The following is a 72,089-nucleotide window of genomic DNA, read 5'->3' as shown; positions in this document are numbered from 1 at the left end:
CCCTTTGTGCATAGAATTTCCAAGGGGCTGGCAGCTTGCCTGAGGTCTGCCTGGGCTACAGCGAGGGTTTGAACCCTGGTCTTCTGATGCCAGGTCTAGGATGTGGCTGTTACTCTGCGACAGGAGCCTCACCGGGAACTGGGGGGAGTGGGAGATCCCCCAGGCCTCCTGGCTGGGCCCTGTTCAGGGCATTAATGTAATATGCCTTGTGTGGCCAGAGACTGTGTCACTTATGTGTATAGGGCCAGGGTCCAAACAGGCCTTGAAGTGCTTCTAGGAAGCCAGGCAGGCTGAGAGTGATGGCCTCAGGGAGTGAGGCTGGGGAGGGGACATACAGGGAAGCCCTCGAAAGGAAAAGTGGTTTTGGATGCATTGGTGATGCTCACCTGGGCTCCAGGTCTGTGCCCTACCATTGCCATCATTTCTTTATGGGAAGAAATGTGAATCGCTGCTGCTGATTCATAGTGAAAAGAAACGGCAAAGGTTCTGAAACTTCCTGTTTGTTTGGTATCTGTACAGGTATCTGTTATGCAATCTCACTCCCCAAAGATGCAGGTGTTCTCTCTCTCTCTCTCTCCCTTCCTTGGCTGTGTGCAGTGGGTCCCCTCTGTACCCAGTAAACTGAAACAGGTCTCTACTAATATGCTCTGGGGAAGCCTCTGTAGGAGTTTCTGATCAGTGAAATTGCAGCCTTGGTATTCGGGTCAAAGAGCTCAGCAGATGTCCCTCGCAGGTGTCCCTGCTGCTGGCTCCTGGCCCAGGGTGGGTTTGGTTCCACCCGGCAGAGCCTGAGAGTCAGGAAGGCAGATGTGCACGGGGATTTCCTCCAGGCCTCGGCCCCCTCCAGCCCAGAAATTCCACTTCCTCCCCTCTCAGTTCCTTCCCTCACTGGGCTCTGTACTGAGTGAGCAGCCCCAAGGCCCAGAGTCCAGACAATGACAGATGTTGATTGCTTCCTGTTGGTTCAGTGTGACCTTTCTGCAGGCCTTTTTCTTTCAAAACCAGTTCAGGTTTGAGCTTACAGGGCAGCTTGCCAGGCCAGTCTCTGCTTCCACAGAACACGGACCTCTGGCGCAGGCCTGAGACCCAGCCCACGCTGCTGGCTGAGGGCTGCCTCTGCAAGTGGAAGCTTTGAAAAAAACTGAACGTAAGCATCAGTGTTAATAGGTAAAAGTGAAAACATGTGACTTCTAGAAAATTTTCAGAGGTTCAAAAGAATTATTCTCTGTTACAAGCCAAGTAAAGTAACACTTTTGCAACAGCCGAACACTTTTCTCACAGAGTTGCTTGAATTAGAGGAAATGGATCTAAATGGCTGCAAGAGGCAAAGTTTTTAGCTATACATTTTTTTAAACTACATTTTGTTTTTTTTTAGTCTTTTCCTGTCCCTACTTGAAAATCCTTACCTGGACAGTGGGAGGAAGGCTTTTCCTACTTGAATCCTTAATTGGCTCAGAGCTGGGCCCTCAAATTCTAGGCCAGTGATTGAATGTTGCAAAAGGTCAAACCAGGTGGGAAGTTGGGCTCTGCTCTTCACCAGCTGTGTGAGCTCCAGCAAGTTAATGAACCTCGCTAAGCCTCTGCTTCCTGTCCTGCAGGATGAGGTTATCACGGGGATGAAAGGAGACACAATGTGTATAAAATGGCCAGCCCTGGACCTGGCCCCCAGGACAGGATCAATAAGTGGGTGGTGTCATGAGGACAATGTGGGATTGAGACACTCAGCCCTTATCAGACATAACCAGGAAATCACTGCAGGTCACGTGATACAGGATTTAGGTCTTTAGAATCTGTCTTTGAGACAGAGGGTTGCCCCCAAACTGCTCTTACCTTAGAAAGGTTTATGCAGAAAGGGTGGGACGAACAGTGAACATTTTGGGGACAAAAGTTCCATCTACCTTTTTAGGCAATTGAGAACGGCTCAGATGCCATTCCTACGCTTGCCCACAAACTTGATCCTACCATCTGTCAGTTCAGGCTCTGAAGAAAGAAGAAATGTGAAATCAGCTGTGGGCTTCCCCAGTCCTGCACATTTGAGACAAACCCATAGAAAAAGGGAACAAAATGCTCTGACACATAATCCACAGGAGGCAACTGGAGAGAGATTGAGCTCACATGGCCGATGGGTGCCTATTATGCACCTGCTGAATGCCTGGAGCCATGTGAGTGCTGTGGAGACTTGTCATATCAGATGAATAGTTGATGCTTGTGAAGTCCCCACTGCATGCTGGGCACAGCTGGGGGCTTTGCAGGGTCTCATTGAATCCTCCCAGGAGCCTGTCAGGAACCAGCAGGAACCAGCATCCTCATTTATAGAGGAGGCATAGGGAAGTGTCTCCTTGATGACTGTGTCGTTCCTGGCTATTGGTAAAGAAAAAAAAATTATTCAATGCTACTTACTAAAGAATGGTAAGGCAGACTTTGCTCCATGTGAGATCATTGCAATAGGTTCAGGGATCAGTGCTGTGGGATTTTGTAAGAGGGAATCTATAGTCCAGGAGTGGGTGGGAGTCAGTGGCTGGTTTAGGGGAAAAAAGTAGTATCCTTCCTTCAACTATCACAAAGTTCGTGGCTGAAACCACTGTAACAAGAGATAAATTGACAAGAGAAAGCCATACAGAGTTATTTAAAACAAGTTTCACATGCCATGGGAGCCTTCAGAAATGAAGACCCAAAGAAACAGAAAAAACTCTTGTATATTTCTATTGACAGCCATGCAGGGTAATAGGATGAAAGGGGGTGTGATCAAATGGGAATAAAGTGGGGGAAGTTAGCAAGCCCTGCTTGTTCAGATTCTTCCTAGCTCTCTGTGTCCTCATTCAGGTATACGGTATAGGGAGGACCCTCTGGGAATAAGGTTCCTACGACCTACATTAGAGAAAGGTCAGGGAAGTCTTTTATGGCTGCTTTAGGGGAGAATGATGGAGGAGGTCAGAGGGACTATCTTGCTTCTGCTTTTTCTCAGGTGCCAAGGGGACATATTTTGGGATAGTGTGTCCTGAACCAATTAACAGAAAATTACTAAGAAGAAAGAAACATGAAGGGTAAGGGGGATTCTGAGGGCAGGCCAGGGTGACAGATAGCACCAGGGGATGGTGGGGATGATGTCGAGGGTGGGAGTTCTGGTTAAACTGATTCCACAGGATCCTTGCTAAAAATGGACAATGCAGGGATGAGCGTGGGGGTCCACACTCAGGCCTAGTTGGAGAAGAGTTTAAGGGAGTCTAGTCAATGGAAAAATTCTGGTCACCAGCACAGGGCCTGCATTCTCAAAGGTGCTCCATAAATTTGTGTTAGATGGGGCAATGAACCCGGCAACGGACACGCTATCATGGGGCACATGTAGGGTGTCCCTCTGGGGCTTCTGGAAAGTGATGGGGGGCGCTGTAAAGGGAGTGAAGTTCCACCTGAGCTGGTGGTTACATATGTACTGGGGCTGGGGGTGAGTCACTGTGAATGGAGCATCAGTACGACCCTCCTCACACACAGGTGGGACCCCTGGAATTCTCAGCCTTTGTGCTCCTTTGCGGAAGAAAAGAGAAGCCAGACTTCCTTCCTCCAGCTCTGCCTATCTTGTTTTAAGAAGTCCTCTTCCCAGAGTTCATTCTCCCTACGGCTGGGATAAAACCTTCTTATAGAGCAGATCAACAGTTCTCACTTCTCAGAGACCTCTCCTTTTTTGTTCCAACCGCTCTCCCACCTGGCCATGGACTTGGGGCATTCTTGTTTGTATACTGATATCACTCCTGCTCTCCCAGCCAGTGAGATGGAAAACCTGAAGAAGTACAGTCTGCCTTATAAGAATTTCTTTCAAATCTTAGAGACAGGTTGGCTCTCTTTTTTACTAAGAAATCTCTAGCCAACTCTGGCCTCAGGAATGTTAAGTACTGATAAGGAAGGGAAGATAAAATCTGGTTACCCTCTAGGACTTGGAATTTCCCCATTCCTGAGCCCTGGTTCCCTGTCTGAGATAGAAACTGCCAGTCCCCTGCCTTTGCCCCATTTCCCCTTCTGCTTTACAGAAAGTACCAGATGGGGGCAGGTGGCAGGCACCAACATACCTAGCTAAGATTGTATTTCCCAGTTCCTTTGAAATGGGATAGCTGATGAGGTTTAAACGTACTTTGTTTGGGGAGGGTGTCCTAAAAGGCTCTTAAAGTGACCTAAGAAATGTACTCTTCACCCTCTGCAGCCCCTTTGCTAGCCCTGAAACACTAATGCTGGAGCAGTAGCAACTGAACTGGCACATGAGGCAACCCTGAAAAAGAAAACCACAAAATAAAACATTGACTCTCAATCTTGCATACTGAGAAAAGAAAGAGCATCCCCTGACATCTGGGAAATGGCCTGACACTTTCAGCTAGGCCTTAGAAGCTGGCCTGGCTGTTCTCTTGAACATAAACAATCTCATAGAACATCAATATCAGCCAAGGTCACTCAAGGTCAAGCACAGACAAAACACTAAGCATCTTATTTCTTGGCTAAAATGAGTAAGAGCTGCTTCTTCACCAACTACAACTTTTAGCCTTAATCTGGTCTGCCCTCTTTATAGATTAGATTTGCCAAGATACCCAGTTGTTGGACTGTTCTGTTTCCTGACAGTAGTCAATCCAGAGCAAACCCTGGCTTCCTCTGATGCTCCCCTGCTCCAAAGCCCAAGGTCCTTTCCAACACCTTTTCATTGAACTGGTTCCCCAAGGTGTGCAATCTCCCTCATTGCAATAAATGATAAGGTCAACTTGTTCAACTACAGGTTTGCAAATAACCCCCTTAGGATTTGATAAACCATAGGCCATGGCTCTGGCCCACTCTGCTTTCTCATGAGCTCCCCACAGTGCTAAAGCTGGTGGGCCTGCCACAGCAGAGGTGGTGAGCTGGAATGCTGGAGGTACTTAATCTTGACCATGGGACCACCATGTAATCCCGGACTGTTTTCCAGAGAAAATGTGCCTATATTTCACCTAAGCCACTGCTGTTTGTGTTCACTACTACTGTGTTTCCCCGAAAATAAGACCTAGCCAAAAAATAAGCCCTAGCAGGATTCCTATGCATTTGTGAAATATAAGCCCTACCCCGATCATAAGACCTAGTGATGGGCGTGGCTATGCAGCATATCTGCATATCTGCATAGCCATGCCATGCATTTCAGTGCAGCGGTAAGGAAGATTGAAATGCTTGAAGATTTTATCTGCCACAGCTCCTTTCTCTGAGCCATCAGCACTTGTGCAGGTGCGCATGTGATAACTGTGGTTGCAGGCATCCTATTGCGCACGTGCAAATGGCTAGGGGAAAGGAGTTCACGCATCACTAGCACCAGCCCCACCAACAAGGTCGGCTCCCCCTGTCAGGTTCCAGAAGAAGATGACTTAACTCTATTTGAATAAATGTAGATTGTTGTACTATACTTAATAAAAATAAGACATCCCTTGAAAATAAGCCCTAGTGTGTCTTCTTGAGAAAAAATAAATATATTTATTTTCAGGGAAACACGATAGCAATCCAACCATTCATTGTCCTGTCCTTAGAAAGATGTGGCTGCAGTTGCAGAAGCTATTGATGTGCCTCATGGTGGCCAGATGTGTGCAGACCTCAACTAGGATTGGGGAACTATTGGTCAAAGGTAAAGCCACTGAGGTGAAACCGCAAGCAATCAGAGAGACAAAGTCATTCCACTGAGAGGACTTGTGGAACACCCACCAATGGCCCTGTGCTGGCTCCATGTGGGGCTTAGGACCAGAGACCTCCGAAGCTCCAAACTGTCCTTCCAGCTGAGCTTGCCTAGGCCTGGATGCCCCTTGTCCTGCAGCTCCACTGCTCACAGTACCACACCTCAGGGTACCTCCCTGCCTTTGGTGTTCCTGTCACCAGGGGTGCCCTTGCCACCTCCCTTCCCCTGGCTAACCCTTCCTCAGCTTTGCTCCTGGGGTCCCCCATCACTGAGGCTGGCTGTGGGTCTTCTCCCTGTGCACGCAGGGCCTCCTCCACACTCTCTCCCAGCTTGCACAGCGTTTCTTTATTTCTTTTTCTTTATTTTTTTAAATTATTGTTTCAGGTTAATTTGGGAGCATAAAGAATTAGGTTACAATGCTTGCATTTGTTAGGTAAAGTCCGTCTTATAATTGTGTCCCACCCCTAAGAGGTGTGCCACACACCCTAACACTGTGCCCATTAAGTGGGAGCACACCTCTCCCCCTTCCCTCACCCCCTCCCCATTCCCCCCACCCCCCACCTTGAATTGATTGGAGTTTTTCTCTTATGTGGGTATGTATTAGATCATCTACTGGCTTCATTTTAGAATTGAGTACATTGGATTCTTGCTTCTCCATTCTTGTGATACTTTACTAAGAAGAACGTGTTCCACCTCCATCCAGGTTAATACAAAAGACTGTGCAGCATTTCTTTGTGTTCTTGCTCTCATTGGGTGTCAGCTCCTAGAGGGCAGGAGTCCTGTTTAGTTTTATACATCACTGAGTCCCCCCCACCATCCCCCCCAGTCTTCAGCACTCTGTAAACACGAAACTGAACAAAGGCTTCCCTCCCCCACAGCCTGACCCCCAACCTCTCACCACCTGAAGGAGAGTAACAAGAAGAAACCTTTCCCTGATGTCTTCCGCATCCAGGTTATGCGAAGTTGGGGGGTTCCCTTCCAAAACTTTGTCCCTAAGCAAAATGCAGACTTCTTAAAAACCACAGGGGTGTGAATTAGTGCTGAGTGAATGATCATTAAACTGAAAGTTAGGACTTGTTTCCATATGGGCTTCTTAAACTTGAGTATGCTTATCGTCCAGACAGCAAATGCCTTCCTGAACGCTGAGTCTGCTAGCGTTGCTTTCACCTGGGAGCTGCCCAGAAAGGCACATTGGAACCCACCCCAGACCTCCAGCATCAGAATCTCTCTGGGTGAAACCCAGGCGTCAGAATAAAAACCCCAGAGGCTGGAACAGTTCCGACCTAATGAATGCGTTTTACATCATTCTGAGTGATTTACTTAGTTTCTGGTCTCATAATAGCTCTACCTCCACTAAGAGGAGCAGTGAAAACGGAGACTTTGACAAACCGCAGAGATGTGCTAATGAAAATTCCCGTATGATGATGACAACAATTATAGCAGTATACATTTTGTATGCACAGTGGTTATACCTATGTAGGTGTGTATGGGCAAACATTTGTAAGGAAACCAGCTCAAATGCGTATGGTAGCTGGATTATGAGTAATTTCCTCCCGTTCTCTAATTTAAAACTAAATATTTGTTTGATTTGTATAGTAAAAAAATACATGTACTTGATATCTAAAATATGTTCTTATTTTAAACTTTAGTAGAGAAAGGGGGTTAGGGGGCTGAGATGGCTCAAAAGCCTCAGGGCACCTCAAAAACTGACAGCATAAAAACGTCTCGAATGATGCTGGAGGACAGGCCGGCACGCACGTGTGGTGACAATACTGTTTGTTGGAACAATTTTAGTACAAGAGACAAAAGCCAAATTCAAATTTGTCTAAGCCAAACTAAATAAGGAAAGATAGAACAACAGAGAGGGAGGGGGTAGAAAGAAAAAGAGAGAAAAGAAGAGCCAAGTGTCAGGAGACAAAATTACAACAAGGTGAATTAAATGGACTAACTGGCTTTTATTTGTAATTATGAATCCATGCAGCAGCTCTTCTAAAAACTTAGCAAAGTGGCTTCAATGAACTGAACAGAGGAGGTGGGCTTTATAGGCAGAAAACGGCTGGAGAAAGTGGACAGACCCAGGGAACAAAAAGCAGACTGGTTAGATCAGGTTACTTCCGGTTACTTTCCTTGTAGGGTGAAAGCAGAGGGGACTTCCTTATTCTGCTGGCTAAGGCTGCCCTGTCTGGGGATTTGGTTATCTCTCTCCTGATTTCTGGGAAGGTCTCATAAACAACCGAGTTTCAGTCTGATGATGCGGAATGTCAGTGTGAGCTGACATGGCTTGGCCTGTTGGAGCATAGAGCAGAAGCTTAGTCCAAATCAGTGGCCTCTTTTGAATTTTATTTAATAGAAGAAGTTGGAAGTGAGCGAGGGAAGGAGGGAGAAAAGAAGGAAAAGAATATGCTTGTATCTGAAAAGGCCAGGTGACCCAGATGCTCTTAGGTGGCTTTCTGGTGTTTGTCCCCATCTTCGCTGTCCTCAGCATCAGCTCCAGGCTCAGATGCTCGGACAGGCGCTGCTCTCCACCCCAGGGCTGCAGTGCCTGCCACACGCATGTGACTCTGGCAGGCCTGACTTGGGTCATGTGCCCATCCCCGTGGCCGGACAGATGTATATCTGATGGCCAGCCCTGGGCCATCTGCCCTCTCCCTTACTAGAAGCACATGAACAGAGAGGGAGAAGAGCTTCTTCCCTCATAAAACTGAAGTGCTGTTGTCACAATAACGATTCTGGATAGACAAAAAAATATACATGCTCTAATCCAGGCGTCCTGAAACTACGGCCTGCCGAGGACATTTATCTGGCCCGCTTGGTGGTTTTGCTGCCACTGCCTGTCCTGCTTAGCAGCCAACTGGTCCCAGGGCCCGCAGTCCGGCCCTCCAACGGTCTGAGGGACAGTGAACTGGCCCCCTGTTTAAAAAGTTTGAGGACCCCTGCTCTAATCCTTTGGGTTGATGGTACTTGGCAGATTTGCCTCTAGGTCATTTTTCAGATTTGGGCCCAGACTTTGGACAAGACCTAGGGCGACGGCAGTCTTCCTCCAAGAGGAGGTTCTTACTCACCAAAGTTAGCACTGTGTGCACTGTTCTCAGGAGGAAGTGGGAATTTCCACACGGTGAGCTCCCTTCCCTGTTCAATGAATTACTATCTTGATGAGAAACCCGTGGGCAGCAAGTTGAGAAGAGAGAGGTATTCTCTGAATGAGAGGGAATTTACCACCTTCCTTTCAAGGCTGACAGTTTTTCCGCAGGGTGTGGATTAAATCATATACAAATATATACATCTACGTAGACACCATACTGTTATAGCCTGTGCAAAATGCATGCCTGGAGATCACTTCTGCTGCCCAGGAGATGTCACCTTTGTCATAACCACTCTCTCCATCACCCCCACGCCCTTTAGGGGCCAGGCTTGTGGGCTGGGAGTTCCCCGCTGGAGGCCAGATGAGAGGTTTCTATAGGAAGGGAGTGGGGAGGGCGGAGGCGGGAGCGGAGTAGTAGGCCAGCTGGCAGTGGCCAAAGTCCCACATAGGGTCTGCCCTAGTCTTCTCCCCTGGGCTGTCTCTTCCGTCACTAGGTTTCTAACCTGCACTAATGCAAAAGTCATTAATATCTTGTTCCCTTGTCCTGGGGCTCAGGGCTCCATCCTCCCAAAAAGGGGACAGAAGAAACACAGGGCCCACTATTCTGGATTCGGAGCTGGAGCCAAGGTTCTCCATCTGCCACTTCCTTCCCCTTGAATTCTCCCCCAAGGACCAGAAGTCCTCTCCAGAGGGCTATAGCTTTCCCTAGCTTCCCAGGGCAGACACTGGGCCCTTTCTATCAAAAGGAAAACACGGCTCTTCCCTACCTCTGGAATTCTCCATCCTATGCTCAACTCCTGTGTATGGCTGAGGAGCTGAGAGGGGTGAAGGGTGAGCACTGGGAGAGAGGCATCCCCTGCCACCAAGTATCAAAGGCTTCTGCCAGACCACCAGATCTAGACCTGACGGACACCTGGTTCCACAGGGCCATCTGTGGACCTTCTGTCCCAACTTCAACAACTGACTTCCCACAGGGCCTAAGGAAATGGAAGCATGGATGAAAGTGAATTTTTCAAAGATGTGAGAAACACCTGGGAGAAATCTAACAGCGAGAAATTTTAGCACTTGCTGGAGAAGCTAAAGAAACTCTCAGAACATTTTACTCTCTGTTGGATCATTTCCATCAACATACATATATGCAATTATTTTTTCTTTCTGAAGAAATCCTACTTTCTTTACAAAGAATGGAAAAATCCCCCCTATAGAATTCCAAGTAGTATTAATATACGTAGATACTCCCTGCTAGGAGGTAGCACTTAACTCTCCTCTCCTGGACAGTGGAGCCAAACACAAGAGTACATCCTGCATGATTCAGTTTATATGAAATCTCAGAGAAGACAAAACCAGTACTCAAAACCAGAAACCAAAGCAGACCTGTACTTGACTACAGCTGAGGAACGGGAAGGTGATGGGAGGGACTGACGTAAGGGGCACGAGGGAACTTTGGGGCAATGCTAGTGATGTTTATCTTGGTTGTCGTGGTAGTTACAGGAATTCGTACATTTGTCAAAACTCACTAAACTATACACATCAAGTATATTGTATGTAAATTATACCTTAATGAAATAATTTTTTTTTTTTTGAGACAGAGCCTCAAGCTGTCCCCGTGGGTAGAGTGCCGTGGCATCACAGGTCACAGCAACCTCCAACTCCTGGGCTCAAGCGAGTCTCCTGCCTCAGCCTCCCAAGTAGCTGGGACCACAGGCGCCTGCCACAACGCCCGGCTATTTTTTTTTTTTTTTTTTTTTGGTTGCAGCTGTCATTGTTGTTTGGCGGGTCCGGGCTGGATTCGAACCCTCCACCTTAGGTGTATGTGGCTGGCGACTTAGCCGGTTGAGCCACAGGCGCTGAGCCATGAAATAATTTTTTTAAAAAGCCTTCTCTTGTCCCCACTTACTCTGCCAACTACCCTTTTGCAAGATTCCTGAAGGCATTGCCTGTACTCACTGCCTCCCACTCTACTCCACATATTCTCTCGGAAGCCCACCTCTGGTTAGGCTTTTGTTTCCATCACGCCATGGAAACCTCTCTCATCAAAGTGGCAGTGGTCTCCACGTTGCCAAACCCAACAGATAATTCTCCTTTCTCAGTCGAATCTTATTTGACCTAACTGGAGCATTCCCTACGGGTGATTCCTTCTTCTAGGAAGCTCTTTCTTTCTTTGGCTTCCAGGACATCATAGTCTCCTGGTTTTCCTTCTACCTCTAATGGCTCCTCCTCAGCTTCCTTTGCATCTTTGCTCTTCATGTTGGACGTTCCAGGAGCCTCTTCTCTGGGCTCATTCCCCAGATGGTTTCACTGAGTCCCAAGACTCTAAAGTCCATCTATATGTAGAGAACTTGCCGTACAACAGAGAAGTTCTATCGCTAGCCTAGATTTTTCTCCTAAATTCTAGACTCATAATTCCAAAGAGAAATGTCAAGCGGGCAGACTCAGCATGCCCCACACTGAACTGACCTCCCCTAAACCTGCTCCTGCTGCGGCCTTTCCTGTCTGTGTAGATGGCCCTGATCTACCATTTGCTCCAATGGCAAACCTGAGCATCCATTCTGAATTCTTCTCACACCCCACTGGCTTGACCTGCACATATATATCCATAACCCATTTATTCTTTTTTTTTTTTTTTAAAGACAGAGTCTCACTTTGTTGCCCTTGGTAGAGTACTGTGGCATCACAGCTCACAGCAAACTCTAGCTATTGGGCTTTGGTGATTGTCTTGTCAGCCTCCCGAGTAGCTGGGACTACAGGTGCCCACCAAAATGCCCAGCTACCTTTTTGTTGCAGTTTGGCTGGGGCTGGGTCCGAATCTGCCACCCTTGGTATATGGGGCTGGCACCCTACTCACTGAGCCACAGGTGCTGCCCCATAACCCATTTATCTTATTGTCTTCACTGCTACTACCCTGGTCCAACCACCATCACCTGGGGTGTTGTAGGAGCCTCCCAACTGGTGCTCAGGTTCCTACTCTTCCCCCCTACACTTCTGTTAAAATTGAAGGCAGATCATATTATTGAAAACCCTGTAGTGAGTTTTCATTTTTCTCAAAATTAAAGCCGATGCCCTTGCAATGGCCTGCAATACCCCAAGTGATCTGCTTACCCCCGACTCCCGCCTCTGGGATTTCATCTCCCTATTCTCTTCCTTGCTCCGCATCCCCCAGATGTGCTGTTTTCTTCACAGCTTCTGGATCTAGGCACATTCCTATCCACCTGAGGGCCTTTGCTTTGTCTATTTTCTCTGCTGGGAATGCCTTTCTGGCCAACCTCCTAACCTCCTTCAAGTCTTTGCATTGAATCTCACCTCTCAGGGAGGCCAGCTCTACCCACAAAATTTAATTTAACCCGCTCCCCTAAAAAGCACCTCTTCTTTCCTTATTTTCTTCTATTTTTTTTCTCTTTGCTTCCACAGTTCTCATCACTTTCTAGTTTACTGTCCAACTTTCATTTTGTTTGCTTTTCACGGTCTACTTAAGGACAGGGAATCTGTTTTGTTCCCTGCAGTAAGCCATGTCCTAGAACAGTGCCTCACACAAAATAGCTGCCCTGTAAAGATTTATTGAATGAATTAATACAGTTTTACCAGCAGGAGCAAACTTCCTACCTCTGGCTTGCATCTGCCTGGGTCTGATGAAACTGATCTAAAAGACTACAGAGGAAACATGGATCTGAAGAGCTCCCATCCCATCCCAGGGCTGAGAAAACTGAGAGACTCAGAACTTTTTTGGTTGTGCCCTGTGAACTCAGATAGGCCCGGGCCTATGGTTTGCTAATGCCATTGACCATCTCTTAGAGTCATGTCACAGGGGCCGTCCAGAAATGCTAACTTAGATGACATTGTCTAGATCTGCCCTGAACAGCACAGTGGTCACTTGTCACACGTGGCCACTGAGCACTTGAGATAGTCCAAACTGAGATGTGTTGAAAGTATAAAATTTCAAAGGCTTAGTACAAAAAAAAAAAGTAAAATATCTCATTAATATTTTTTAATATTGATTACATGTTGAAACGATACTATTTTGGATATATTGGGTTAAATAAAATACACTGTTAAAAATTAAGTTTGCTTGTTTCTTATTACTCTTTTAATGTGACGACTAGAGAATTTAAATGGTTGATGAGGAAAAACTACTCATATCCCCAAACCCAGAAAATCCACATTTCCTAAATCCAAACTGATGGCATCTGTGGGTTAAGGGATATTGAGATACAGTCAAATTCCATTAAGATAAAAGCCACTTTAGGATTTGACTCACTGGGTTAATGAGGACCTCTTAAAAAGCTTTGGCTTTGTTTGTATTCTTAGATCATCTTCCACACTTTGCCCGAGGGACAGAAAGCCCTCATAAAGAATACTGGTGGGGTCCTCTGCTTGTTCCTTAGACATTTATTGAACTCCCACAGTATCCCAGGAAGTGAGTCAGGCATGGGGATTCAGAAGTAAAGAAGGCTGGCTCCTGCCCCCTTCCCAAAGCTCTCATCCTAACTCTGCACACTTGGTGTGTCACCCACTGAGGCTGGCGTGGTGGCTGTGGGAACCAGTGGCTGGGGGCCTGACCATGCCTGGTGAGGGTCAAGGCAGGCGTGGAAGAGGCACAGAGCTCAGGCACTCAGCTGGGACCTGTAGCATGGCTGCTAGCGGCTGCGGGATAGTCTAGAGACCTGCAAGGTGAAGGGGTCCAGAATATGTCATGGCCCCATAAGGACGATTTTGAGCTGAAGACGTTTGAGAATCAACAGCTGCAGGAGGAGCCTTTCCTTGCCCTCCTTTATCTTCCTAAAAGCAAAGTCTCAACTATCATAAACCTCTTCCCCAGGAGTTTCACAACCAGAGGTAGACTCTCATCACTAAAGAGAAGTCAGCGCGAGTCAGCACCTGGATGAAAAGGTGCCCAAACAGACCCCCCGAGACTACCACACCTCTCTTCTTTTTCCTAAGTCATTTGTTTTCCCAGAGGTACCCCTCTGCCTCATCCCAACCCCTGTTAAGATGGCACATAAGCTCCAGATCCTACCTGCCCCACCAAGTCACATTTTTTGGGCGAACTCCTAAGTACATGTACACATATTTGAATAAAAATCTGTCTTTTCTTTTTGGTAATCTGTCTTTTGTCAGTTTAATTCGCAGGCCAACTCCAAAAAGAACTCATGAGGTTAGAGGAAAAGATTTCCTCCCCAACACTGGTCAGGCACCCAAGCTGCACATGTAGCCCAGGGAAAGGGCCTCTGTGTTCTAGGAACCAAGGGCTCCACTGACTTTGGGGACTGGTTGGGTTGGAAATAAGAGGTTGTGGGAGAGTTTCAGGAGAGAGCTGCTCTGAGGATGGCTGGAGCCCAGGAATTTGAGGTTGCAGTGATGCTATGATCACACCAATGCGTTCTAGCCTGGGAAGACAGAGTGAGACCCTGTCTCAAAAAGAAAACAAACAAAAAACACAACAAACTTCCCACAACAAACAAAATAAGGAGTAAGGGGCTCAGTGACCTAACTGATCCTGGGACCAGGAAGACCTAAAGGACGAAGGGGTTAGGCTAAGGACACTTTCTTCTTTCTTCCAAAATTCTGTTATCTTGCTATATTGCTTTTATATGATTATGATATATCATTATCATTATTATTATTAGAGACAGAGTCTCACTTTGATGCTCTCAGTAGAGTGCTATGATGTCATAGTTTACAGCAACCTCAAACTTTCAGGCTCAAGTGATCCCTCACCCTCCCAAGTAGCTGGGACTACAGGTGCCCGCCACAAAACCTGGCAACTTTTTTAGAGACAGTCTCGCTCTTCCTCAGGCTGATCTTTAACTCCTGAGCTCAGGCAATCCACTTGCCTCAGCCTGACAAAGCTCTAGGACAGTGGTTCTCAACCTTTCTAAAGCTGTGACCCTTTAATACAGTTCCTCATGTTGTGGTGACCCCCAACCATAAAATTATTTTCATTGCTACTTCATAACTGTAATTTTGCTACTGTTATGAATTGTAATGTAAATATCTGATATGCAGGATGTATTTAGGTGACCCCAGTGAAAGAGTCATTCAACCCCCAAAGGGGTCGCGACCCACAGGTTGAGAACCACTGTTCTAGGATTACAGGCGTGAGCCACCACGCCCGGCCTATATGATTATTTTCAAAGAGGGTGGGTGAGGGAATTCAGGGGCAACAATCTTCGAAAACAGCTCCGGGATCTAAGCTCTGCTCCTAGTCTTTTCCAGCAGTGACTATTCCTTCCTGACTCAGGGATGAAGGTCTAGACAGGGAACTGTGTATTCTAGGGTTCTTGTGAAAATTATGATAGAATTTACCATTAGTTTCTGCTTTTTTTTCACTCTGCTGATTGTAGAGAAAAAAGAAAAGAGGAAGAAAATTAAAAGGACTTACAAGAAAATGAAAGACTAGAAAGAGAGTAAGAAATGAAAACAACAAAACGAAATGTTAACTTAAATTTGCTTTAGCAGAAACTTAGAAATGCAGGCCAACCGTTTATGAGAGGGAAGTGGGCTCAACTGCGCTGGAGGTCCCAGGGATGGACTCTGGGCAGGGGACAACTTAGGTTGAGAACCAGGTAAAACACGGCCCCAGCCAACCTGCCACTGGGTCATGGAGAGTTTCCTCAGGGAGGAGGGGGGGGTTGTTCTGGATCTTTCCAGAACTTTGCACACGTACATCTGCTCTCAGAAACAGGGCCAGTGGGTGGGGGTGAAGAGGCCATTGTCTGCATGTGAGTGCTTTCACCAGCTGCAAACTGTATTTATGGCTTCTCGGAATTTTCCGAATGAAGTAACTTCTTTCCCCAGACCATTTTCTTCACAACTGAAATTGGATCCCACAGTCCATGGAGACAAACAAAACAGCATGACATCACCCGCCTGGGAGTTGTCATTTCAGACACCACTGCAGCCTTTTGTTCTAGATCAAATGGATGTGATTTGCCTTGTGGAGGTGGCACCCTGCCCAGGCAGAGGAAGGGATGGTTCTTTGAGCTCTGTCTTGATGATCTGGGAGGCCAGCAGGTGCCTGGGCTGCCCTTAGGGCAGGGCTGGGCAGGAGGGGACGGGCAGTGGCAAGTCTCTCTGCTTCCTCTAACTTAGAGCTTTGGCGATGACGCTTTGTGACACAAGTCTGACGTCTGTGTCCCTCCTCCCTTTGCCTCCAAGGCTCAATACTGGTTTGGAAGTTAGACAGCCTGGAAGTTAAAAAGCTTCTGTCTTGCCCTGCAAAGCTCCCAAGGCTGGTTCCTTCTCTGTTAAAGGTGAGGAAGGTAAATCCTAGTTCTTCTACCCTGCAGAGACACGCCAGGCCCAGGTCAAATCCTAACTGTATGGGACTAGAGAGCATAAATTTGTATACCCTCTTCTCAGCTCTCAACACTCACAGGAAAGGGTCTAGTAGCTCCTCAAAATTACTTGGCTTCCTGCAAGGGAGGTTCAGAGAGACTGGCAGGGACTGTGTTCAATGTGCTGTCGAGCTAATAATTAAAGTATTATTTAATGAAACCTCGAAAAAGAGCTGAAGCCATCTGGAAACCCAATCAGCCAGTGCCTGTGGGCCTGACCAATTATGTGAGAACAGAAGTTGGCCTGTGTTTCAGCAAATAAATGCTCTCTAATGTAGTGCTGGATAGAGTTTTAGGTTCCTAAAGAGGAAGTAATCATATAATTATACTAATTATTGAGAGTTCCTGCACACCAAGTCCTGTACTGAGCATCTTACATACACCATCTCATTTGATCCTCCAGTTACTATTACTATTCCAATTTAACAGATAATGAACTTGAGGCTATGAGAGAAGGGTAGGTCACCTGCCCAAGGCCACTCCATCATAATGCAGGCTTGGGATGCAAACCCAGGTCTCTCTTTCTCCAAGGCCTACATGTTTAAGCACCATCCAGTCACAAATGAGAGAGTGTCTGTGAAAAGGAGCACCATGTTTATTTTCTTATGAATCTGGCACATGGCGAGGTAGGGAGACTGTGTGTTTCCCCACGGGCTCTGCAGGTGGAAGATATCATCTCATTCTTTCATATCTATTCTTATAATTCAGAAGCACTGTGTCAACTCTCTTTTACAACTTCTTTTATCCAAAATAAATGTCTCCCAAAGAATCATATATATGGCTAGGTGCCTGTGGCTCAAGTGGCTAAGGCGCCAGCCACATACACCTAAGGTGGTGGGTTTGAATCCAGCCTAGGCCCACCAAACAACAATAATGGCTGCAACCAAAAAATGGCCAGGTATTGTGGCGGGTGCCTGTGGTCCCAGCTACTTGGGTGGCTGAGGCAGGAGACTCGCTTGAGCCCAGGAGTTGGAGGTTGCTGAGAGCTGTGATGCCACAGCACTCTACCCAGGGGGACAGCTTGAAGCTCTGTCTCAAAAAAAAAAAAAAAGAATCATATATATGTAGATTTTTTTAAAGCTGGCATTGAAATCAGTTAATTGTCTATATCAATTCCACAATAGGGACTGCTACTTGAGCAATGGTAAACCCATGAACCTACGTTGCTGGCTGAGTAAATAGGACCCCATTAAAGACAAGAAAGAGTATCAATCAGCAGGAGAAAGGGGAACTGGAATAATTCCTAATAAGAATGACCCTATAGGTTTAATAGAATCTGTATTCTTAGGAGGAATGGGTAGTTTGTCTATAAAAGGACACCACCATCTTGGGGTGTGGAAGGCCCGGGAATCTTCTATGTATGGCATTCTCTGAGTCAGAGGCAGGGAAAAAGGTACCTGCTTATCTTCAAGTCTCTCTTTCAGCTGCAGCTTAAGGCTAGGTCAGGGCAAGCCTTGAAAAGGTGCAGAGTTTGTTAAAGGGGAAATAAGATAGGATGGAGTTCTTTTACACTGGGGATTGGAGCTGGTACTTTCCACAAGGAGGATTCCAGAGTGGTGACTAGACAATGGCTGCAGGCTTGTTGATTGAGGACGTGGTGCATCCCCACCTTTGTGACCAAGACATACTTTCTAAAGACCATAAGCAGTGAGTTTCTGAACTCAGCCGTTAAAACATTTTTGTGATTAGGCGAGATGATATCATCACAGCCCTCATAGCGTCAACATAATCATGGATACAAAAGTCATGAGGGAACACCTTCATGCTTCCTAAACAGAAAAAAATTCAACTAGAAAGAAAATATAAACGGCCATAATTCTCATTTACTGTGTTAGCTCTACGGTTAGTTCTGTTAGAGGAATACTTTTGAAATAATTTAGCAAACATGATTACCAATATCTCAATTTTTTCTCACGAAACTCCGTTGAAATCAGCCTTTTGAGTCTCACGGGATGTGGATTTGGCATTGTAAAACATCAACTGGTTAAAAAGTATATACCTCCATGCTCTCTGTATGGGGATAGGAGTCTGTATTTCCCTCTCCTGTCACTGGCGAGGTCTCTGGGCTCTCTTGATGGTTGAGAAGCTCCTGCATTTAGGAGGGACTGCCAGAGTTAATGAGGTGATACCTGGCAGGTTTTATGGGCTCTTATAAACCCATTACTATTAAAACCACGAACGGGGTTTGTATTTAACAAAGCAGTTCTTAAAAGTTCCTTAGAAAATAAAAAATTTTGTGATAGTATGTAAATTAGTTTGAGCATAAAAAGCTAGAGTTCGGCCCATAAAACACACAATTTAGTCTGCCAAGGTAAGGAGAAGTTAACATGCATGGAGTCCCTGGAAGGTACCATGTTCTTTCAGATGTGGTGTCTCACTTCATAGGAGAAGCACCTGGACGCCATCATGGTTTAGCACAATACCACTGGAGTGAGTTAAGAATCTAGTTTGAAAAATGCCTCCACTCCATGACTTTAGGAAACATATTTAACTTTTTCAGCCTCATTTTCTTTATGGGGGTAATGACGGTACCAACCCTTATAGGGCCTGATATAACACAGCACTGAAATAAGATAGTTATTATTTTCAGTATTATGAAGTTGCTATTGTTTTAAACATGGAAACAGGGGTTCAGAAAGCTTATTTGACCAAGCTTGGCTCTTATTAAGCAAAGCTGGGATCTGTTTACTCAAGTCCATATGTTTTCCAGCATAACTACAGCCTCCATCGTCTGATCCAGCACTGGAGCTTATCTAAAATAACAAATAAAGGTGGGTTGTTCAATTAAGTGAAACACAGAACTGATATCTAATTAAATATGATTCCCCTTCCAATCAGGGGATCTATAAAAACGAAGAAGAAACCCAAGCCTAAGCCATGGAGGAAGAATGCAAAAGCACTTTGGGGGCCAGGGTGACGTTGGGGTGTCCCTGCATTTTATTTTCTCCTAAACTAGAAGAACAGACTGTGCCGGTGGAACTGTACTAACTAGGACTATCCAAAGGAAGGCACCGCCTTTTGCCAGCTTACTGTGCCAGTGGCCTAGAAACTATTTCAAAACCTATTTTTATTTCTTAGGGGCTGAAATTTCAGTGAAACATGGTCCAGACAAGTCTGACCTGGAGATTTCAAATTTAGAAATTTATCCCCAAAGAAGAGGAATAAATAACTCTTATCGTGGCAAAGAATAACCCTCTCATAGCCCAATTATAGCAAGAAATAACTAACTTTGCAATGCATACTTCTAAATATCTGCAACTTATGATATAGCGAAGTGGGATAATTAGGCTAGCGATTATTCTAGTAAAAAAAGGGAACTCGGCCGAGGGCCACATACAAATACATACGCTCTCTGTGTAGTTGATGTTGCACATCATAACATTTTAAATGCATATAAAGCAATACTGTGAAAAAGCGAGGAAAACAATGGAAATTTGCTGAGATGTATCTATTCATAAAATAACATATGCACACATTAATTTGTAATGATTCCAGCAAATAAATTATCTTTATAAAAAAAAAACCTCAGGAAATTTACTATTATGCATTTCAAGTTGAAATTTTCATAGGGCAGAGCTCATTTTTAAATTGGTCTTTGCACTAATTCAGACATTAAAAAATACAGGTTAAAAACAACAAAACAATAATAATTCTTTATTTTTCTTTTTTCTTTACTCACCACCATACTAATGAGGATCACAATAATTAATCTTAATGCAAAAAAGAACTTATCAGACAGCTCCAAATGAGTGATTCCTAAGCAGAAACCAGGACAGTTTATCCTGAGTGTGTGTTATTCTGTCTTCACACACGTCTTGTGTCTTTACAGAGATGCTTCTAAAGAGCCTATGGGAAACACAGGAAAACATATTGAAAAGCTCAGGAAATATGTCCAAGATATCTCTGGCACACTGGAGAACCAGGTAGGGAATAAGGTTTTGTTAAACACTATCAAGCAAAGCATTTCATAACCCCAGGGTTCAAGTTTAAAAATATTCCTGCAAGAATTGGTCTCCTAACTAGAATCAAAAGTATGCAGCAGACAATGAGCTTGAAGAAATAATTGCTCTTATAATAAGAAAAGTACTATGACTAACTAGGGAAAAATGTGTTAACATCATGACTGCTGCAGAAACTCTGGAGCCTTCCGCTTAGCTTCCTCAAAGCATTTCCACGGTGTAAGGTGATTTACAGAGAGAGTGCATTATTTGATTATGAATTTTGTTTTCAGAAGTGGAAAATTTCTCCAGACAAATTGTTTTATCAAAAGATTGCTGGGCACTCTCATGCCTGTAATCCTAGCACTTTGGGAGGCAGAAGAGGGAGGATTGCTTGGGGCCAGAAGTTTGAGACCAGCCTGGACAACATAGTAAGACCCCATCTCTACAAAAAATAAAAAAGATTAGCTGGGCACGGTGGTATGTGCCGGTAGTCCCAGCTACTCGGGAGGCTGATGTGGAGCTTCACATGAGCCCAGGTGTTGGAAGCTGCAGTGAGCTATGATCATTCCATTGCACCCCAGCATGGGTGACAGAGTGAGATTTTGCCTCTTTAAAAAAAACAAAAAAAGATAAACGTCCTTGGCTTATGATGCTACGAGCTTGAAAAAGGCAGTCCATGTTTTGTTTGGCTATTAAAGTACAAAGAACACAATGGCAAGGAGGTGTATTGTTACGTATCTAGCACCAGACACCTGTATTTTAAAATAAGATTTAGAATAGCACATTGGGGTGAGAGGCAATGAAGTGTGAGTCAGGGGCAACAAGGAAGAGGAGTTAAGGACTATGTCTGGATTCAAACACCAGTCCTGCTCTTTTCCTAATGGTGGGTCCATAGTCACACGATCTCTCTTGGTCTCCCCATCCCTTCACCCAGATGACTTCTAATGTCCCCTTCTCTAAAATTCTATGATTACAGTAACTTGTTAATGTTCATTTTTCAGGCTTCATTCAAATGATTCATCAGGATGCTAGAAGAGAACAACCTAGGACGTATGATTTCCAGTTTATAATAGTATCTGCTTATTCGGCTGAACGTAAATCCTTTTCTGTAACAAAGAAAGACATATAAATAGGGTAAACTTGACATTTTCACGTATGCCAGAAACCATAATTGCATTTCGAATAGGAGGCAACAAAGTCATTGTTTGCGATTGCAGAAGGTCATTTTCTGCTGCTATGTTTCAGAAATCAACAAGTAGCTTTGTGGTAGTCCTGTCAATTCATACGAATAGCTGCCTAACTATCCATCCCCCATCATGATCTACATAGATGACCTGAGGGGGCTTAAATAATACAGAATAGCGTCTGTGAACAATGAACATTTAGAACAGGAAAATAACACTAAAGATGAGGATATATATGTAACAAACCAGGAATGAGGTTTAATGACCTCTGTTATAATTGCTTCTGGTAGAACTCAAATCTGGCATTAAGCTTTTCAGCATGCAGTGGGAAAGAGGAATTCCACCTGATGAATGACACAATTCCTAGAGAACATAAAATAAAAGCCAAGTCACTGCTCAGCGGAAATGCAGTTGTTTGTGGTAGCAAGAGCAGAAGCTCCTCCTCAGGGCTCCTCATGAAGAATTGTTCCAACAGCATCCTCCACTTGCCTCGGAATGGATGCAGTGATTAGGTCCATGGGGCAAGAGATGATTTTCACTTTAAGACAATGGCATCACAGCCTGGTGGTGAGCTGAGACCTCCGTCTCACACTGCCTGAGTTCAAATCCCAGCTCTGCCACTCATTAGCTGTGTGACTCTGGGCATGTGATTCAAACTTGAACCGTGAGGTGGAGATGTAACAGCATTTGCAAACATTGAGTTAACAAGCACTGTACAGTGTCACCAGTTCCTAATGACGAGCTCAGTGGAGCAATCGGGGTGGGCACTGCCATGACACAGGTCGAGTACCTAGCTCTACACTGACCTGACACAGCGTGGTCCACACTGTTCTAAAAAACCACAAAGGCTCTATATCTGCACTGCCTAATACAATAGCTACTAGTGGCTACTGAGCACTGGCAGTGTGGCTAATGTCAGAAAGAACCGAATTTCTAAATTAATTTAAATAGCCACAGGTGGCAAGTGGCTACTGGATTAGACAGCACAGAGAGAAAATTTCCAAAACAGCAGCCGATTGGACAGTGGCTCTAAAACATCCTCCAAGCAATACTCTTAACTCTTAGCTAAGTTTTTAGTGAATATTGGGTGACGAGGAACTCCAGACTTCAGCCCAGACTTCTGACACCAACCTGGTATGTGGAGAGATGGATGGAGACCCCTCTGGCTGTGCTGTGCAAAGTCCAGCCTATGTGTAGGCATGGCGAGGCCAGTATCTTCTCTAGAAAATTGTTCAAATCCATTGCAGAGCACAAAGGAATGGGCTTGATCCTCAAGTTCTACTTCGTCTAACACAGCTGGAATTATATTGGCCTGGACAATTTTAAAGGGTTGTTTAACCAGACACTTGCTTCATTCCTGCCCAATGTTCTATTAACTTTGGGAAAAACTACTTCTTGCTGTTCCCTCCAAGCTGAACTATTCAGAAAAGGTACAGCAAGATGATGGAATAAGATAAACTGTAATATGGGTCCCAGATATGACTTCACACAAACCATGTAATAAAAACCCCAAATAAAGGGAAAGCAATGTATAATAAAGCCTGCATTTCGATGTGTAAATGCTCAGGGTACAACTCCATTAGAACAAACAGTGAATCATCAATACTTACAATGGAATTATCTTGGCGACCTCAGTATCATCAGCAGCACTGCTGTCAGCAACAACATTATTTTCAAACAATTCTTGATCAAGTTTTGAACAAAATATAGTGGAATCTTCTATTATAATTATACGGCATTCTTAGAAAATTCATGATACATTAAAACTACCCCTCAAATAGCTTGATTTAAAATGTAAGATGGAATTGAGTTTTAGGCTCAGGTAACTAGTATTTTGTTTTTTAAGCACATGACTGTCTGGCAGAACATTTAAGAATCATGTTGGAGGCCATGTGCAGTGGCTCATGTCTGTGATTCTAGCAGTCTGGAAGGCCAAGATGGGAGGATTGCTTGAGCCCAGGAGTTTAGTTTGAGACCAGTCTGAACAAGAGTGAGAACTTGCCTCTACTAGAAAAATTAGTTGGGCATGGTGGCGTGTGCCTGTAGTCCCAGCTACTTGGGAGGCTGAGGCAGAATGTGAGGTTGCAGTGAGCTATAGTAACACGACTGCATTCTAGCCAGGTGACAGAGCTAGACCTGTCTGAAAAAAAAAGAAAAAAGAAAAAAGAATCATGTGGGATGTAGAGCAATTCTTTGTTAGGCTAAACTGTCCCGTGTGCTGAGAGACATAAAGCATCTATGGCCTCTGCCCACTAATTGCCAGTAGTGGCCCTAGTCATTTCTAAAATGCTTAGTCCAAGCCCAACATATGAATTCCACTACCACACCTTCACCAATGACTGGTTCATCCATCCAGGTCTAAGTTAATCAGTGTATGGCATTAGTCTAGGTTTGAGAACAGGGTACATGATGTAACATTAATCAAGAAAACAACAGAAGTGTCCTGGGGCTTTGCAACAAAGTTTCCTCTGAGGGAGTCACAAGAAAGAAGTCTCTTCTCTACATGGTTATAAACGGATGTGATGCCCGAAAATTCTGTAGGGATTGCAGAACAAGCTGCAGCATGCTAGTTTTCTAATAAATAGGAGGGTATAGCCAAAAGCATAGGGGAACTGAGCTAAGGATTTTGGATTATGTCATCCTTGGGGTCTACCCTAACTCTATATGAATGGGCTTTATGTAACTAGGATTCCAGTTATAGAAAACAATACATTTCCTATTTTGAATTTGGATTTTGGTTCTTGCAGCTGAAAGCACTCTGATACATACACAATTTCAGAAGTTAAAGACTGAGGCCTGCCTTTTAAAGACACAAAAACAAAACTACAGTGAATATTGCTCCTGGACTTCTACGCCAACGGATAAACCTGTGGCAGGTGACACTGGTTGAAAGCCTACATGGTCCTGTTAATCTGCCAGGGGGCAGGCACACTGGGGGAAAGGCAGACCAGCATGGTCCACACATGCAGCTTATTGGGGAGAACACGTAAAAGGCAAAAAGCTATTTATTTTGGAAAAAAACCCCACAGCACAGATTAAAAAATGTAATGCTATCTGTATTTGTGTACAAAGAACTCTACAGGTGCTCTGTGGACAGTTGAGTTTGTAACAATAGATGAAGTTCCTGCTATCATGAAGTTTATGATTAAAGAAACAATAAAAAAAAAAAACCATGTTTACAAAGAAACAGATCAAGAAATGCAAAATAACCGCAATGAAAATGAGCAAGGGAAGTGGTGGGAAATGGAGGGTAGAGAACAGGGCAGTCGGCTGTGGTTAACTGTGGAATGCGCCAGGGTTGGTGTCTGAATGTTAAAGATAACCCTGGGAGGACACGTAGAAATGGTGCATTATCGGAGGAGGAAAAGGTAAGTACATAGGAACAGGAGTGGAAAATGTAGTGATGTCCTCTGAGATGGCATCAGGTGAGGTTCTGGGCAAACAGGCTTGTATTGCCAGGTTCGTGACAGACAGTGGGGCTGGAGGAAAGAACCAGCTTATAAGTGAGGATAGAGCCTCAATGTGGAACTCAACATGTCCTGGCTGTTTGGCCTTGGATGAGTGGCTTAACCTGTTCTGTGTTAGTCTCTTCATCTTATAAAACCGGGACATGCAGTGCCCAAGAGGGCATAATGATGAAATGAGACGTGCATGCTAAGTGACTTGCATAACTGGGAGGAGCCAGATCATAGTCGGTATTAACACTCTTAAATCCACAATCGATTCACTCAAGTCAGTGTCAGAGCATTTATAAGAGAAGCATATATAAAACTCAATATCCCTTCATATTATGTTTGAAAGGACACTTTGTTTTTAAACAGCTAATTGCAGCCCACTGTAAAATCTTCAAATTAAAAGATAAACTATGATACACTTAAGAAACAAACTGGGGTTAAGGGATTTATAAATACATTTATTGATGGGATTACTGAATGATGAATGTAGAGAATAGAATACAAAGACATCAACACTTACAAAGGAACATTAATTTTTAAAAATGCAATATATTTACACATATAGACCCATTTTGTATCTGTTTAGATTTACAAACAAATGTAAAGCTAATTCCAAACCTTTCACTTTGAAGATACTTCAAATTTGAGTTCTAGTGTTCTCTATTCTAAAGCCAACTAATTTTTTTGCTCTATTTACACCAAGTCTGATTTATTTTGTTTGTATCTAACTTAAAAGCAAGACTCTGCAAGCTGATATGGAAGCAGCCAGGTACTAGGCAGTTTTACAACAGCTCTTTAAGAGAGGATAAAGCCACATGAAAGAAAAAGCCTCAACACTAGATATATAAATACAGAAGAGAAAACATCAAGAAGGAAAAAGAATCACAGAAATACCAATTCTATTCTAAACTATAATTTATAATTCTAGCAACAATTCAATTTGCAGTAGCTTGATGCCTTTGTTCTAAAAAATAAAACCATTAGTTCTTTCTCTACAATTTTCTGACTTTACCTAATAAATAATTATCAAGCTTTCATAGTCTTTTTTAATAACCCAAGAATATGATTTATACATTACAGAATCATTAACAAAAGAGGCTTTCAAACATCCTGCTGAAAGCTGCAATATAGTTCAGAAGCCAGATTTCAATTTACATAAAATTACCATTCATAAAGAGTTTATGATACCCAGTACAATATTGTTCAGCTCTGTTAACTCAGAAATATTCCATCCGTTCTTGCCTTCAGAGAATTACTGATATGGATGGGACTGTTAAGAAAAGTCTAACAGGGCTTCTAAACAGGATTGCACGTCAAATAGTCATGAATCATGATACAACTGTGACAACACAGCTAGCTTATAGAACTGTATTTTTCAACACAATGATAGCACTACAGAATTGTGACAATTAAATATCAGAATTATTTTTCCTGCTAACTATTCAGTAGAAAAAAGTGTTTTCTGAGCATAATTTTGGTGAATAAAATACCTTTAAAATAAACAGCAGGGGAAATTGAAAAGTGAACAAAATACATTCCTCAAGTTTCTTTTTCACTATATTAACAAGCAATGCAGTTTACAAAAAAATTATCCAAACAACAAATAAATATAAGATCAAATCATCAATCATTTTGAAGAAAATATAGCTCATTTTCAAAACTTTTGTTTGGTTTATAACTAGACTTAAAAATATTAAAATAAACCAAACAGATTCTAACAATACTAATTGGCTATATAAGATTTGAAAAATGTACTTCAAGTTTTAAACTTTTCTCCTATCCCTAGAGAAAGCAAATTAAAAAAAAAAAAGAGGGGCTCTTGCAAAAATAAAAATAAAACCACCAAAAAATTTAGTCATGTATGAAATATATTTTTTTAATGCTTCAGTCGGTCCTATATTAGAGTACGGTTTTGAGAGCAAGGACTTCCTAGCCCCCTCCTTTATCCCCCATTTTCTAATCATTTCCATTTCTTTTGTCAAACAAGGTTCGGTATAGGTTTTCCTAAGAAGTCAGGTTGAGTCAGAGGTAGCGTTAGGATGCAGTTTACTTGATTATACTGTAGTGTGTAGTTAGTTCAAATGAACATGTCATTATGTAAAAGGATTATGATAAGTAAAAATGCAAAAGGGAAAATGTACAGCCCTCACTGCCTTGCACTAAGAAGAATTTTGGGAAGCTGAGAACAAATACAAAGCCAGGAAAGAGCATTTGCCTCATCTTCCACAAGCCCCTTTAATGCACCAGTTCAGGCTGGTTTTCCACAAAGGGCAGCACCCCACTCACATAGTAGGCAATGCCAAGAGACAGCAAAGCGATGACGAAGATCAAGAGCAAGACCCTCCAGAAGCCCAGATCCTCTACGAACTCCTGCCATGTGGTTCGAAAGCTGGAAAGGACTCCTTCGCCTTGCTGTAGGTTGGGATTGAGGAGAGAGTGGCTTTCCATGGCACTGTGCAAGAAGGAAAAAGAAAGGGCATGAAACAAATACTTCACCCATTTCAAAACCATAAAACAGGGTGGCGCCTGTGGCTCAAGGAGTAGGGTGCCAGCCCCATATGCCGGAGGTGGCGGGTTCAAACCCAGCCCCGGCAAAAAACAAACAAACATAAAACAATAGGTACTATGTTATTTTGAAAAGACCAAACATATAACACAACACTTACAAGAAAAAACAGACACATATGTACACTCTTACATGCTTACATACTGATTTATATATCCACAGGTATCTGGACAATCTACACCTGAGGCTGAAAACTGCTAGACCATAATGAGTCTGTTTCTTGGCTGAGTATCTAACAGAGTCCAGTTAGAAATGCTATTAATGGCCAGGCCCAGTGGCTTCAGTTAAAAGGGAATTTTTTTTTTTTTTTTTTGCAGTTTTTGGCCCAGGCTAGGTTTGAACCCATCACCTCTGGTATATGGGGCCAGTGCCCTACTCCTCTGAGCCACAGGCGCCACCCTAAAAGGGAATTTTTATGAATTTAGTTCACTAATCTCACCAGTGAAGAAACCCCTCTTTAACAGTGTACTCCTCTCAGAATGTAAGTCTGTTGTACACGGAGACTGGTCTAATCACTAGGAATTCTTAATAGTTTCTTCCTACTGGTTTTAGTTCTATCTTGTACAATAACACAGCATAAGTTGTCTTAGTTCTATCTTGTACAATAACACAGAATAAGTTTATTTTGTTTCTGCATAATGGTTGAGTCTAGTTGAAAATACGGTAGTACAAATACCACAAAGACACTGATTCTGGTTTTCAGAACTACATAAGTGAGAAACAGGAGCCTCATAAAGAGAAACCAGGACACTGCATCTGCCTTGTGCATGCAGAAGTTCTAGGGAACCAGCACCCACCGTTACATGATAGCACGCAGACCCAGTGTCAGAGTCTCACAGACTAAAGTCACCATGGCTGCAATCACACGCACCAACTATCTGTTGGTTATAGAAGGTCATGACCACCCTTCCCATGTCCCTTCCCTTTATGATTCTTCCAAACATCGTGGCTCAGAACTATGGAAACAGCATAAAACAATGTCTTAGTCTCATTCAGCATGAACTAGGAGAAAGGGACACGCTCTCACTCAGAGATGCTGGCATAAAATGAGAACTCTGCAAGTATTCTCTAAGAGCCCATGAAGTTCTGCCAATTGGAGTTTTCTATAGAAATTTTATTCAATTAAATGCTTTCTACTGTCCAGGGAATAACTGACTCCAACATAATGGGGGTGTGTTTGTGTGTATACATGTGTATACAGCCTTTTTAAAAAACCTGTGTCATTTTTACAGTCTTTGTCATTCCACAAATGACAAAGCTCTCAAATAAAAAAAGGAACTAAATTAAACCTGCACACTCTGATGGAGTGTAGAAATATTTCATCAACTTGATGTATAGGCCCTAGAAAGGCTGATAGAAGTGGTACCATGCCACAGGGAATCCTAAGGGAAGTGGAAAATACTGGAGTAAATACATTGAAAATGTTACTGTACTATCTTCTGCTTTAGAAAAAAGGGTGTTACACAGCTAAGCCATAATGCCGCATGCTAGCTAATCTCTTCAAACTTTTGCCTCTACTTTCAAAAATTGAGATATAATTTACATAGCACATTACAATAATCCTAGTAGGTGTGAACTGATATTTCACTGTGGTTCTGATTTGCATTTTCCTAATGATATGGCCTTTAAACTTTTATTTTTTTTCATTTTTTATATGTTGCAGTTTGGCTGGGGTCGGGTTCAAACCTGCCACCTTCGGTATACGGGGCCGGTGCCCTACTCACTGAGCCACCACTCAGGCCTTTAAATTTTTAAACTTAGGCTTCAACCACTGCATTCCTATCATGACACTGAAGGCCAGGAATAAAGTATCAATAATTTAATTTTTGACAAACTGGTTTTATACACTATCATATAAACTCTCAAGCTGAAGTGAAATGGCAGGTATTTGAAAGAAGTAGGAGTGTTTTGTACTGAGCTGCTCGAATGACTAATCACTGCTTAGCTAATAAGTAATCACAACTGAGGCAAACTCATGTGAAAAGTACATTTCTGATAAAGAAGTTGCAAGAAACTGGCTGTTAGCGAAATGAAGTTTCCCAAAATACAACATGCTCCCCTCAAAACACCATGTTTTGGAGGAACAGGATCTTTAACAAATAATAGTTAATTCAGTATTATTAAAGTGCTTTGGGATTCTGTCCATCCAGAGTATACAGGAGAGAGTGAAAGGGCTTGCAAATGCATCTTTGACAACTTGTGAATTTTATCTATTGGTCAGCTTTTACAATAACTCATAAAAAGCATACACGATTTTAGAAGCAAAACTCTTAGATTTCTTTAGGACAGTAGTAAGTGCTTGAAAGTATCTAAACAAAATAGACCTAAACTTGGGAATGGAATTAATGGTTCCCAAGAAGTGGAAGAACCAGCACACAAAGGGAAGAGGAAAGCAAGAAGCACGGAGGAAGCACATGAAGGATGAGCTATGAAGACTAGAGAGGATTTCATTTAGATCTCACACAAGCAATGACCTCAGTCCTGATGGCATATATGGTCTATGCGAGCCTAAATCCAAGTTGTGGTCAATTAGCTTTTAAGTCAACAGCTAATGCTAATGCTGATGTGGGCCCCTTTTTGTTCTATTGATATTCTACCTTTTTTTTTTTTTGCAGTTTTTGGCTGGAGCTGGGTTTGAACCTGCCACCTATGGCACATGGGGCTGGCACCCTACTCCTTTGAGGCACTGCCCATCTACTAAAAATTTCGCAAAAAGACTACAGTCAGCCCCTCATTCTTCTTACTACACTTGTTTAATCTGGAAGGCTGAAAATCCATGGTGGTCAACTAAGCTCTGCACCGCTACAACTAAGTCTGGTCTACTGACCACCTGCTGAGCCAGTGGGGCCAGGAGAAAAGATGAGCTGCCACCTTTTCACAGCTCTCTAATTGTGCTCTCCACAGCTTCTAGAGGAAAGATGATGAGATATTTAAGACCCTGTCAATCACCACATCTTAGCTTCTATCACAGGTGCCCAAATTTCCCTAGTCCAAATTCGTCTACAAGTCACTTTCACACTTCTGACTTGTGTGTGTGTAAATCTTGTCACTTTCACATTCCCACACTGAGTATGTGTTAAGTCTTGTCTTACTTTCCCTCTCCTGTGTTACCACCTCTCAGCACTTCACTTTCCTACCATTGGAACTCCTTTCTGGTCATTTCTAACACTGTCCAACTTCTCTGGCTTGCTTATGTTTCGTATCTTTTTTTGAAATTCCATTTTTTTGTGACTTGTATTTAACACCCTCAGACTTTTGCTTTCTTCTCTCAGATTCAGCTCTTACTATTCTTTTCCCTTGTGCTGTCGATACAACAGGTAGCTAGTAGAACATTACGTGCATGTGGGCACATAATTTCTATTTACAGCTTCTCAATTATAAACTGAAGCCATAAGGGCCTATATAAAGTTCCAGAAAAGTATCAAAACTCTGCACCTGAAATCAAATGAATGTAAAGTCACCAAAAAAAGATCCAGGTACTTAAGTGACTTGCCCCTTAAAAAATTTTATCTTGCTTGGTTTATGCCTGTAGTCCTAGGTGCTGAGAAAGGTCACGCAGGACTGCTTTAGCCCAGGAGTCAAGGCCAGCCTGGGTAACATAGTGAGATTCTGTCTCTAATTAATAAACACATACATAATAAATGATAAACAATACATATCTCAAGTACCTTTCACTCTCAGCTGTCTGCATGGTCTCCAGTTTCGAATGGGTTCCTCTGTTAAATCCTTTTACCTCCTGTTCTTCCAAAGATTCCAGCAATCGGATAACATCTTTATTCACTCCCCTGCGTTTTGCTAGAACTAAGGGAGTAGCACCTTGATGATTGCTAAAAATGTTCAAAAAATAAAGACATCATTATAGCAGTTATACTACATGGGTAGTTACATTGTCAGTACTCACTTGTGCAGATATCAGTGAAGAAAAGATGAGCCAAATTGACTCAAAACTAAAACCCAGGGCACAGCCGAAGGTCAAGGTAGAAGTTGAATTTTCAATTAACCAATTTCTTTTCCTTCCAGGGAAAAGGCAAAAGACAATATATATAGGCAAAAGAGCGGAAAAAGGGAAAGACAGAGAGACCATCTTCTCACAGATTAATTGGGAAGTCTAGTTGTAGACTCACCTTATCTGACATTTCATTTTATGGGAGGAGTATACATAGAAGAATTTTAAGAATTTTCTTAAAAAAAGGAGTGAACTAAGTTCCTTTGAAGTTCACTTAGCTACTTAGGACTAACAACAGGAGAGAACCAGAATCACCTTAAATCCTGCAGTTAATTCAGATCCCATTGATAGAACCATTTGCTATCTTATTCAGATTCAGGGCATTATGATACCAATAAATTAGGGTAGCATGTAACTGTAATTTAAAGGTCCAGCTTAGTAGTCTTGCCATCTTTCCCAAACAAGAAATAAGACACTAAAACAAAGAAAAAAACCCTTGACTTCCTCAGATGATTGAATCTAAAAAAGGACTCCGGACCCCAGAGAGATCGTGAAATTAGCACAATATATTATGTGACACAAAGCACATGAGCTCTGGAATCAGCAGAACTAGGTTCAAATTCCAGTTCTGTCCCTTCTAAACCTTGTGACCTTTCTCAAATGATTTAATCCTTTTTGTCTCAATTATCTCATCTGTGAAGTGAAGATAACACCTACTGTGAGGTTATTCACTCTGAGGATTTCACAAGTTAACATAAGTAAACACAGTCTAGCTCACAGATTTCCACCAATTGTTACTTTCTTTCTTCTCACCCCCCCCCATCTTATACTATACAATCAATTAATAGTAGAAGCTGGGCACTATTTTCATAGGTAAAATTACACTGATTCAGTAAAAACATGTAAGTCGTTCCCTTCTTTCTTCCCTCACCCACTCAACAAGATAACACTATCTTGGATGCCTTTCTGAACTTGTCATTACAACTGATCAATGAGTAAAGAGAATCAGCAGACTCTGAGATTAGAGTGCAGGTTGACAGACTAATGGGAAGAAATGACTAGACTTCAACAACCACGGAGAACTCACCAAATGTCAATTTTTAGTCCATTAGAAACTAAGAATTGAATGGTATCCACATGGCCACAAAGGTGAAGAGCTGTGTTTCCTTGATAATCTGTGGCCAGAAGATCAGCACCAAATTTATGCAGTAACTGGCAGATGTCTACATTCCCGCGAGCTGCTGCCAGGTGTAGGCCTGTTCTGCCCCTGCTGTCACGAATATTTGGGTCAAAGCCACTTTCTAAAAGCCGCTTGGAATAGTTAAAGTCTCCATCAATACAGGCTTGTAGCAAGGGCACATTAGTCTGAGAAGAATCATTTACAAAAACGTAGGACATTGTTCTGATTCGCGGATAGAAAATGCCTGTAATGAAATGAGGTAAGATTTGATAAAGTCAAATGAAATCAACATAATAAAGTCATTTAGTAAAACACTATATCTTATCCATCTTGGCCTCCTGCCTCTAACAAATTACCTTACCAAACAGAAACAACAGTTATTTAAAAAAATTTTTTTTATTAAGCAATAATAATAGTAATGCGAAGAAAGTAACATTCACATTGTCAAATATTTTTTAAAATATTTTTAACAAAAGTTATTAATTATACTTTAATTACATACTTTATTTTCCATTAAAATGTTTTATTTTCTTCACATCTGTTGGATCAAAATTACAATTAAATTACCATAAAGCTCTATTTTGCTACCATATAGAAAAATTAAGACATTTTTAAAGTTAAGCAAGACATAGTTGCTTGGATTTATGTTTATTGCATTGTCAGATAACCTGATCTTTAAACTTAAAAGAACTACATACATACGTATACATATCTATTTAAAAATGCCACTGCTGACAGACATTCCTTTTAAATAGAAAATAATTCTCTTTGCTATATTTGCTTTTTCTTGTATTTGAGATATTCTATATGGTAACAAAACCACCTGGAAGCCTGGAAATAACATGTTCAGTAAGAGCTTTACAGTTCTTTCATAGAGAAAGGCTAAGGAAAGTAATAAGCTGAATTTAAAAATTGGAAACACCATGAAATTAATTCATATCATCCTTTTTGCAGTATTAATCCTATTCTGCTCTGTTCTGTGGTTTTCTCAATACCAGATTTTGCTAAACTCCCATTGTCTGAAGACTGTCAGTGAAGGGACCAAGCACGTGTCTGGGAGTAGAGAGGCAGGACGAGAGCAGCACGCCCAGCTGGGTCCAATACCAGTCTCATCCCTTTGACTAACCAGATCACCAGACTGCCCACACCCACTGAGGCTTCCCTGCCCCACTGGCATGCCTGGACGCTCAGAATGCTCTGATTTAACAAAGTACAAACAACTAGGTCTCTCTCTTTCTCTTCCCTTTGGTTCATTTAAGAAAAAGTTAAAGCCTGTAAAAAGAAACTTTACTAAGAATTTGAAGAGAAAACAAAGCAAGAAAGCAGAAAGGCAGAGACTGATTGCATTTATAGTGATGGCTGTCTTACTCTAAGGTTATTAAAGCTTAGTCACAGATGGGCTTGGCTTGCATAGTTGATCAAGAGAAATCTTTCTTTATGGAAAATGCACAGACAGATGCTAAACCAATCTATTCTTGTGCCTAACCTCAAAGGGATTCAGGAGGGCATGGCTGCTGAGTTTGGTGAGATTCTTGGCTCCTGGCTTCCCAGCAAAGCCACTATCCCCTTGACTTGGGCAGGGGTGGCGTTAGCATATATTGGGTCCTGTTCTGAGCCAGGCATCAACTAGAGGCTTTTATTGAGTTTTACTTAATCTTCCTAACAACTCCATGGTAAGCTTTATTATAACTGAATTTCAGTGAGGAGCCACTGAAGGATTTAAAGCCAAGGAAGTGGCATGGTCTTATTACTCTTTGAGGAAGATTACCTGATGGCAATATGGAGGGGCTGCATTGGAGAGGGGAGAGGAGCTGAATTGAAGTCAGGGAGATCAATCAGTAGGTAATCTAGTAATTTAGACAAGAAATGATGACAGCCTGCTCCGATGTAGTGGTAGATAGAAGAAGACATACTGGAGAGGAATAAAGAAGATAGAACTGGTGTAACCTAATGACTCATTAGATAAGAAAGGTGGGAAGGAACTGTCAAAGTTAATTCCAAATAAGAGAAAAATCTGCTTATGATTAAGAATTACAGAGATCAGCTTGGCGCCCGTAGCACAGTGGTTATGGCACCAGCCACATACACCCAGACTGGCGGGTTTGAACTTGGCCTGGGCCTGCCAAACAACAATGATAACTGCAATAAAAAAAATAGCTGGGGGGCGGCACCTGTAGCACAAAGAGTAGGGCACTGGCTCCATATACCGGAGGTGGTGGGTTCAAACCCGGACTGGTAAAAACCATCTCTAAAAAAAAAAAAAAAAGCTAGGCATTGTGGTGGGCGCCTATAGTCCCAGCTACTTGGGAGGCTGAGGCAAAACAATGGCTTAAGCTCAAGAGTTGGAGGTTGCTGTGAGTTGTGATACCACGGCACTCTACCAAGGGTGACACAGTGAGACTCTGTCTCCAAAAAAAAAAAAAAAGCATTACAGAGATCAAGATAAAATAAACTTCATTTTATGATATTATATAATAATTTTTAAAAATTAACTTAATGAGAAGAAATTACTCAATAAAATAGTCAAGAATTCTTTTTGAGGTAATCTATTTTTCCCTTACACTATTTATGGGATTGGCTCACGAAGAAGACAAAGCTATCACAAACCTTTTTAAAAATGATACCATATTATCAAGGGCTTTTCAAGAGATAATATGTTTTGATTAAATTCTGTACAAATAGATAATAAAAAAAATCTACTTGGTGTTTTTGATTTAAACACAAAATTCTTGTGGTTTGCAGACTGAGATTCTTCTGAATGTTGGCTCAGTAAAATAGACACGCCGTTCTTGTCCATTTTTTAGGTAAGAATAAGTGTAGTGTATTTTGTCAGTTTCTCTGGGTCCTTGAGAAACAGCTAATCTTACTCCCATTTACTAAGTCCAATGACAAGCATTTTTCATCTTCATCTCAGAACTGAATCGGCCCTAAAGCAAGGCCACAGTCCTCTGAAGGTTTTACATATTGTAAAGAAGTTCACAGTGGAAAATACTCACCCAAGCCTGAAGGTGAGATCGTCTTTTCAGTGGTCACTCAGCGGTTTCTCTGAATTCTTAAGAAGGTTCAACAAAAATAATGCTATAATGTGCCAGCAAGGATCTACGGTAAATAGAAATTTCAGTAATAAAGGTGTGGCATGAAAAAGAACTTGCTGTTCTGTTAGCTACAGGCTAGCAGGGCCTGCAGACAGTAACCAGAAAATCTGTGGGGGAGGCATCAACTTCTGAGACTAATCAAGTACCTGACAGGTAGTAAGGTAGCAGAAAGGAAGAAAAAAAAGGGGCTTAATAAGGAGCTGCTCTGTTGCTCCCAACAAAAAGCATGTAAAGACAGATAAATGAAAAAGCACGAAATTATGTGCCACCAAGAGAACAAAGTGGGCTCTGAGAGTTCATTCTCCAGTCACTATCTGAATTCAGAATGTACATTTTTCATGTTATAAATGGAGGCTACCTCCCAGATTAGTCCACAAAACTATTTTGAGAAATAAACCACTGTTTGTAATAGGGGGGAAAGAGTAAAAACAACCAATATTATATTTACACCAAACCAGGATACTTTTAAGAAAAAATATTTCTAATCTATCTCGAATGCTGATACTTAAATCTCTTTAAATCTGTTCCTGAGATTGTCCTTTCCCCTTCTTTTCAGTGTGAAGGAAAATCTGGCTGAAATCTATCTGCAGGAGTCTCCACACAGCCAGCCCCTGCCCGCCCCCGTGGGCACTGTGATGCCGCCCCGAACTCACACTCCTGCCCTTGTCAGGGCCCACTCAAGTGCACCTCTGTGCGTTAAGACTCTGGGATTCCCCTGTGTCCCCACTCAACTCTTCTCTGGAGGGACCACAAAAAAAGCAACATTAATTCACTAAACATTTACTGTGTGCCTGAAATGGGCCAGATACCATGCTAAATGGTAAGACATAAAACCCAAATCCTAAATTCATGGTCAGGTTGAAACTCAGGTTAACTTTTAACTTGTCATTCGCGCCCACTGTTACCAAACCCCTTTAAATAAATTTATGTAGAGAAATAATTAATGGTATTTTACGAAGCTCCATTTACAACACATAAGTCAGGTTCTATCACAAGGGCTATCAGTGCCTGATGACAGTGACTCACAAAATGCACGTGAGGATCAGTCCCACAGAAGGATCAGCAAATACGATGAAGACGTGATAATGCACAAACTGCCCTATTCAATTGTTTCCTAGTTTTCTTTGAGCCCATAATTATCAATTCAGACACACTTCATATCACTTAGCCACTTAATTGGATTTCCTTAAACAAACATCCTGAATTCACCCGAAGCCGTGTACTGTCCTCTCTTGTCCTTACCACCGAAGCAGTCTTCATGACTAAAGCCTCCCTTCAACATAAGATTTGGTCTCAACCTTCTTTTTTTTTTTTTTTTCTTTTTGAGACAGACTCAAAGAGGACAAAGTTTTAGAGAGCCAGAGGGAAACTGCTATACAGAAATAAGTGATTCTATTATTTATTATTTTTTTGAGACAGAGTCTCACATTGTCACCCTCAGTAGAGTGCTGTGGTGTCACAGCTCACAGCAACCTCCAACTCTTGGGTTCAAGTGACCCTCTTGTCTCAGTTTTTCTATTTTTAGTACAGATGGGGGGGGGGTCTTACTTTTGCTCAGGCTGGTCTCGAACTTGTGAACTCAGGCAATCCACCTGCCTCAGAGTGCTAGGATTACAGGCGCAAGCCTCAATTTTCAATTTCAAATGGTACAACTGAGGTCCTCTGAAGCTAGTAGAGTTCACATGATGAAAATAATAAAATTTTGCTTTTCAACTGGAGATAGGATTACAGATCATATAGTTAGACCCCCAATAATTCTAATGTTCCCTTAAATCCATGAGATTTATACTTCCTTCCTTCACACTCCAACTCCTGGAAAGTACTCCTCTTGCCTTCAGTTTCTATAATTCTGTTATCTCAATAATGCCGCTAAAAATAGAACCATATAGTACCATACTTGGAACCTTTTGGAAATGTCTGGAGATTCACGTAGGTTGTATCAACAGTTTGTTTCCTTTTTATTGCTGAGTACTATTCCATAGTATGGATATACCAGACTTTCTTTAACCTTCACCTGCTGAAGGACATCTGGTTGTTTTCAGCTTTGGCTATTATGTGAAAGCTTCTACAAATATATTTGTACAGGTTTTTATGTGAATATAAGTCTTCATTCCCCCGGATAAATGGTCAGGAGTGCAAATTCTGGGTCATGAAAGACTATTGAGTGTGAAGGTGCCTATGTCTCCCATAAAGAGAACATAAGGTCAACTTTCCAGTCATTTGTCTGGGTGTCAGGTTATTTATGGAAGATCTTGTACAATCAACCATTTGTAAGGGGCACAGGTGGGTGCCCTGGTGTTAAACCAAAGGGAGTGTTTAAAAAGAACCAGGTATAAGCAGAGTGAGAGGCATGAATAGGGTGTGAACCGTGAACTAGTAGCTTTTAAGATTCACTGAGGGCCAAGTCTGTTCCCCTGTGAATGAAAGTGAAAGCTAAACACAATGCTGCCTGCTTTCACAGGTGGAGAAAGCAGGCAGGAGAGAGATGACGGGCTGACTCTCCTGAAAGGGGCTTCTCTTAGGAATGTGCCATGGGGAAGCTATTTTCTTACTGTCAGAGCTGCTAAGAGGCCTTGGCTACTCTACCCTCAATGTGTCTGGAGGCGGACTGCCTGGCTTTGAACCCCAGCTCAGCTACTTACTAGCTGTATGACTTAGCACTCAAAAAATAATAGTTATTATCCTTCCTAGACCAGGTACAATTCTCCAGAGACTGTCCTCTCCTGTACTGAAGAAAGCTTACATAGAACTCTGAGCCCCTGGTAACAGAACAGCTTTGGCAATGCGGTGACATCTAGTGGAGAGGGAAAACCTCCAAGGAAAAAAAAAAAAAAAGAACGGGCCTAGTGCAAGAACAGTGAATATGGAAATTGCCAAGCCCCAGAAAGCGCACTGGTTGTTAACCAGAGCCCTGGTTCCTAAGGCAAAGTGTCCATAAGGGACAGTATGCATTGACTGGTTCAGAGGCAGGCTAGCAGGGACTGTGAAAAGCACAACTCTGGGGTCAGGTTTTAAAGACTGGGGCAGCCTCACATTTAAAACTCACTCTGTGCTCTGTGGCACTGCTCAAGAGACTTTATGAGAATGGAGTCACTCACAGCAACAAGAGCCCCTAATGTCAACCCAGATGACAAAATAACAAAATTTTTGTGGAAGCTTATCATTCACTGACTTGATGAAAAGTTCTTCCTAATAGTATTTTTCTTTTGTATCTCAAACCTAAATCCACAATCTTAGGTCAATCCACAAAACTTTGAAGTAGTATTCTTGATGATTAAGAACTAAGGACGACATATTCTATTTTATTATATACTTATTATATCATAACTTTAAATTGTTCTCTTGTATCCACTACCTACAAGAATACATAACACCCTGATCTATTTTTCATTTTGAGAAGTCACTGGGAAAGGCAAGACTAAGAGCTACAATATTGGTTCAAATGGACCGACTGTATTGTGCCTACACAGCAATTCTGATCAAAGCATCAGACATTTCAGCAAAATGCAAGGAAAAAATGGCACAGCAGGAGAGATACCCAATTAGCACTTACTACCTTCACCATTTTCCAATGTCAAAGAAAAGCACTAAAACTGAGAAAACAAATGATATACAGTAAATATAACTACATTATCTGCATTTTCTATATTACTTGATTATTCTCACCCTTTTAAAAGGATACAGTTGTTTCAACATATAAAATATCCTCAAAGAATAATAAAACAAGAACTTCCAATGAAGTCATTAAATCCTAACTGCTAGTACTTTAAAATTACGGTTCTTAAAACCTGAGCTACCCACAAACCTACAGATATGGAGAAAGAAAAAAAGCCACATGTAAGTGGGAGCCACACATGGGTACACATGGGCACAGAGTGATATAAAGGGCATGAGAAACCAAAGAGGGGGGCAGGCGACTCAAACTCATTAACATTCTCAGCCGATCAAAATGTAGCCAGTCTAAAAGAACTTTAAAAAATAATCCCTTGGGTCAAAACCCACTATCATAGTGGGTTCCTGGGCAATGTATTTAAAAGATGTGGCTCAGATGAGGCTTTCTAATGGATGGCTATGGAGCCGGTCTCATTTCATATGGGTGAATAATTTTACTGGGACAGCAATCTTGATGCAATGCTTTCTTTGCTCACATAACTTCCAAGATTCTGGTTTATATGTGTAGTTCATCACCCACTGTGCTGGATTTAAGATCCTTATATATTTTTTTGAAGACTGTATTACAAGTACATAGGAATTAAATTCCATGTGGCTAGGATTCCAATTTTTAACCTTTGAGCTATCTGTACTAAATAAGGAGAAAATATGTGAATACTTACTTTGGGTGCTTAAAAAAGGAAAAAGGCCATCATCTTTCTGAAAGCATGTTAGCAAGTAAATAAAAGGAAGAACTGAGAATAATACTGGGATATTTCAGGATATCCCAATACTATAAAGAGGATTGGGAGGAGGAAGTTTATGTGGAGAACTCTCTGAATTTCATTTCTAAGGCTCAAAAGTAACAAGTTCAAAAAGAGCAATTTTTAGGTAGATCTGGATCCACCACAAACAGAAGCGTTTTTACTTTATATCAAAACCTGTGAGGAACTCAGATTATGTGGTGTTTCCAACATTGTAGTCTAATTTAGCTGTGTCTAAAATTATTAATTTCATGATATCTTCATGTCAAGCTATGAATAACTTCATTAACATAGTAAAGATGAGGTTAACTGGAAGCACGTGAATTATAGAATGATATTAAGAAAGGCCACTTTCTTATAATAAACAAAACCACTTTCATATAATAAAAGAGGTTAATCAGGAATTACTTAGTGATGTTCTTAAGGAACTAAGCTAAATGAAAAGGGAAAAAGAATTTGTTTGTATGTTTGCTATTACTATGCAAACAATTGCTTAGCAACATTTGAGATACACAACATTTGACAATTTATTAAGTTATTATACTCTAGGCAGAGCTCTAAATGTTTTTCCCCTAATAACTGATTTAATCCTCACAGCAACTCTACCAGTTAAGTACATACTATCACAGCAACCCTACTAGTTAAGTACATACTATCACAGCAACTCTACTAGTTAAGTACATACTATCACTATACTCATTCCATGAGTAAAAAAAACCAAGTCACCAAGTGTGTTTCATAAGATTCTTTTATTTAGAGAATTAAATCTTCATCAAAGATTTTACATGAGGGGAAACATTACCGTACACATTTCAAATTAACTCTTTATAAACAATTCATTCAAAGTGAACTTTTTAAAATGGCAACAAAACTGTTATCTGGAAGTGTTTCTTCATAGGAAATAAGGCTCGCACACATATTTTGAATTAACTCTTTGTAATCATATCATACAAAGAAAACCTTTTTCTTTTTTTTCTGAGACAGAGTTTCAAGCTGTTGCCTTGGGTAGAGCACTGTGGAATCACAGCTCACAGCAACCTCCAACTCCTAGGCTTAAGAGATTCTCTTGCCTCAGCCTCCCAAGTAGCTGGAACTACAGGTACCTGCCACAACACCCGGCTATTTTTTGGTTGTAGTTGTCACTGTTGCCTGGCAGGCCCAAGCCAGATTTGAACCCACCAGCTCTGGTGTATGTGGCTGGTGCCCTAGCTGCTGAGCTATGGGGTCCGAACCCAAAGAAAACTTTTTGAAATGTAGGAAAACAAAAATAAAATATGTGGGTATGTCCTCTATCTTATAGGAAAGTGACTAAAGGAATTCCCAGACTCAATATTCTCAAGTATTTTTTATTGGCCTGGATAACAAGAAAATACTTTAACCTAAATTTTTCTTTCTCCATCAGGAAATCAAAAAACACTAAACAAGGACTTCTGATATATATTATTTAACTACTACTTGTTTGCATTGTTAGAATTTAGTTACAATTCAACTTTTAGAAAAGACACTAAATTAGAATAAACCAAAATTAACTGTTCACAAAAGGAATGCTGGTTATTTAGATATTTAATTTTATTCCAACACCTTTTGGTATTTTCCTAAATGTTTACTGTGTAAATCTACCACACTGAAAATTCTTAGCAAGGGAATTTCTCCCTAGGAAGTTTCCAGTTTATCATCTACAATTATATAATAAAGATGTTAAGTAACCACTGGGAAATCAATCTGAAGTCTTTCATAAACATGTATTCGTTATGTAACAAGACTTATTATTTAATTCTGTAAAAATCAGTTTTTTCTAGCAACAGCACTTTATTTATATGGCCTAATGGTGCCACCGTGTGGCCTACCTAGGCCTCAAGTTCAACTAACTATAGCGTCTGTCTAGTACAGGTATAAACCAAGAGGACTACTTTCAACCTTTCTGTTTCATTTCAGTTACTTACATTAAAATTCTCCTTAGTTGTAAATCTGTGAAGATCCAGAGTTGCGATAAAGTTCAATTCTCCTTTTAAAAAAAGTTTATCAAGAAAATAGCATAAATATGATTCCAGAGCTGTTCAAATCCTAAACCTCATTAAATCCACATTAGCAGACTTAATTTATATAGGAGATTTAACTTATACAAAGTGCTACTTAAGCACTTCTTAGCTTAAGCATAAGCATTCTTACTTATCCATTTATTCAGTATTGTTTCAAAATATAGAAACTATAATTTTTGCTATTTTCTGAATAGTCCACAAAATTTAAACCAGACTTCACCTCAAGTAAGTTTGAAGGCATAAGATTGTGTTCTTAGAGAGCAAGGTGTGGTGGTGCACCTCTATAATTCCAGCACTCTGGGAGGCTGAGGTGGGTGGATTGTCTTGAGCTCAGGAGTTCAAGACCAGCCTCAGTAAAAGTGAGACCCCGTCTCTAAAAACTAGCCAGATATTGTGGCAGGCACCTATAGTCCCAGTTGCTTGGTAGATTGAGGCAAGAGGATCACTTGAGCCCAAGAGTTTGAGGTTGCTGTGAACTGACACCACAGGACTCTACCTAAGGCAACAAAGTAAGACTATGTCTCAAAAAAAAAAAAATTGTGTTTTTAGAAGAAACTTAACCACAGCCATGTGACACTTACTGACAGGGCTACATTATGATACAGGGGTACATATATATATATATATATATATATATATATATGATATGTCCTCAGGTGATTTGGTCATTATATGAACATCATAGAGCGTCTTGAGGTTCTTATATAAACCTAGTTGTATCTACTATACTTCTAACGTATACTTCACTGCAGTCTGTGAAACTTTTAGAATTAGAAGGCTATTCAGGATCATCTAACCCCATCTCATTATTTAACAAACAAGGACACTGAGAACCAGCAAAACCCTAACTTTATATCCTGTACTTTACATGCTACCCCTCATCTTTAAGATTCTAGTCCTCTTCATGATTCATAATGACACTTCAGTCAATGATGGACCACATATAAAATAACTGGTGGTCCCATAATATTGTATCATAATGCATAATTCTTTTCATAAATTGTTGGGTTTGATTTACTAATATTCTGTTGATGACCAATACTGGTCTGTGGTTTTCTTTTCTTGTGTTATCTTTGATCTTGGTATTAGGGGAGCGCTGGCCTCATGGAATGAGTAAAGAGAGATTCCCTCTGCTTCTGTGTTCTGAAAGAGGTTGTAGAGAATTGGCATAACTTCTTCCTTCAACATTTGGTAGAATTCACCAATGAAACCATCTGGGCCTGATGCTTCTTTAGAAGGTCATTTACTTTTTTTATTCAATTTCTGAATAAGCCTGTTCAGATGGTCTTTTTCTTTTTGTGTGAATTTTGGTAGATGTGTCTTTCAATGAACTGGTCCATTTCATCTAGGTTATCAAGTATATGGGCACACAGCTGTTAACGTATTCCTTTATTATCCTTTTAATGTCCGCAGAATCTGTAGTGATGGCCTCTCTTTCATTTCTGATAGTAGTAATTTATGTCCTCCTTTTTCTCAGCCTGGCTAGAAGCTTATTGATCTTATTGATATTTTCAAAGAACCAGCTTTTGGTTTTGTTGATTTTCTCTAGTGATTTCCTATTTTCAATTTTACTGATCTGTGCTCTAATTCTTCCTGTTTTTTGTTTTTTTTTTCTTTTGAGACAGAGTCTCACTCTGTCACCTGGGCTAGAGTGCCATGGTCTCAGCCCAGCTCACAGCAACCTCAGACTCCTCGGCTCATACAATCTTCCTGCCTTAGCCTCACTGATAGCTGGGACTATAGGCGCATGCCACCACACTTGGCTAAGTTTTCTATTTTAGCTCTTGCTCAGGCTGGTCTCCAGCTCCAGAGCTCAAGCAATTCTCCTGCCTCAGCTTCCCAATGTGCTAGAATTACAGGAATAAGCCACCACACCCAGCTTGAAAATGATTTTAAATAGGTAAATCTTTTACAAAAACTACAATTGTATCCTTTGTGGAATCCCTACACAAAACCCAATTCTCCATTTTTCTTTTAAGAAATCTGGAAAATATCTTTAGTAGAACTGTACTGATATGGCAAATTCAATATTCAAGCTCAAAAGTTCTTTCATATTTAAAAAATAAAGAACAAAAGAAAGTGAACATGAAGTCAATGAAAAAATTCTGCACCTTAAGGGAAAAGGTACATCAGTTCTACCTGGAGTAAAGCACACCACTGAAAATTACTTGCAAGAAGAAACCAAAAAAATTCCAGGGCAACGCCTGTGGCTCACAGGAGTACGGTGCTGGTCCCATATACCGGAGGTGGCGAGTTCAAACCTGGCCCCAGCCAAAAACTGCAAAAAAAAAAAAAAAAATTCCACAAAAATAATGTGCTCTCACGAATATACAAAAAAATCAATGCAGTATAAAGAAAAAATAGTATTAAGAGGCACACTGGAACGTAAAGAAAACAGTAACAACAAAAATCCAAATTGTAAGCAGAAAGAAAATCAGTGGTGGAAGGGCCTAACTTAAAAAGCTATGCAAATGAAAAAAAGTTTCAAAGGATATGTGAGATATCAGCTATGAAAACTGGAAAGTCGATCCAACCCATGTAAAGTTTCCAAGGAACAAAACAAGAACAAAACAAAATGCACAAAGCTAAACAACAACAAAAAAGAATTTAATCCACAGATTCAAAGACCCATCATCTTTCAGATAAAATTAATGGGTTAAAGAAACCAGTAGATCTAGACCTAAACTTTGAAATGTTTTATTTAATCATTTAAAATCTCCACACTCCAATATAGGCAGCTATATTTACTATGGAAAAGGCACATATTATCTGTGGTCAAAATGGTGTAAATCTGGCATTTACTGTACCACAGGAAGGTGTCTGGGTTACCTTGCAAGAGCATTTTCCTTGCTTATTTTGTATTTGGGATTGGACATTCACTTGCTGAAGGTAGAAACAAGCACCTCAATTCACTTCTTCAGATAAAAATAGCACTCTCTTCTTATATACTTACTATGTATTTAAACCATGGTTGCCTTACTTAACCCATATTATTATTTACTTTCAATGAAGTATCAGTCTTAATATCTTTAAAGTAACAACACAGTTTTGCTTTGTTGGTTATTAATTCTTATAACAGAAATAATATATACCAGCATCATCAATTTCTATTTTTTAACATACACCAGTATTAATACACAGTTGTTTATTATCAAGTATTAGGTAGGTACTGGATGTAATCATATGTGTTACACTTTTTTATTTTTGTCAATTCTCAATACTACTGAGACAGCATATGTCAAAATAAATCCTGATTCTCAATTTTTGTGTGTTTTGCTTTCAAGTACAGTTTGTAGCACCTCTGAGTTATTTTTTAACCTAAAGTAAGAAAAAAAGGTAAGTGATAAAAGAACATATATTTCCCAAGAATTTTGATAGGCCTGGAATCGTATTATGTAAAAAGAATAAGTTTCATTGTATAGTGGTTTTGAAAGTTAATTATAAATTACTGTTAGCAGTAGTATAGTTATTTTATTTCTACCAGATGTTGATAAAACAAGTCTAGTTCCTAAGTAGTTGAGGTTAGAAATAAAAATTACTTACTGTGAGAATGACTATAGGGCTTTCAAATATTGACATAATTTATAGCTAACCTCTTCCAAGAACTGTCCATACTTGCAGTCTCCAATTCCTCTCCTCCTACTCTCTTTTGAAACCATACCAATCAGGTTTTCTCCCTTACTACTCTCCTGAAAGTGCTCTCTCAAGGTACCCAAACACCTTCCTACAGTTATCTCCTGGTCAACATCTTACTTGACTTTTCTATCACCAGGAGGTGATAAACAGCCATTCCCCACATTGAGACAAGTTTTGTAGTTTGATCTCAAGTTAAATCAGTAAGTTGAAGAGGTACATTTACCTATTACTCATAAGAGCTTTTGTTAAGAGTCAGCTGTTTTTAACTCCAAGACTTAAGGTAGTTGGCTGCTTTCTCCTTGAAACACACTCTTTAGCGGCCTGCAGCAATCCATTCTCACCTCCTTCTCCTCCTACCTTTAAAAGCTTCTCCTTGTGAGTCTCCTTTGTAGCTCTTAATCTCTCCAATCTCTGAACATGAAAAGCCCAGGGTTCAATCCTCACTTTTCTGCCTAGCCCTCATAGCCTCCTAGCTTTAAACACTGCCCTGTGCTAGTGACTCCCAAATTCTGATTTCCAGTTGTACCTTTCCCTTGAACTGCAGTCTCTGTACCACCACCTGAACAGGCACCTTGAACCTGATAAAACTAAACTCCAGATTCCTGTTCCACCCACTTCCACCCAGGCTAAGCCCATGAGTTGTGCTTCACTCTTCCTCCCACACTCCACATCCAATCCATCAGCAAGACCAACAATATGGCAGCTTCTTATGCCTCCCTTCTACCACCTGGTCTAAGCTACCATCCCCTCTCACTTGGGTTACTGCACTAACCTCCCCACTGGTCTCCATGTACAGTCCATTCCAAACACAGCAGCCCGAGGCCCTTTAAAAATCTTAAGACAGATTCCCTCACTTCTCTGCTCAAAACCCTCTAGGAACCTCCCTTCTTAGAGCAAAAGCCAAAGTCTTTACCAGGACTCATTAGGTCTCTGACCTTAGCCAGCCTCTCTCCCCTCAAACTCACCGGCCTCATGCTATCTTCCAAGACTGGTAGGTTCTCAGCGCTTGTACTTGCCAGGTGTGCTCTTCCTAGACAGCCGCATGACTCTCCTTACTTTGAAACTGCATTTGCGCCTTCCCAGGTGCTTCCTAGCCCCCCTTTCTACTTTGTCTTCTTAGTTAATTGTTACCATCTAACTGAAAATGCTTCACTTTTAATTTCTGAAAGATTACCTTCCTCCAGGGGACTGCTAGCTCCGTGGGGACAAAGACTTCATTTAGTTCACGCCTGCATCCCCAGTGCTTAGCACAGAGCCTCGCCATGGAAGGTGCTCAATACGTATTTACTATATGAATGCTGACGATACAAATTTTTAAAGCCTTATAAAGCCTACAGCTTTGGGACGCTCTAATATATCCATCCGCTTTCCATAGTGGGAAATACAATTTCCCTCCTAACAATGATAGGTACTATAGGAATCTTTTATCTCATACAGTAACACAACTTGCTTACATAACATACCCTAAATCTCTTCATTCCTCATCCCTTAGCCACTCTCCAATGCCTTTCCTGTATCCTGTAAAATAGTAAATTACTGTCACTGGAAAGTCTTTCATTTCCCTCCAGTTCTACTAACATAACATTGCAAAGTGAACTCACTAAAAATGGTATGAAAACACAAATAATGAAGAAAAGTAATAAAGCCTGTTAACAACCAAACCAACCGATGCCTGTATCATATCAAATCAAACGGTACTGGAGGAGGACTTCAGCCCAAGCTTAATTATAAATATAATCCTTAATGAGCAAAGATTTCTCTCACTAAACTCCTTTTAAAAGTAAAAAGGAGTTAATGTAGAATTTTTGCGTATAGCCATGAAAATTAAGCCTGAGAGAAAATCAGTCCAGGTTACTAATCACATTAACAAGCATGGATCTCATGGAACACTACCATGTTCACTCTTTGCTAGCTTCTAAGCTCAAACACGTTAATTCAGAGGACTCTCTGAGCCTCAGTTTCCTTACCTGCTTAATGGAAATGGTGCCTCATAGGGGCTGCTGCAAGGATTAAACAAAGGTACAAGGTGTTTAAAGCACTTGGCACGGGTCTGACATAGACTAGGCACTGAAGACAGACGGTTATTACCATAACATAAAAATACCCCCCAGAATAATGGTGCACGTATTGCAGGTCTTTAAACGAATAAGCTCCTAGGTACCACTGTTACCTTTTAAAGAGTGAGAAGTGTTACTATCCAATGGTATATTTTTATCTCATTATGTTCTGTAGCCAATTCTGAACACTGTAAAATGTTTATGGAATAAATGTCTTTTTTTTTCCCCTCAAAGCAGAGCAGTGTTGGAAAATCTGGAGAGAAAACGATGGTGCCGCTGTTAGCATCGTATGTCAATTAAGAGTGGACGTTTGTGATTGCCTGAGCCCTGAGTGAGGAGATGTGCAAATCCTGTCTTTCTACACGGGCACCCTGGGGCCATGTGTCACTCTGGACAGCTCGCTCACATCTCAACAGCTCGGACTGCAGGCTGCTTATCATCTGCCACGTACTTTCCATGCGAACGCTGCGAGAGCCCACATTTTGCCCCGGCCTAACACCCAGACGTGCAGCCGCGGGCTCCCGTGCCGACCCCCGCATTCCCCGCGAGGGAGCGCACCCCGGCCGCCGCCCGCTGATCCAGGCTGGCACCTCCGGCAGACAACCGCAGCTGTACGCTGCCAAAGCAAACAAGAACCCCGAGGCCTTTCCCCGCCCTCGCGAACAACACAGCCCGCGGCGAGGCCACCACCGACCCGCGGCCGCTTCCTCCCCCCGGCTCCCTCCGGCCGCCACGGAAGGTGCGGTGAGCCCCGGCGCCCTCGCCCTGGCCCGGGCGTTTTCCGCCACTAAAGGCCGGCAGGGGCGGCAGCAAGTGGCTCCCGCCCAGGTGCTGCCCCTCGGCCCCGGCCCAGATACCTGCGACTCAGACGAGCAGCAGCAACCGCGGCAGCACCTCCCGGTGGCGACGCCGGGCGGAGGGGACCGGGCAGCCACAGAGGCAGGAGGCCCCCCGCGCTGGGCCAGAGCGGCCTGGTACAGCGGCGGCCGGCGCGCCCCCTGCAGGTGGGCGGTCCGCACGGCAGTCGGCCGCTCTGGGTCAGGACTCAGGATGAACCTGCTCTGAACCAGGGAAAGTGCCAGAACCGCGTCTTCCTTCCGGAGAAGAAAAAGTCTTTATCAGGAGCGTTTTGCACTTTTCGCGTGCTTTTCTAAATACATATCCCACCCTCTCAGCTAAAGAGAGGCTTCAAAGGCTAGGCGAGTTTTATTAGGTGCCATATGTATGAATTAATAGTTGCTGGCTGCCAGGTGGATCTGCACAACCCAAATTGACGTATTAATAGCAGCAACCAGTGGCTGAATGCTGTGATTCTAATTTGATCCTGGGTTTATATTTTTTCAAAACGATTTGAATATTTACATTCCACTTTGTAGGATTCCTTGACTTACTGCAACATATGTATAGCCAAAACTAAAAATGCGGTGGGAAGTTCATTTACTGGAAATTCTTTCATGCAAAACATTTTTTTTTTTTTCGATTTCCCTACTCCAGTTCTACCGCTAAGACGACTCCCCCACACACTGGGGGTCTGGTTCCTCTTCTGAATTCTACCACCACTCACCTAAGCCACCCTCTCTAGGATGTCTCCTGCCCATCCCAGTCAAGGACCATCTCAGTCTGATAGTGTGTTCCTGATAATGTTATGCAAATGTTTAAGATTATTGCCAAATTTGAGGAAATCTCAATTAAATTTCTCTCATAGAATTACACAATTTCAGGGGCATTTCATATTTTCCTGAGCAGTGACTAATAAATGTTACACTTTGAATTGATGTCCTCCTTGTGGTTGTATATGACCTTTATAATATCTTCAGTGAAACCTGTAAATTGTGCCAAATCAGCGAAGAATTTAAACCTTTTCCCAATATATGCATAAAGATTCACTCTTTATTAACTGGCTTATCAAACCATGTGAGAGCTTATTTATTACTTCTCTTCAAATTTTTCTCTTCCTCTTCAGGTCTGAAAAATGCAGGGACTGTGAACACTGCTTGCTTCAAATGATCCTCCTGCCTCAGCCTCCCAAGTCCCTGGAACTACAGGGGAGTTCCTCTGAGCCCAGTTTAAGATAGCTTTTTCTCACCCATGAACTACATACTTGCTGCACATATTCTATGACTCCTTTAAGTTACCACACCTGGGGACTTTGACACATTGAGTATTAGAAATATTCTTGGAAGCCATTCCCACACTTCAGCAATAATTTAATGCTGTGTGGAAGTGACCATGAACCTCATGAATGTATCTCTCTAGATGCAAACCAAAGTATCCTCCAACTGCCTTTCTGCTTAGCAGATTCCCCCAAATGCTTGTAGCCACTGCAATGTTAGTCAACCAGGAGAAGTCAGCATTGAAAGAGAAAGCAGCCTTAACAATTGCAGTTACTTTATTTTTCCCTTTTTATTTGTACAAATTTAATTTATGCAGTACATGTGCAGTTTTGTTCATGTATAGATAGTGTAGTGGCCAACCAAATCACACACATTATACCCATTTGTAGTTAAAGTATTTTCATTTTGCAAGCTTTACTTTTGTACCATGACCATGTGAGTACATTTCCAGACTGCTCCCAGGGTCTTGGAAGGGGTCTGTACAAGGGAGGGATGTACATATATTAGTTTCCTATTGTCATTGTAAAAAAATTACCATACATTTAATGATGTGAAACAACACTAATTATTTTACAGTTCAGGAGGTCAGAAGTTCAAAATTAGTTTCACTGAGCTAAAATCAAAGTGTAGGCAGGGCTGCATTTCCTCTGGAGACTCTCTGGAGAATATTTCCAAGCTTTCCTCAGCTTCTAGAGCCTGCCTACATTCTCTGGCTAGTAGCCCCTTCCTAAAATCCAGAAGGGTAGCATCTTTTCTTCTCTCTGATCTCTGCTTCCGTCTTTATATTTTATCTAACTGTGACTCTTCAGTCTCCTTTAAAAGAACCCTTGAGCTTACACTGGGCACACTTGGATAATCCAAAATGCTCTCTCCATCTCCAGATCTTTAATTTTAATCACATTTGCAAAGTTTCTTTCTCTATGCAAGGTGACATATTCATAGGGTCCTAGGGATTAGGAGGTGGATATCTTTGAAGAATTATTATAGGCATACCACAAACAAAGGCCCTGAAGCTTAAACTTCATTCTATTCAGGTAGATCTGCCTCTTCTTCCACATTTTCAAAATCTGTTTGGTCCTGAGTTCTGATTGTGAGAGTTTCAGTGGGGTACAGGATAGGGGGATGCCTGTAATTACAAGCGGAATAAGTGTTAGGGGAAAGAGGAAAGATACTATGAGAGCCAACAATACAGGACCTATTTTAAGTAGAAGGACAACAATGGGCTGGGGGCAGTGGCTCACACCTATAATCTTAGTCCTCTGGATCCAGTGGATTGCTTGAGAGTTTGGGAATTCAAAACCAGCCAGAGAAAGAGTGGGAGAATCACTTGAACCCAAGAGTTTGAGATTGCTGTGAGCTATGATGTCATAGCACTCTACCAAGGGTAACGAAGTGAGACTCTGTCTATAAAAAAAAAAAAAAGAAAAGTCAGGGCAACAATGTTTTTGAGTAAACGATATTTGATTTGAGACTGAAAGCATGAGGAGTTACTTATGCAAGGAACAAGGGAAGCATTCTAGACAGAGGGGGAGGTATGTGTGGCCTATGAATGGTGATGGCAGGTCAGTGTGGCTGAGTTGTACCTCTACCATGGATTCCTCAGCACTACCACGGTGACTGACACACAGGAATATTAGCTTAGTAGTTCTCAACCCTGGAAATTAAAAAACACCAGTGGCCAGACCCTAGCCAAGACCACGTCAGAATTGCTTGGAAGGAGGGCCCAGGCATCAGTATTTTTAAAAGCTGCTCAGAGAATTCTAATGTGCAGCTAGGGCTGAAGTGAGAATCACTGTGTTAAATACAACAGAGGGAGTGAATGAATGAATGAATAAATGAAAGAAAACATTTGCTTGGGGTAAGGTTTTCTTCTTAGGAAAAAGAAGAGTCTTGGATATATTGGTTATATGCCTATTCAGTCTTAGAAAATGCAGAAAGACTTTCAAAAACAGTACAATGGAATGCTTATCAGAGAAGACTCAAAGTGATCTAGGAATCACTCCTATGTAACTAGTTGTCCTTGAGGAAAAGAGATGTGGTCAGAATGCAGAGAATTTAAAAAATAACCATATCTACAAAGGAAGAGAATTTCTTTTTTCTTTTTTCTTTTTTTCTTTGTATTGTTGAGGATTCATTGAGAGTACAGAGAACCAGGTTACACTGATTGTGTTTGTCAGGTAAAGTCCTTCTTATAATTGTGTCCACAAGATGTGTCACACACCGTGACCCTCTACCCTCCTCCCTCCTACCCTCTCTCCACTCTCCCTTTCCCTCACCCCCTACTATGTACTAGGTCATCAATTATCCTCATATCAGAATTGAGTACTTTGGATCCTTGCTCTACTCTTCTGTTCCAGAGTACATTTTGGGTTTCTGTAGTACTAATGAATGCCCATGAGAGGGCGACACGCTCCTGAAAAGTGTAGCTTCCACAGGTCTCCCATCTCAAGCCAGATCAGCAAGAATCAGGTGTTTGGGACAACACTGTAGGTTCAGGGGCCTGACTGAGTGAACCACAGGATATGAAACAAGCAGCACGTATTTATCGACACCAGAGTTAGATTCATTTCAGCTCCTCAATAGTTTAAAACATTTAAACCACCAGGAAAAAAATGAAATGTGTATGCATGCCACACATGTTCACAAAACCATCTGAGGAAAAATCTGAAGCTGAGAAAATATTTTCCTTCAGCAACTGGCAAACTTAGGAAATAAATATTCAAGCAAAACTTTCAGAAAGGGATCTGTCTTCTTTTGTTACCTGAAAGTAAACATCTTACATGTCCTTGAATTTCTAGAGTTAATTGCTTCTAAGATAACAGTTGGATGCATAGAAAGAAAAGAATTAGGCTCCTTGCTGCACTGGCCACATATGCCAGAATCACGCTGATTTTCACACACATATGGGGTGAAATAATGTCTGTGATGGGAGTGTATATAGTGCTTTGTCCCGATTAACCTTCCCTCCCCAAAACTAAGCAACTGAACATTAGTAAGGAATGTCTTTTGCAGATTCATGCCAGTGTTTTTCAACCTTTTCTATCTTACTGAATACTTGACCCTATAATTAAACTTCCACAGCACACTCAAAATATGCTGATTAGAAAAAGAGTTAAAGAAAGAATATACTTACCGTGCTTTGAATGTCTTTTGAAAATAATTTAATTAATGATCTTTAAAAATTTTTGCAGCACACGGGCTGAACATCATTGGATTATGCACATACTTTGAAAAGCCTTTAAAGGTGATCAGTGAAATGCTGGGTTCAGTCAGAGAAGCAGAGCTAGGGTGGCGTTATGGTATAATGGACTTATTCTAGGAATTCCACTTAAACAATGGTGGCAGGAGTTCAGAAGTGAAAGGAGTACGGGAGAATCAGGTGAGGAGTCATGGACTAGACTGAGGATTCTGGGAAGCCAAGCTTGGGAGCCCTGAAGTGGCACCACGGAGGGGAGCTGTTGCCTCTGAGTCTTCCATGGAGCATCTGGTGGCTGGCCTGGGGCTCCGAGGAAGTGCTGGCCATGGAACAGATGCTCAAGAAAAGCTAGAAACTGCTGGGCACCTCTGCACCTGCACGGCACTGTATCTGATCACAAAAAGACCTTCAGAGCATGATAAGCCTTTCCCTCACTGCCTCCCAACTCTCACACAGTGTCCTCCTTGGGTTAATTCTAAACTGGAACCACAGTGGAGAGGGGATTTGGAGAAATACAGTTCCCAACTTAACCAAACCAGCAAACAAACAAAAATAATCCAGCACACACGTAGGCTCTTACAACTAACTTTGCAGATAAGAAAACTGAAGGCCATATAAATTAGGTTATTTTTCTAAATGCATGTGGATAACTAGAGGCAGAAGCAAGCTCAGAATTCAGGTCAGAGGGATCACCTTCCACCTTTCTATCATGACTCTCATCTTCTGTGGAACTTGAACACCAGTACTGCAAGAAGAAATTGTAAGAATAGTCATGTGATGTAATAGTCAAGTGATGTAAGAATACATCACTTCTGACTTTCCTTTCTAGGATAAGAGTCAGTTTACGAGTAGTCTGTGTCCGATCACCATGCATATATGTTGCTACCTTGATTCTGTTATCTCTGGGCATGTGGGTTACAGGGTTCTTTAGTGAGAAATTATGCTTGCGAACACAGAACTCAAAATAACTGAGTAATTAGGCATTTGAAAGTGATAACACTGCTCACCCCTTATCCCTGAGGGATGTGCTCCAAGACTCCCCAGCAGATGACTGAAACTTCAGTACTAAGCCTTATGTTCATTGTTTTTTCCTACATTATATAAATACCTATGATAAACCTAATTTATAAATGAGGTGCAGCAAGAGATTAACAATAAAAGGGAACAATTATAACACTATACCATAGTAAAAGTTATGTGCACGTGGTATCTCTAACCACAAATATGTTATTATGCTGTAATCACCTATATGCGTTTTTGTGTGTGTGTGTAGAAGCAGAATCTCACTCTGTCACTCCATGGTGTCATTGTAGGTCATAGCAACCTCAAACTCCTGGGCTCAAGCCATTCTCTTGCCTCAGCCTCTTGAGTAGCTAAGACTATAGGCATGTGCCACTATGCTCAGCTAGCTGGTTTTCTTTTTCTGTTTTTAGAAATAGGGGTCTCACTCTTGCTCAGGCTTGTATTTAGCTTTCAGACCAAAGTCAACCATGGGCAATTCAAACCATGGAAAGCAAAACTATGGACAGACAACTGCATCTCACCTGGGATACAAGATATATGAGAACTCGGATTCTAAAGTTCCTGAGAAATGCTACCAACCAACACCATTGCATATCATTGAAAAAGACAATTAAAAAATCTTGAAAGACTGGGTAATTTATAAAAACAGAGATTATTTCTTATAGTCTGGAGCAGGGGTCCTCAAACTTTTTAAACAGGGGGCCAGTTCACTGTCCCTCACACTGTTGGAGGGCCAGACTGCGGACCCAGGACGAGTCAGCTGCTAAGCAGGACAGGCAGCAGTGGCAAAAACACCCAGCGGGCTGGATAAATGTCCTAGGTGGGCTGCATGTGGCCTGCAGGCCATAGTTTGAGGACGCCTGGTCTGGAGGCTGGAAATCCAATATCTGGGTGTTAAGGATATTCATGCTGCATGTTCACCTTTCACTGTAGGGTGAAGGCCAGAGGCTGAGAATAAGAGGTAGAAGAACTCAAGCCTAAAGCCCTCTGCATTAACAGCACCAATCTGTTCCTGAGAGTGGAGCCCCCCTCACCTAAACCACTCATAAGGACCACAGACATTTTAAATCAGAGGGAGAGATACCAAAGGTTGTATTATAGAAATTCAAAGATGAAAAGCAAAAGCAAAGCAATTTCTTCAAGCATCAACAAGGCCTGGAAATAATTTTACTGAAGCAACTTAGAAAGTAGCTTATGTACTCAGGAGGGGGGAAGGGAAGCCATTCAATGATATAGAAATTGTGAAAGAATGCACAATGGAAGTTGTAGGATGCTTAGACCCCAGTAACGTTTCAAAGTATAATACCAACAACTGCCTCTTTTAAGGAGAATCATAACTGATCAGCAACATGAATTAGCATTCAACTTAACAGAACAATCTCACACAATACTTCAAAAGGAAAATATATATCATTTGTTATTGAGTCAGTGCAGGCTTTATACTTCATTCAGGTCATAACAGAAGATTTTCTTTGCTTCAAAGAGTTACTTACTTTGGGCACTCTTGTGAACAGAACATGGGGAGTAGATGCCTTCAACAACTTTGAAGATAAATGTCATGAAATTGGACTGATTTTGGTAAATTCAGTGAGTGTATGTATGGACAGTGCACCTTCCATAACAGGAAAACATGAAGAATGTATTGCACAGATTTAAAAAAAGTATTAATAGATCCGGATGCTCCCATTTCTTTTCACTATATCTTGCATCAGCAAAATCTCTGTAATAAGCTACTATTTTAAGTGACACTTTGCAACAGGTATTAAGCCTTGTTAAATATATTCATGCAAATGCAACATGGCATTGTCACTTTCATAGCATGCTGAAGTTGAACATGCTGAAGTGAATTGGCCCTATCATTGTTAAGTGCAGGGTGGGGACTGGTGTTAGCCAAAATTTTATCTGTGCAAGAACTGATAGTTAAATTTTATGAAGAACAGAATCACAAATGTGAATAATTGAAAGACTTCTGTAGGAATGCAACATTTCTGTATGATATCATGTCAAATCAAAACAACTTGAAAATTTCTTTGCAAGCTAAAATTAAGGCTATATATGATATGTGGCAACAAATCCAAGCATCTTTTTAAAAGCTATCTTTTTTCAAAACACTTCTTCAAAAGGAAATTTTGCTTTTTTTTGAGACAGAGTCTCACTTCGTCACCCTGAGTAGAGTGCCATAGAGTCATTATACCTCACATCGTCATTAAAGTCTTGGGCTCAATTGATCCTCTTGCCTCAGCCTCCCAAGTAGGTGGGACTACAGGTGCCCACCACAATGCCTGGCTAGTTTTTCTATTTTTAGTGGAGATGGGGGGGGGGCTCCCTCTCTTGCTCAGGTTGGTCTTGAACTCCTAAGCTCAAGCAATCCTCCCAGAGTGCTAGGATTATAGGTGTAAGCCACTGAGTCTGGTCCAAAAGGAAATTTTAAATAAACATTTTCCTAAGTTAGCAAAGATCATGAATGAGAAGGATGGTGTATATGAATCATTTGGAGAATACACATGTTAGTAGACCTATTAATTGGAGAATACAATGAAAGTTTCACTGACTTTGAGAACCACAACATCACACTGAAATTAGCATTTCAGCCTTAAATAATTGATGTCACCAAGGCACCAAAAGTACTACAGAAGGCATTGATTGGGCTTTTTGACAATTTAATGTCATTGTTTGATGCTAAGAAAGCTCTAACTGAAATACAGAAAAACACAGGGCAGCGCCTGTGGCTCAAAGGAGTAGGGCACCGGCCCCATAGGCCAGAGGTGGTGGGTTCAAACCCAGCCCTAGCCAAAAACTACAAAAAAAAAAAAAAAAATGCAGTAGAATACCCTTGCCTTCAGCAACATGCTGGAAAAATGCTTTCTTGCTTGTCAACCTCTTATTGTTTCAAATCTACATTCTCCTACCTAAATCAAGATGCATATGACTGATGCCCTTCTAGAGGAGCAGCTGAAAACGTGATACGACAACATGATACAACGACATGCTCAAAAGCAGACACAACAAAGTCATTCAAAGTTTAGTTATCTTTAAAATTAATAAATAGTTTTCATTTTTTTAAATTATCAAGTACACAGTAGTTAAATTTTTATAAACTAACATATCTTTTAAAGTATATATAATTGGAGTTTCTTGAATATGGCCTTATTTGATTAAGGTAAATTAATGCAGCCTTCCAACATGAAAAGGTCCCCTGGCCTTGACACAAACCCTTCCCATTAGGCCCCGCCTTCCAATCTGGCTGCACTGGGGACTAAGTTTCCAACATGTGCTTTCTGGGAAACACATTCAAACCATAGCAATAGCTTTGTAAATTTTCTCAGAAGCATTCAAGGAAAGGAAACAGAAGATAATACCAGAAAAGCTCATAATCCAGGCTATTCTCGCCTGTCCTCCATTTTTTTCTGGCCATAGGTTTTCTTTCTAATTTTTTTTTTTTTTTGCAGTTTTTGGCCAGGGCTGGGTATGAACCTGCCACCTCCTGTGTATGGGGCCGGTGCCCCAACTCCTTTGAGCCACAAGCACTACTGCTTTCTAATCTTTTAATATGCCCATTCCTTGAGACCAAGCTAGTTCAGGGCTTGTTAAATATGGGCAAAGGAAAAGCTAAGGGTCATGCTGCTCCCGAAAGACCCTGGGATGTCTGCTCAGTTCAGATAATAAGCAGACTTGAAGATTCTGGCGATTTGTGTTGTGTAAGAGCTCACTTCAGCACCTTCTAAGGGACTCAAATTGAACCGAAATTTTAAACTTAGAAGGATCTTACCTCTCACATTAATCTCAAAAACAAACTCTTGGCAATCACTCAGACAGAAGCAAAGCCAACCTCCTTCTCAGTCTTGGAACATACTCCAGGAACTATCTGTATCCGACCTTGCCTCAAAACACTGATCCTGTGGTTTCTTTTCTATTTTTCTTCTTCTTTTTTTAATCCTGTGGTTTCACTTCTACCCTTAAAAAACTGTGATGCCAGTAACAGGGGAAAGCCCGAGGCTATTCTACTCTAACTTCTGAGGATATAGCCAGACGCTGACAACTATTTTCTGCAAATTCGACTAGACTAATACATCTTTTGAGCTTATACTCCTGTCTGTTTACACTGCTGTAACAGACTCTTGATAACTGGGTAATTTATAAATAATAGAAATTTATTTCACATAGTTCTGGAGTCTGGAAACTCCAAGGTCAAGACACTAGTACTTCAGTGTGTGGCACAGACGGTGCCTTCTTGCTGTGTCCTCACATGGCAGAAGGCAGAAGGCCAAAGAAAACAGGTGCTCCCCCTGCAACCTCTTTTATAAGAGCACTGATCCACTCATTAGGGTGGGGACCTCTGACTTAATTATTTCCCTCAAATCCCTAGCTCTTAAGAACATCACCTTGGGGTTTAAGTTCCAACATATGAGTTTTGGAGGGACACAGTTATCAAAACCGTAGCAACTCCTAGGCTGGATGCAGGGGCTCAGGCCTGCAATCCTAGCCCTTTGGGAGGCCGAGGCAGGAAGATCTCTTGAGGCCAGGAGTTCAAGGCCAGCTTGAACAACATAGTGAGCCTGTCTTTATAAAACATTTACAAAATTAGCTGGGTATGGTGGTGCGTACCTGTAGTCCCAGCTGCTCAGGAGGCTGAGAACCATCGTTTGAGCTTAGGACTCCACTCCAGACTGGGCAACACTGAGTAAACTCTGTCTCTTAAAAAAAAAAAAAAAAAAAAAAAAAGCAAAGAAAAGAAATCTTAGCAACTCTGGACCAGCAAGAAAAAAAAACTTTTGTCGACATTTTTATAAGAAAACAAAAAGGAACACAAATTAGCCTATGCATTTATTTTAAGGCAAACAGAATAAAAGAAGACTCTTGACAACGACTGCAACTAATTTTTATTTTGTAAAACCTGAAAAGTGAATTTTATAAGTCTTCTAGCTTACAAGATACATTTAAAAAATGTAGTTCATCGTTTTTGTGTTTGTTCTTATTTTGCTAATCATCCAGCAGGACTTTTTTTTTTTTCTTTAAAGGAGTTGCAACAGGGAAGTTAGGTTTTAGGATTTTTCTGCAGTGAATTCATTGCCCTCAGCCTTTCTTCATTTTGAATCCCCAGACTACATGTCACCTCTGTTTTAATTTTGAAAAAGGAAAAGAAATGAGGTAAGAAGAAAGAGGATAAAGAACACCTAGAACACAAACTGACACTTGATTGCAAAAAAGGAACCAGTACTTACAGTACATGGTAAGAATCCAGTTACCTGTAAGAACCTCGGGTTTAACCACTGGGATTTGTATTCAGTCAATACTTAAAAATAAATCTTAATCTACAATTTTCCTATTTTCTTCCTTACCGTGGTATTATACAAGGCATGGGGGTGGAGTTTTGCCTCTGCGCATCAGCAGGTGTGCCTCCTGGAGAACGCAATCCTCCACTAGCTACTGTGGAATCGACTCAAGAGTTGATTTTTGTTTTTTGTTTTGGCTGGGGCTGGGTTTGAACCCGCCACCTCCGGCATATGGGACCAGTGTCGTACCCTTTTGAGCCACAAGCGCCACCGAGGAGTTGATTTTTGAATAGACCTTTTTTTCCAGGTAGTTGACTTTTTCAACACATATAAGAAGTTTGATAACTGCCATTTCATTTGTTTTCCTCATGCTTTTTGTTTTGTAGAAAATCAAGTTCTGACCTTCCCTTTATTTGAACCCAGATATCGATTTCTATCATCTCATCCTCTGCACACCAGACCCCATTACAAATGGGGAGCTCCCCAGAAATTCTGCCAGTTTCCAACAAGAATAGAGCATGTATTTCCACAGCAAAGCCAACTCACAGTTACCAGGTCCCCCAAGTGCCTCCACTCCAGACAACTGCTGCAACCCAGAACCCATCAAATAGTACGGGCTCGCGTGGACAGATGAAAAACCCATTAGGAAGTACGGCCAACTCTGTGTTCCCATGTTTCCAGGAAAGAAACCACATTTAGTGTCGGTGCAGTGCAAAATCACTAGGGTCTGCGGCCTTTAACTCAACTGAATGTCTAACCTCTTTCAAGATATCACATGACTAGACCCTTTCTGGTTAGCTAAAGATGTGCCTTCCAGAATAGCACATGGGTTAGGGCCAGACCAAAACCCAAGCCCACCAGCCACATCATGTGCTTTTCCTTAGCTCTAATTTTTCTCAGCTGGAAAAGTGTTATACAAACAACTGACATATAAGAATACAACTATTACAAAGTAACTTATATGCAAAATATGATTATTCCTCAATAAAGGAGAAAGTACAATTGTGAGGCTTAAAAGCTATTTGTAAGGAATAACTCGTTAGTCAGCCTTTTTCTAAATTAACTCTGCATGTCTTATTTTTGTGTGGCAGCAAAACGTACTTACCTTCTTGGATCACAATGACAGGAAGGACAGCACCCTCTGAGGCAGGAACATTGTCTCCCCTGCCTTGCAGGGCCCTGGGCCACTCCTGCCCCCTGCTGGCCGGGCTAGCGCACACCCACTGAAGGAGGAGGGACGAGTAAACAGTCTGCAGGGAAGGGGCCTTGCCTCTGCCGCTGGGTTTTCTTTCTTTGTGCGTATTTTAGGATCTTTTTGGCCACTATGTTTCCACCAAAGCTTGGACCCCATTTGGTTTATCCACAAATTAGGATCGTTCAGCTCTTCTCAAATTTACTTTGAGGGTGATCTGAAGGTAATGTCTAGCTGAAATATTTAACCAAAAATGTCCTTAATTGAGCCAGGCACGGTGGCTCAGGCTTGTAATCCCAGCACTCTGGGAGGTTGAGGTGGGTGGATTGCCTGAGCTCAGGAGTTTGAGACCAGCCCAAGCAAGAGTGAGACCCTGTCTCCACTAAAAATAGAAAAGTTAGCCAGTTGTGGTGGTACACGCCTATAGTCCCAGCTGGGAGGCTGAGGTAAAAGGATCAGTTGAGCACAACAGTTTGAGATTGCTGTGAGCTGTGATGCTACAGCACTCTACAGAGGGTGAGAGAGTGAGACTCTGTCTCAAAAAAAACCCAAATCAAATTTGCTTAATTATATACATGGGGAAGTGTGAGAGGTGTAAGCTCACCACTTACAACCTAGACAGAGACCCCACTCTGGGAAGGACACCAGCTCCTGGGATATATGCTTTCCTATACCCAAAGCAGCTCACACAGCAGGGGGGACCACAATTTGACTAGCGCTGCCTTTTTTTTTCATTATTATTCATGTCAAAATTTTCAAACTCTGAGGCGGGGACATTTTCAAATTTATCTGTGGGTAAATTGCTTAAGCTAGTGATTTTTGGGGTACACGCAGCAGTGAAAACATATGCGCACTTCTAGAGGGGACAGAATTGATGTTGGTGAATGAAGATGTCACAGGAGAAAATGTGGCTGACTGGGGACCACTTCTGCAGGCATTTGAGGAGTGTGAGCCCAGATAGTAATTTCTGAAGCTGTGCCATCCCCCTTGGGAGCTGCCCAGGATACCAGCAGCAGCCTACCTGGTCTCCTGCAGTGCTGGGGTCTATGTTGGTGAGAGGGGCTGCAACCCAGAAGATCATCACCTCCAGGAGCCCTGGGGGTCTTCTCCCAGGGTCTGCAGCTGGGCAGCTCACTCTGGCGATCAGAGTTCACACTTTTTATCCAATGATCAACTGCTTAGATCTGAAGTGACATAAACTCCTAAACTCTTTAGATAAAAATAGTCCCAGTAATTCCAGAAAGGGGTAATAGCCTCCTCTCCGCTCACACAACTAAAGAATGTGTTATTTTACAAAGTAGGTTTTGAATTTTGTTCCCTCCTATCCCGGTTCCTTTATCCTTCAGGTTATATACCACAAAATGTATGTCATGTGTATTTTTCTTCTCATAGTCTCATACTGATAGTCTCATATCAATATTTTGAAAAAACTACTAGACACAATGCTTCTGCTTTTGCCACCTTAATAAAATGAACTTCTGCACATACGTAGGACATAACTGCATTACTATATACAACCTGACCCTCTCACCTTTTTCCTTATCTCCGAACTAAAATTTTGCTAGCACAGAGTAGGGTTGTTCATTGTTTCCTAAACACCAAACTTATTCTCCCATCTGGGCTATCCTGCCCTTTCTCTAGGATCTCCCCACCTCGGTGCCCACAATGCTCTCCACTTTCTTCAGAGTTCTTCTTCCCCCGGGCCCTGAAACTTTCTTTGACACAGAGGTCCGCCCTCTTCTTTGCAAGCTGTCTGGGATTACTCCCTCTGGCATAGCAAGTGGAAACCTAGAAAATTGACTACGTTGAACTATTTTTAACCCACAAAAATAGTAGTCACAGACGGTTCAATTTAATACACGCATTATCGTACCCCCCAGACAAAGTCTCTTTGTATTCCTAGTATCTGCAGAGCTCCTTACATTGTGTAGGTGTTTCCTACTAAAAAAAAAAAAAGAAGAAAAGACCTGGCTATCCTTAAATTGGTAAAATAGTACATAAACTTCCATTTTAACCTGAAGATGATCCTAATCCACTAATATATTTCCTATGGATGATTTGGGATGACTCTGCAAAAATATTCTAAAACTTTAAAATATGAATGTAAATAGGAAATGTAACTATAAAACTTTAAGGTACTCAAAGTTATGAGTTTAGGCATTGAATGTAAATATCATAGGCTTCTAATAGATTCTAAATATTGAAGAGGTCATTCATAGAATGTTTATCAGTAAATTCTACATTCACGAAAACATATTTCATATTTATTACATAATTAATGCTACAACCCATTTAGAAAAGGACATTGAAATATTACATTTTTGAATACATTAGATAGATTCCTCCGTCCCTCTTCTTATTGTGGCCTTAATTCACCACATGATTATATTAATTACCATTGGATAACTGAAACTGGATGGGAAAAAAATCTAGTGAGAAAGCATACATGTTTTTAAAGCTAAGAGATTTATAAGGTATTTGATTATGAAGTGCAAGGCCTTATGGCTTTCTAGATTAAAAACATCTAAAACAGCATGTTAACTGTTAAACTGAATTCAGGATCCTAAGGGCAGGAGGCAAGAATGAGGCTCAAGGTCCGGGCTGGGGATTCGAACCCGCCACCTTAGGTGTAGGTGGCTGGCGCCTTAGCCGCTTGAGCCACAGGCGCCGAGCCCAGATTTCTTTTTTGTGATTCCACTTCTTACAGCCACGTCTTCTTGAGCTGAGGACTCATGTCTTTAGAACTTGACCCCAGATGAACCTGTAATGTTTTATAATAACCCTTTCATTCATGTGATTTCCGAACACACAAAAGACTGCATGAAGCCATGTAAGGATCTATTTTAGGGGAAAAAACTAGAATGAGCTTCATATTAGTTGATTCAGACTTGCCACTTCAGAGCAACTAAAAGACACTCTAACATTGGTTCCTATTTCTTTCTAATCTTGAGATTTACATGAACTGCTGATCTACTTGCTATGTTAAGGCCAGAAACACAGAAATAGGTCAAATTTCTTTCACTGACGGTAGAAAGCCCACCTCAACCCCCAAGTTCTTTCACTGTCTTGAGATAGCATTATGGGACATTTTAAAGTACGAGACTTTTTTTTAAAGATCTTCTTCCTTTATGGTCTGGAAAACACAGTCATCGTCAGCCATCTTAATCTTGCTTGCTCTTGGCAGAAAACTAGAATAGTCTTTCTGCTGCAAAGTAAACAGAGGTTGGAAATGTAAACAAAAGGAAATGATTTCCACCACAATAACAATAAAACAATTCAAGGAGGTTAAAACTCTATTCACAGAAGGTAATGTTTCTTTAAGCAATGGTTATTTTAAGTGGTTTGCTCCAGTAGAAACTTGATTTAGGGGTAGGTGTGGGTACACCTGTTAGGGTGAGGAGGGCACCCCCTGCTGGTTTGCTGAGGTAGACATGTCAGTCTTTCTGGACTCTGGAATGTCACACCGGTTGCATTTAACTTGGCCTATCTTGTCCTTTTCTCCTCCCTTAAAGACTTTCCATTTTTAACTTCGTGTAACTTTTTAAGTTTTGGTGTACACTCAACCCAAATACAAACTTTCCAAAGGTGTTATACTTATTTTAAGGCATTTTAAGAAGTCATGGCTACCCCAAACCTTTAGTGAGCAGTGTGTGTCTTCAATATTTATGAAATTTCAAAGATAGGGACATAGAGAGTAGAGGGTGAAAAGAAAGAAAAAAAAAATGTGGGCACCTCGATGGGCAGATAGACCCCAAATTTTTCTGTACAAGGGATTTGTCTTGGTAGAGAGGCCCCATCACGGAGTGGCTCAAGGAACAAACAAATGTTGTTTGTAAACAACAAATAAAGACTGCTCGGGTTTGAATACCTCTTCCGCTGTCTTACTGGCTGTGTGACTTTGGGCAAGTTACTTAACCTTTCTGTGTTTCAGTTCCCTACCCTATAAAGGATAAAAATAATACCTAGGTTATTACGGGGATTAAATGAATTATATATGGAAAGTAATTATAGCAGTGCTTGGTTCAGGACAGGCTCTATATGAAGGATTGCCAAATAAATTGATATTCAATATAGTTGGACACCAGGTCCCCTTTTGACATGGTGGTCCTGCTTAGAGCATGAGGTGGTTGTGTGTCGGTTTTAGTCACTGCTCACCAGAGAGGACAACTGACTCGTTCACTGTTGTGCCGTGTGTTGTGTTGTCTGTTGTTCTAACACAGTGGCTCTCAAACTTGAAAATACATCAGACTCATCCTGAGGGTTTGATTAAACAGGGATTTCCAGATCCCTCTGATCCAGTAGGTTTGGGGCCTGGGAGTTTGAATTTCTTTTTTCATTGTCTTTTGGTGGTGTTGCTTTTCAGACCTAATCTCTAGTAATGGTGCTGATACTGCTGGTCTAGGGACCACACATTAAGAACCACTATTCCAGGATAATGGTTCCAATCCTGAGTATATATTAGAACCTCTTGGGCAGCCTTTAAAAATTTGATTACCCAGGCCCCTCAGACCAATTAAATCCATCTCCGAGGGTACACAGCCATCAGGTTTCAGAGCTCCCCAGCTGATTCCAATGTGCAGCCACGGCTGAGAATCACAGCTCTGCTGCTGTACCCTGCCAACATGGATGGGTTTAAATGATGAAGCAATTATCATATGCGTAAAGAAATTGAAGCGTGGGCAGTGTCTCACTGGGGTGCTTGTTATGAATGCTGATATTTCCCAAGCTCCCTCTCCAGATCTACTGTGTCAATTTTAGGGGATGAGGCCCAGGATCTGTCTTTCCAGAAGCAGCTCAGTAGTCCCTAGTGCACACTTAGCTTTTTGATCTGCCTAAAGACACAGTAGGTGGTGGAGTTTCTGTCTCCTAACCAGCCAGAAATGCTGTTATTATAATAGAAAGAGAAACCTTTGCACTTAACTTTTACTTGTCCCCCTGAGCTTATTCACTCAGGAAAGGAATAAGCTTTTCTACTTTTTCTACCTTTTCTACTTAACATATATGTAAACACTGTACTTAATACTAAGGACCTTTATATATACAGCAGACGTTGTGACAGGTGCTGAATCAATAACAAATCCCATTGGAATGCTCCTTAGACATCAACTTTATTTAATTCACCCACACTAGGTCTTGGCCATAGAAAGGAAGAGTTGGCCAGGCAGGGAAGGGCATGGTTCTGTGGTCAGACTGCCTCTTTCCTTCCACTATTGATTACTGTGCAACTTTGGGCAAGTCACTTCACTTCTCTGTGCCCTAGTTTCCTAAACTTACAGGATTAGGGAGGAAGGTGTTAATTCACATAAAAGTGCTTGGAACAGTGTGTGGCAAAAATAAGGGCACACATTTTTTCTATTATTAACTGTACAGATCTAAGTGCTCAAAAAATTATCTTATAAACTTAAAAGTTGTCTTGTACAGAGCACACTGCAGGAAAACTTTGAAACTAAAACACGGTATGCTAAAATACACGAACTAGAAAGAGACCTTTTCCTCCAAAATGCATGAGGTAGAGAAGAAAATCACCAATGAGTTTTGTGTTCCTCTGGGATATTTTCTATGCAAAAATTGTCTTATCCCTGCCGGGGGCGACAAACAAAAAGCTATACTTTATGTCAGCCCTCCAATTGGCCCCACCTACAGAGAAGAACTTCTGAGAAATAGAATTCTGGCTGATTCCTGGAAGTTTAATGGCTCTGGTTAAAGGGCAAAAAAGGGCAGATTTACCAAAATTACATGTATTGATTACATAATTTTACTCACAGACCTGGCTTGGCTGAATGCGGTATTTGTTACTTTTGCCTTGTTCTGGGACTTCAATCTGCTAAATAGATTAGTGAAATGTCAGTCAGCACCGCCCAGAGAAGCAAGCAACAAACAACCTATTTAACGAGCACATTTCCCCTTCCACTATAATCCTCTTAATGGTCCCACAGGCTGCCAGGCAGCAGGTATTCCGATCTGTCATCTGCGCCTTTCTCCTTCACTCGCCAGAGTCTAAATGTTACAGAAATGGCGTCCCCGAAAGTTAAACGATCTTTGACGTTTAACATTAGTGGTTGCCTACGGGTTTTGTGATTTAAGAAAGCTTTTAAAATAACTTCACATGAGATGAAATGTACTTCTAAATTCTGAAATAATCCACGGAGCGCCAATCCACATGCTGAATCAAAGCCAAATGGGACTTTGGTTAATCAAAAGGCACCATTAATCAAATGAAGAATCAAAGTGAAGTTCAAGACACTTGAATATACTTTATGTACATAAGGTGGACTTAATATACCAGTCAGGGTCCCAGCAGGAAACAGATGGTGCATTCTCCAGGGTTAGTGGGGAGAATTTTAGAAAGGAATTATTTAACTATTTAATGGAGGTGGGGACAGGATTAAAGCAAATCAATGAAGGGATGCTGGGGCCCCCAAGGGCTGGCAATGATGAGGGTTGGGGGGCAATTTCTTACCACCCCTAGGCCTGCAGGGGCAAGGGGAACAGCTGTTATAGGAACCTGAGAGCAGCTGTGGCTATAAGGAGGCAAGGTTGCCTGACAGGAGCTGCAGCCTCCAGGGGAGGGCTACATCAACCCTGCAAGGTTGCAGGTGGAGAAATCCAGACCCAAGCTCCCTTCCCCCTCACCCTCCAGCCTTCTGCTGGGCTTCCCAAGGAGTCACCTTCTACACAGCAAGGTCACAGAGCAAGGTGGGGAGTGATTCTGGAGGGACACCTCTAGTAAATGTGACCTAGCCAGGGCTTCGGGGAAAGAGTTTTAGAATTTTCTTAATTGGAAAGAAAAGAACCATTAAACAACTGTGCAGTTTGTGCGTATCTCAAACAGGGCACAGTGCTTAGACCTGGATAATTACAAATGTCTCTGTACTAATCGCCTTCCCCGGCAACAAGTAAGCTCTGAGACAGAATAAAGGGGTGAATTAAGTTGTTCGTTATTGCTTACTATAGAATCGGACATTTCAAAATAAGTGGGTTAAATAACTGCAAATGAGCATTACCTTGTAACTGCACTTAACAGAATGTGCCAGTAATCAGTAAGGATGCCATGATTAACTTTGTTGTAAAATAAGTTGCTTTAAATAGGTATGCATGAGACTTTCTTTTGGTTAGTTTTTTTGTTTGTTTGTTTGTTTGTTTGTTTTTGAGACAGAGTTTCACTTTGTCACCCTGGGTTGAGTCCTGTGGTTTCACAGCTCACAGCAACCTCAAACTCTTGGGCTCAAGCAACCCTCTCACATCAGCCACCCGAGTACTTGGGACTGCAGGCACCTGTCACAGTGCTCGTCTAGTTGTTTTTAGAGATGGGGTCTGACTCTTGTTCAGGCTGGTCTCCAACTCCTAAGCTCAGGCAATCCACCTGCCTCCCAGAGTGCTAGGATTATAGGTGTGAGCCATTGTGCCTGGCTTCTGTTAGTATTCTTAATAGAAATGTTTATGTATCTTATCTCAATAATTTTTAAAAAATCAGTCAGGTCACAGAAATGAGAAATTAAAGCTCTGATGTCTTAAGTGTTTTGTTACTATTATTATTTTACAATATTACATTATAGTTTGTAAATGATCTTGTGCCATGAAATACAGAACTTGGGGGGATCATTTAACATTTTTCTCTCTTCTTCTTCTTCCCTTCCCCCTCCCTATGTCCAAGGAAATAAAATCATAAGCAGTTTCTGATATTATCAATTTCTCTGACTTAAATTCTTTATATACTAGGGGGAATAGAGTTGAGGAAAAAAGTGAATCTATTTTAATAATGCAATATTCCTGTATTTTCTCTTTCATCAATAGATTAGCTACTGTTAATAATATAAACAGCTGTGCACAGTGGCTCATGCCTGTAATCCTAGCATTCTGGGAGGCCAAGGCGGGTGGATGAGCTCAGGAGTTCGAGACCAGCCTGAGTAAGAGCGAGACCCTGTCTCTTCCCAAAATAGAAAAACACCTAGCCTAGCATTGTGGTCCTGGCCTGTTATCCCAGCTACCCAGCAGGTTAGGAAAGAGGACTGCTTCAGCCCAAGAGTTTGAGGTTGCTGTGAGTTATGACCCCACAGCACTCTATTAAGGATGTTTCAAAAAATAATATAATCACTTATTTCTATGCAGCAATTTCTCTCTAAAATTTTGTCCTCTAGCTATACTCAGACCATTCTCATGACTGTTGTTTATAGTTTTTCCATTTTATGGACTGGGCCAGCTCTTCAAAAGGCTACCATTCCTAGGACATCAAATATTACAACTTTCCTTTATAAATCAATAAAGAAGTGCAAGGTGAGAATTGTGGTATGGGCCTAAAACTCTGTAAAGGCACGGACCTAGCTAAAAATGATGATGATAATTAGCCACTGTACCCTTTGTTGCTTCTCTGTAACTGCTACTCTGGAGTCACATAGCTGGTGGGCATAATGATCCTTGACTTTCTCCATAGAAAATATCACCTTTTTGAAATATAAGGGTAGCTTCTGAGATATCTTCCAGGCCCTGCATTCCAGTAGGTTGGCTGACCCACTCAGATCATTGACCCATACCAAGAAACAGATTCAACTAGAATTGTGACCCAAACTAGGAACTGACTCAACACAAAATGATAATTTCTTCTATATTTCTCCTATAATTTTGCCCCAAATCTAACCCATTAAGAAACCCAGTTGCCTAATCCTTTGCCCACCAAGCTATCTTTAAAAGCTCTGTCTCCTGGCTCACTGCCCGTAGCACAATGGTTGCGGCGCCAGCTACATACACCAAGGGTGGTGGGTTTGAGCCTGGCCCGGGCCTGCTAAAACAACAATGGCAACTGCAACAAAAAATAGATGGGCACTGTGGTGGGCACCTGTAGTCCCAGATACCTGGGAGGCTGAGGCAAGAGAATCACTTAAGCCCAAGAGTTTGAGGTTGCTGTGAGCTGTGACACCAAGGCACTCTACTGAGGGCAACATAGTAAGACTCTGTCTCAAAAAAAAACAAAATTTCTGTCTCCCAAATTCTTGGGGAGGAAGATTTGAAGAATTCTTCTTATCTCCCCCACTTAGCACTGTGCAGAATTAAACCCTTTATCCATCACAACCCTGACTGCCTCAGTGTATGGCTCTTTTCTATGCAGCAGGGAATACAATCCATTTGGATGACAACAGTACAAATGCCTTTGATGTTTCTCCTCCTCACCATATAATAGAAACACATTTAAAAGTGCCAGTGCCTTTTAAATAGTCTGACCTTGCCTCATATAAAAGAAAAATGGAGGAAAAAATACATATGGAAATGGTAGCTGGGGATGAAGTCAGAGGTATAAGGTAAGCAGAAATTAGAAAGCCATCTCACTTTTTGCCATTTTTGAGAAAACTAATTTGGAGGTCAGACCTACTTTCAGGAAAATTGAAGGAAAAAATATACAAATAACTATAGATCAATATAAATATAAGTTGCTTTTTTTTTTTGAGACAGAGCCTCAAGCTATCCCCCTGGGTAGAGTGCCGTGACATCACAGCTCACAGCAACCTCAAACTCCTGGGCTCAAGCAAGTCTCCTGCCTCAGCCTCCCAAGTAGCTGGGACCACAGGCATCCGCCACAACACCCAGATATTTTTCTGTTCGGTTGCAGCCGTCCTTGTTGTTTGGAGGCCCAGACTGGATTCGAACCTGCCACCTTAGGTGTATGTGGCTTTTGCCTTAGTCACTTGAGCTACACGCGCCAAGCCTAAGTTGCTTTTTAATTCAGAAAATTATTAACCAGCGTATTCCTGAAGTACCTTTCATGTATTCAGATTATGGTTTAATAAACAGAATAATGCACTTTCAGAAATTCCTTAGAAACATCAATTGCATAAAATACATCTACTTTCTTTTATTGTTGTCTTTTAAATGTCTTTAAATGACAGAGATTGTTGGTATCTACTCCATTATCCATTTTGGCCTTCTTCCTTAGTAATAATACATAATCTTATTTGTACAGAAAACATGCCCTGCTAACAGTCTATAATTACCAGACTCCCTTGCAGCTAGGTGTGGGCCTGTGAGTTGTAGGCAGAAATTTGTGTGAGACTTCTGAGATTCCTCCTTAAGGAAAAGAAATGAACCCTTCATTGTGTCTTCTTCATACTTGCTGCCTAGAATGTGGATATAATGGTGGGTGTTCCAGCAGCCATTTTGGACAAGTCCTACATTGAAAATGGCATAGCCGAAAGGTCTCTGGTGATATTATGGAGCCACCATACCAGCACTAGAATGCATACCTCTGGACTTCTTTGAGGGAGATACAAATTTCCTTTTTGTCTAAGACACTTATTTTCTCTTGTTTTGTTTTCTGTCATACATAGCTAAATGTAATCCTAGCCAGTATACTTTATTTTAAAATAAAACATCACTTTTATAATTCTGTTCTAGTTAAAAGAAGCAAATATTTACAAAACTGATTCAGGCTTCTGTATAGAGGCAAAACTTCAAGAAAAATATTATGCTTATTTTTCTTCTAGTTTATAGTTAATAATTGCACTTAAGAATTTGATGTGATATTTTTGTCATGATTGTATGTTTACATTATTCTTTAGTGCATTTGTTTGATTCAAATTTTAATGATTTCTTCATAAACAATTTAAGTCTTAACTTTCAAAACATTGCCTAAAGCTAATGAAGCTAATTAACATTACATTAGCAATAAATTTCTTTCTTTTTTTTTTTTTTGGCTGGGGCTGGGTTTGAACCCACCACCTCTGGCATATGGGGCCCGGCACCTTACTCCTTTGCGCCACAGGCACCGCCCAGCAATAAATTTCTTCTTTCCCTCATTCCATCTTCCTAAAAGAAAACCAGTGTGGTTTAATCTGTTTTTATGGACCATCTGCTTCTATGGGGCTCATTTGGGTTGTAGTTTCCTCAATTTCTACCCCTTGCTTCAGATTCTCCAAGATCATCAAAATCTTGAACTCAGGGTTTGCCTTGCAAAATTGAAATCTTTGTGTCCTAGCCCATGCAAGCCTTTCCTGGAAAATAGGAAACTGTCATGATCATACATTTATATAGTTATGTTAAGCCACAAAATGACTTTAAACAACTATACTTTGTGAGGAGGCCTGGCACTTGGTATGATTTCAAACAGCTAAACTGTCTCACTCCTTTATATTCTTGGGTTCCATTCTACTCACAGCTTTAGAGATGACATTCCAGATTGAAATGTAGACTATCCTTTCAACATCCTCCTGAAAACTCAATTTTCAAGAGGACAGGTCTGAATTTTTCTTTCTGAGAACCAAAATGAGTTTAAAAAAAATAGTTTTTGGAAATAAAACTTGTTGAATATCTGGATAAAACAATACAAGAGTATTAACTAATATGCTGATTTTGCTATCTGTGAAAGATAAATCATGGTTCTGGATTCACGTACAAATCTAAAGAATGCACTGTTGTGGCTTTTCTTGAAAACTTTAAATAGATTACTACCTTCCCTATTCTAACTACTCAGCTATTCATCCCTCAAGTATTTCCTGTAACAAGCCCCTTACATTTTATTTATCCACATTTAAGAGCACTTCTCCTTTTTAATGAGACCACTTCAGTTAATTACTCTTCTCTTTCTTCTTCTTTTTACATAGATATAATTCAGAACCTAAGAGGGCCCATCCTGCCTAAGAGGTTGGATTTTATTATTCTTTTAAAAGGAGTCTCCTTGATTCCTTTATTGCTTTGATTTACTGCTCTCT

General features: G+C 41.4%; 2 protein-coding genes across 3 annotated transcripts in view; both read right to left on the bottom strand.

Moving 5' to 3' along the window:
- Positions 1 to 25,098: 25,098 nt before the first annotated feature.
- On the bottom strand, positions 25,099 to 48,529 carry ANKRD46 (ankyrin repeat domain 46). 2 transcript variants are annotated; one of them, XM_003782443.1, is made up of 5 exons: positions 48,453 to 48,529; positions 35,350 to 35,452; positions 32,261 to 32,597; positions 30,896 to 31,054; positions 25,099 to 27,113 (listed from the first exon to the last, which is right to left on the bottom strand). In XM_003782443.1, the coding sequence occupies exons 3-5, from the start codon at positions 32,569 to 32,571 to the stop codon at positions 26,897 to 26,899; spliced, it is 687 nt and encodes a 228-aa protein (XP_003782491.1). In that variant the 5' UTR covers positions 32,572 to 32,597; positions 35,350 to 35,452; positions 48,453 to 48,529; the 3' UTR covers positions 25,099 to 26,896. The 2 variants fall into 2 exon arrangements, with proteins under 2 accessions (XP_003782491.1, XP_023373222.1); XM_023517454.1 differs by lacking the exons at positions 35,350 to 35,452; positions 48,453 to 48,529 and adding an exon at positions 41,807 to 42,041 and having other exon boundaries at positions 26,541 to 27,113.
- Positions 48,530 to 63,502: 14,973 nt separating this feature from the next.
- Positions 63,503 to 72,089, bottom strand: part of SNX31 (sorting nexin 31) — a 56,647-nt gene continuing 48,060 nt past the window's right edge. The window contains exons 13-14 of the mRNA XM_003782442.1: positions 66,161 to 66,217; positions 63,503 to 63,598 (exon numbers count right to left, since the gene is read on the bottom strand). Coding sequence (XP_003782490.1) covers positions 63,503 to 63,598; positions 66,161 to 66,217 — 153 coding nt within the window. The remainder of the gene's footprint in view (positions 63,599 to 66,160; positions 66,218 to 72,089) is intronic.

This window comes from Otolemur garnettii, unplaced genomic scaffold (assembly GCF_000181295.1).
Source record: "Otolemur garnettii isolate 467f Iridium unplaced genomic scaffold, OtoGar3 scaffold00004, whole genome shotgun sequence".
Taxonomy (NCBI): domain Eukaryota; kingdom Metazoa; phylum Chordata; class Mammalia; order Primates; family Galagidae; genus Otolemur; species Otolemur garnettii.
Note: the sequence above shows the minus strand (reverse complement) of the source record. Positions and strands in the feature narration are given on the sequence as shown.

Excerpts from the sequence above, each read along its gene's own strand:
- ANKRD46 (XM_003782443.1), bottom strand. The coding sequence starts at position 32,571 with ATGTCCTACGTTTTTGTAAATGATTCTTCTCAGACTAATGTGCCCTTG. Across the intron at positions 31,055-32,260 it reads GGACTAAAAATTGACATTTG|CAATCATCAAGGTGCTACTC; the intron begins GTGAGTTCTCCG and ends GAACATTTTTAG. Across the intron at positions 27,114-30,895 it reads CAGACAGCTGAGAGTGAAAG|TGCCATGGAAAGCCACTCTC; the intron begins GTACTTGAGATA and ends CTTCTTGCACAG.